This window comes from Trachemys scripta, chromosome 2 (genome assembly GCF_013100865.1).
Source record: "Trachemys scripta elegans isolate TJP31775 chromosome 2, CAS_Tse_1.0, whole genome shotgun sequence".
Lineage (NCBI taxonomy): Eukaryota > Metazoa > Chordata > Testudines > Emydidae > Trachemys > Trachemys scripta.
Genome location: NC_048299.1, coordinates 260,142,969 through 260,215,057, shown reverse-complemented (window position 1 = coordinate 260,215,057; position 72,089 = coordinate 260,142,969). Strand labels below are relative to the sequence as shown.

Here is a 72,089-nt window from a genome sequence, read left to right as displayed (position 1 = left end):
GTGCATAAATTAAAGCTCATTAAAGTTCTGTTTGGACCCCCTCTCATTGAGTAGTAAAGCAGCCATTTGGTTTAGCTTAACTTCTTTCACACGTTTACTAATTTGTCTTAACTCCCTGTGTAGAAAAGCCCCAAGGTAGATGAGCAAAACCACTACAGATTGCAGTGAGCACCAACCACCAGTGCAGTTTAGCTCAGCTGGAAACCAGGGTAAGCTGCATATTGTCTGATTGTTTATTGTCTATATACATCTGGTGTCCCCTGTTTCATACTGAGAGCATGCCTACACTGCCCCACAGTTCAGACTAGGGTGTGTGTGAATACAGTACACACCAAAATTCTGTGCTGTAATTCCCCCAGGTGTATGCGGTTGGCACAAACTAAAAAGTTCCTAGTTCACATTGATGTATATTAATGCCCACGGCATCCACATGGAGGAGTCAGAGCGCAGCAATTTGGGGGGCACTGCCATTCGCACGCCCGTAGTCTGAACTGCAGGGCAGTGTAGACATGCCCATAGATTGTAAAAAGGCTCTTAGAGCATGGACTATCCTTTTGTTCTGTGTTTGTACAGCACCTGACAAATGGGGTCATGGTCTATGACTAGAGCCCCCTAGCCTGCAAGCTGAATCAATGCAAATTGTGGTCTATAACAGCTTTCCCTGTCTACATAAGTCCACTCCTGTTTTGCTCTGACTCAGTTACTCCAATGGCTGCACTCAGGGCAAATCCTCATGGTAAGCAAGGCCACAGTCTGGCTAGAATGTGTCTGAAGTCCATCTTCATGAGCAAAATAGCAAGAAACATTATTTCTAAAGAAAAGATTAGACTCGGGTGTGTGGGAGGGGGATTGAAACCCTGAGGATCTGTGGACTATCCTTCCCCATGAATTTGTTGTCACCGGCCTGTACATTTAACTATGTTTGCAAAGTGTCTCTAACAAACTGTACAAGCCACTTTCCTAATCAAATGCTGACAATAAGAAAATCTTTTGGACTTCCTCAGGAAGGGGCCTTCTTATTTGTGTGAATGCTGGATTGGGGGGGAGGGGAGGATTAAGTTACATTATAAATAATCATTAATAACCGTGACAATTTCTTATTTATAAAGCAGTGACTATTCTGTTCACGTCTGTGTGCTGCACCCATCACAGTAGGACTGGGGCTCTCATAATATTTTACATGTAATACATAAAAACAGATGATAATTAGCAAAATAGTGACCAAAGAGGCCAAACAATTCAACCCACATAACACAATACAACCAGCTTGGCTACCTACTAATTCAGCCACCTACCCTGTCCAGACCCAGCCACTCAACCCTCCCCAGATGGTTGCAGTATGCCCTAAAGGACAAAAGATACAAGCGAGGCCAGGCCAGTGAATTAATACCAGTTGAAAGATCTCCACCGATCACAGTATTGTCCAGGAAGAGGGGCAGTCGCTCAGGTACGTTCTACATACATTGTACTGTGTAATACATTGTATAGTGGGGTCCACAGCACACCTCTCCAGCTAGCCAGTGAAATAAGAACTAGGTTTGCTCTACGTTCTGAAGAATCTTTAGGGGCAAGCATACAACTGCTTAACTTGGTGTGAGTGGGATTGGAGGAGCCATTTGCTATAACATGCCTCATTCTATGTCCCATGGCCTCTGTCATAGGCAAAAGGTCTGTTGCTAAAATGCATACATTCTGCTGTAAACAGTAGCCTCTGTGACCATCAGTTGGCAGCTATATTTGTATGTTTCCATGTGAGGTAGATCCTATCCCACTGTATTTGCCTCTATTGCAACAGTTACTAGACAGTTGAGCTAGTCATAATGGAGCGGGGTGATTAATCTGATGACATTTGTCTTCCCAGTACTGTCCTATATGGAGAATGTTGTCAAGGAACTTTGGTACCATGTCGCCATTTGTAATTATTTCTGTATCCCTTCTACCAGGCTAATTAGCAGCATGAAGGGCCAGACTCAGATTATGTATATGTTATGTTCAAAGTATACAAATGCCGAGAAGTCAGATAAACACATAAATACTCCTGCTGGAAAGTTGCAGCATAACAGAATTCAGAGTAATAACACACAAGAACCCCAAAACAGAGGGAGAGAAAACAGGCTGCTCCATAAGGCAGAGAGGTACAACTCACCTCACCTTGTTTTAAACTGGCTTTTACCAGACTAACTCTGAATCTGATTGCACACTTCACTGCAGAGCCCGCTAGCCTCCAAGCTGGACTAGGAAACCAAGTGGGTGGAAGGGGGTTCAGTCTTAAAGTTATAGCTTGCAATTCCAACACAGTCCTCAATACACCACAGTCTTGGGCTCTGTTTTAAATAACTAAGGGATTGGCTCAAGCCCCCACCTAAAACTTTGCCCAGTCCTTGGTTTAGGAACTTACAATTTTAACTGCCTGGCTACATTCACTGGTGTCTCTTCTCTTCCCAACTCACAAGCATTCAGAAGCCTTTGAAAATTAAACCACAAATGCTTTTTATCATGGAAAAAGAGATAAACCATCTCTTTACATAATAAAATGAAATTAGCAAGACCCAAAGAGTATATAAGGGGCATGTTCAAGCCCACAGACCCAGCTATTAATTGCATGGCTTGTTGGGGCCCAAAGTGCTATTCACAAAACAGTTCCCCACCCACCTAAATCTTACTCACAAATCCAAATAGACTCAGGGGTGGTCAAGTAGATGCCTTGAGATGGCTTTTTCCCAGACTCACTGCTCCTCTTGTCCTGTGAAAAACCACACCACCATGCCCTGTCATGTTTGGTTTCATAAAGGCAGGGCCACAACTCCTGCTAGGTCTAATTCTACAAAATCAGCTCCACATGGGAGCCAAAATCTCTGGGTGGAAAACCCAGAGCAAAGCAAGAACACTAAAAATAGACCCTGCTCCCAGGCAGAATTCTCTCCTCCCCCATTTAATTTGGGCTCATTCCCCAGTCTAAGTCCCCGACTTAGGGTGACCCACTTTCCCCAAGGTTTAGCTTTGGTGATTTCTTCCCCCTTTCATCTCTTTACATCTCTTTGGAAGGGGGAGGGATAGCTCAGTGGTTTGAGCATTAGCCTGCTAAACCTAGGGTTGTGAGCTCAATGCTTGAGGCCACTTAGGGATCTGGGGCAAAAATCTATCTGGGGAGTGATCTTGCTGTGAGCAGGGGGTTGGACTAGATGACCTCCTGAGGTTTCTTCCAATCCTGATATTCTATTCTACATTTGCATGCACCATTGAAAGTCATTGCCAAAAACAGGACACAACAGCAAAGCACTGCTAAACTGCACAGAGGCAAAATGGCAATTGATATGAATTGAACTTTCTTTCCCTCTTTTTCCTTTAGGAGGCACAGAAAGCTTCTTTTCCCCTTTAAGCCTTCTAGCTCCAGGGCTTACATCGATATCAAAGATCTCACACATAAAATTGTAACATAGTATTTTACTCCACCTCACTGCTGTCAGGATCTTTCCTGGCCATTCCTGCAGTGCATGGTGTGACCAGAGATACTGGTCTATAACAAGCCTGTGCTGCTGCTTGGAAAGGAATTGGGTTCAGAGCAGAACCAATGACCTGTTAAATTGTCTACAGTTCCCAGCCTCAGAGGAAGTGTGGTCTAGCAGTTAGCCCCGCCATACTTAGCCCGGCCTTAAGGGGCCACACAAGTACCCAAGAGAGATAGTGCCAACAGGGTTGCTGCAGTGTCCTCCCTGTGCAGTGCCTGTTAGCTAGGTCAGTGCCTGTGAGCAGTTTTTAATGTCTACATTACCCATTACTTTGAACTTCTGACAGGCAGAATATGGGGGCATAAAGGAACCCAGCCCTGCCCAGTTTGTCCTTCTCTCCAGCACCATTTGGATAAAGCTCATCATTATTAACATGAGCTCCCCATCTGCTGAGCAGCTCCTGGGATTCCTCTGCAGCATGATCAAGGTTACCCTCCATGTCCCCTGGTATCCTGAGCTGTCTCCCTTCAGGACTGGTCAACCCCATCACATGCAGGAGCCCCTTCCCCCTGCAGGACCCACGATATAACAGTGAGTTTTTTCAGACAGTCCACGGCTTCTGGGTGAAAGCAAATAACCTTGTTTTCATTTTGTATTGATGGTTATTATTACTACCTGGAAGAACTAACCAAAAGTACCAAGGTTAGATGCTTAAATGCATGGGACCAAGACTTCAGTTCACACAGCGTGGAATTATTTTATTTGAAAAAGAAGGGAGAAATCACCGTTTATGAAATAAAGCCATTGTAAATTAGGCTGCCGGCTACCCTCCAACTGGGCTTTATGCTGATAATACAGGCAGTGCCGGCCAAGGGATTTGGGTATATTCATGTCCATAAATTGTTGGAAAGTTTAAACTTTTCAAGAGTGGTTTAGTTTTAAAGATAGGTGGTTTTCTGCAAATCCTGTAAAGCTCCTTCAATAAATCAATGGACATTTAAATGTCCGGAGCACTGGTAACCTCTTGACTGACTCTGTATACAATGAAAACAATCTCAGAAGGTTGAAATGTCTTGGCCCAACCCTTTGTTCATTGTGAACCCCAAACTCACAGGGATGTTTACCCTAAAATCTGTATATGGATTTCCAGTTGTCAAAAATCATAACTCAGAGGCCTGATTCTCCTATCATTTACAACCCTTTTACTTTCTGTAACTCTGCTGTTTTCAGTGGAGTATGCGACACACCACAATATATGCAGACATTCCTGTGATGTCAGTACAGTTATTTATAGATTTTAAGGCCAGAAGGGACTATTAGATATTCTAAATGGACCTCCTGTATAATTTGATAGAATAGGCCACAGAATTTGCATCTAGTAACCCCTGTCTTGAGCCCAATACATCATATTTAACTAAAGCAGATCTCCAGAAAGGCCCTCAGTCTTGAACTGAAAACTTGAGAGAGATGGAGAACCCACTATTTCTCTTGGTAGTTTACTCTAATGGTTCATCATGCTCACTGCTAAAAATGTGTACCTTATTCTGAGTGTGAATTTGTCTGGTTTTAAGCTGCAGACGTTGGTTTTTGTTATGTCTTTCTCTGAACATTAAGGAGCCCTTTAGTGCCTGGTATTTTCTCCCTGTGAAAGTACTTATGTAACATAGTCAAGCCACTGCTCAAACTTCTTTTGGTTAAGTTAACAGAGAAAGCTCTTTAAGTCTCTAACTGTAAGGCATTTTTTCCAGCCCTCAAATCATTTTTGTATCTCTTCTCTGAACCATCTCCAAATTTTCAACATTCTTTTTAAAATGTGGACACCAGAACAGAGCACAGTATTCGAGTGTTGGCCTCACAGTGCTGAATACAGAGGTAAAATAATCTCCCTATTCCTTGTCACCGCTCCCCTGTTCATACATTCCAGGGGCACATTCACTCCTTTTGCCACACCATCACACTGGGCGCTCATGTTCAGTTGTCTGTCTCCTAAATTCTTTTCACAGTCACTGCTTGCCAGTATACAGTCCCCCATTCTGTAGGTACGGCCTGCATTCTTTGTTCCTAGATGTGTGACCTTACATTTGGCTATATTAAAATACAATTTGTTGGAATTGGCCCAGTTTAATCAAGTGATCCACATCACTCAGTATGTATGCCCTATTCTCAGCATTATTCACCACTCAAATTTTGTGTCATCCACAAATTTTATCAGCAGTGATTTTATATTTTGCTGCCTGATCATTGATAAAATTATTGAATAGCATCCAATCTAGAACCAATCCCTATGGAACCCTTCTAGAAACAGCTCTATTTGCTGATGATTCTCCATTGACAACTACTTTTGGAGATCTATCAGTTAGCCAGTTCTTAATGCATTTAACATGTGCTCTATTGATATTGTAGTGCTAATTTTTTAATCAGAATGTCATTCAGCCAAGCCTTACAGAAATTCTAAGGCTCAGATCCTTAAGGGCATTTAGATACCTAACTTCCACTGAAATAAAGTGTATTGAACCTACACATTTACATTATCAGACAAACTCATTATCTCATCAACAAATGAAAACAGGCTGTGTTGATTGGCATTCATTATATTCCCATCCTTTAATTCTCTAGTAATTGAATCCCATATCAGTTCTTCCATTATTTTGCCTGGCACAACATTAGCACTGGCTGACACCAGAGTAAATGAGAGAAGAATCAGGCCCAATTACAAAAGCTTCAGTTTATTTTAAGAACTGCTTATTACTGCTGGTAATGTACACAGGACACAAGGATTTTTGCATGATTGGGCCAGCTCTCTTGATGCTATAGTATGTTTAGGATGCACAGAGAATATAGGTCTGAGCCCAATATTTAGTTTAGAATTACTTATACTAATGGAGAATGTACATGTAATGCTTGCAAATGCATTAGAAGGAATTCAGTCAAGAAACATTTGCCCACAAACGATCAAAAATAGATTTCAACCGTTTAAAATTTGAACACGGAGAAATAGTTCGAAAGAGGACGTGTGGTAATGAAAAAACCATCACTCTCAAAACATTTAAGAATGTTACATTGTGTCTTTAAAGTCATCTGCACAGGACATGCTTGAGGGCTCAGGCAAAGGAAGGTGAAGCAAGCTAGCAGTTTTTCCACAAAGGATATCTCAAGGCTGCAAATGCAGGCATATTCAAACATGATTGTGGTCAAGCAGTGTTATAACCTGGTCCCTTAATGCCACTGTATAGAGAAAAGCTGATGTTAGAAAATCATATTTTGGATTTACTTGCATTGATTCATGGGACTGGGTTACAACACAATTAACATTTCTAGTTTTGGCAGAACCTAACTGAGCATCCCTAGCCTGTCCACACTACCAGCAGGGCTGGCCTTATCATGAGGCGAAATGAGGCCCCAGGAGCCTGGACTGATTAACACCAGCTTCTCAGGGAGCTTCCTGTTTCCTGCTGCTTCCCTGAACCACTTGAGGAGAACAGGCATTCAACTGAAGTAGTAGAAGCCAATTAAGCCCTTAAGACACTGATATCTTCCCTTACTCAGGCCCTGCTACCAGCCTGCTTATTTGTCCCCTTCAATTGAGTGTTGAGAGCCACTATAGCTGGCACAGAACAGCAGTCATGTGTGAAAGAAGAAAACATCCCTCTGGAGCATCATTCACAAAAGAAAGAAAGCAAAGGAAGCTTTTTTATCTAAGCAGGAAGGAGCATTCCTGAGATACATAGACACAAATGTTCACGGTGAGCCTTCCGGTCCCAGTGAGGATGTGAGTGGTGAGGAGATGCCTGATCTTCCAGTTAGTCAGAGTGCAGGTGATCTGGCAGCTACAGCAGCATCCATATCTCCATCTCAAATGGATGTAACCACGCACATTCCTGAAGAAAAGTGTAGATCAGAGAAGAGTGTGGTGGTGGTGCAAGAAACAGCTGCTGCTGTGTTTAGTTCCTTAAGTCTAGATGATCCAGGACTGTGGATCCACTTGAGCAGTAGCCTGAGGGACTTCCTTGTACTGCATGGGCCATAGCAAGTGAAAAACTTCATCTTCCCCAAAGACAATGAAAATAGAAGTTTCCATCCAACACATTACTGGCGTGAAATCCCCAATGGTGACAAAGTGGAGAGGCCATGACTTATGTACTCAAAACCCCAGAATGCTGCATACTGTTTTTGTTGCGAACTCTTACAATCTAATGTTCCAGCCATATTGGGTTCTACAGGAACAAAGGACTGGAAAAATCTGGCTAGAAATCTGGCATGCCATTAGAAGGCAGCAAATCACCAGAGAGCATTCCATAGGTAGAAAGAGCTTGAGATGAGACGAAGGTTAAAGGCCATCATAGATGATCAGCATCAAGAGAAGATTGCATCAGAGTCTCTTTACTGGCAAAATGTTCTGAAAAGGCTCATTGCCATTGTGAGAATGCTTGCTACCCAAAACCTAGCACTGTGTGGCACTTCAGATCAGCTGTATGTGCCAAACAATGGAAACTTCCTTAAAATTGTGGAGCTGATGGCTGAGTTTGATGCTGTACTCCAGGAGCATCTAAGAAGAGTCACCACCCAAGAAATGTACACACACCACTACCTTGGAAAAACAATGCAAAATGAGATCATACAGTTACTGGCAACAAAAGTCAAATAGAAGATTGTGGCAGATCTGAAGTCAGCAAGATATTACTCTGTTATTCTGGACTGCACTCCTGACATCAGCCATAGGGAACAAATGACTTAAATGGTGCGTTTTGTAACAACAACAAAACCTAGTGAAAATGTCTGTGCAATGGTGACTGTCAGAGAGCAATTTCTAGAATTCATTGACATTGATGACACTACAGGAGCTGGTTTGACAAATGTGCTTCTTAAAAAGCTGGAAGATACGGGAATTGTGATAGCTGACGTGAGAGGTCAGGGGTACGATAATGGTGCCAACGTGAAAGGAAAGAACAGAGGAGTGCAGACATGGATCCGAGAGTTAAACCCTCAAGCTTTTTTTGTCCCATGCAGTTCTCATTCATTGAACTTGGTGGCCAGTGATGCAGCATCAACTTCTAGGGAAGCTGCTGAAGTTTTTAATGTAATTCAAAGCATCTCTGTATTTTTCTCTGCATCAACTCATTGATGGCAAATTTTGAAGCAACATCTGGGAACATCCTCTCTGACACTGAAACCACGGAGTGCCACACGATGGGAAAGTTGAGTGGAGGCGATAAAGCCTATCAAACACCAAATTGGGAAGATAGATGATGCCATAGTTGCCATTATAGAGGATAATGCTATGACAGGAACTGTTCATGGAAGAACAGTGGCAGAGGGAAATGGAATCTCCAGAAACATACATAACTTCAAATTTCTGTGTGGCTTAGTGTTGTGGCATGACATACTGTTTGAAATAAATGTTGTAAGCAAGAGATTCCAAGGGGTTGAACTTGATATATCTGGAGCAATGGAACAACTGGACAAAGCAAACTCATACCTACAGTCATACCGGTCAGATGAGGGATTTCAAAACGTTCCGAAGAGTGCACAGAAGTTGGCAGAGGAATTTCACACTGAAGCTATTTTCTCATCCATTCAAGAATACAAGAGTCATCGAAGAAGAAGAAGACATTTTGATTACGAGGCACAGGATAATCCCATAAGAGACCTCAAACAACAAATCAAAGTTAAATTCTTTAACCGGGTGCTAGATTGTGCAATACTGTCAGTTGAAGAACGTTTCATGCAGCTCAAGGAACACAGCAGTATATTTGGGATGTTGAATGATATTCCAAAACTCCTCACTATACCTGAAGAAGACCTACACCAGCAATGCAGGGCACTAGAGACAGTGTTGACACATGATGGCATGCGCAATATTGATGCGAGTGATTTAGGTTATGAACAGAAAGCCCTTTCAAAATACATTTCAGCAGGATCAACTCCAAAGGCTGTTCTGGTGTATATGTGCACAAATAAGATGACCACCCTCTTTCCAAATGCTTTTGTTGTTCTGCGCATACTTCTAACAATTACTATAACCGTTGCCAGTGGAGAACGCAGCTTCTCCAAGCTGAAGTTAATAAAAACACATCTACGCTCCACATGACATAGGAGAGGCTGGTCGGCCTTGCAACCATCTCAATAGAGCATGAGCTGGCCCAGACTGTGGACCTTCAGGAAGCAGTTCAAATCTTTGCAACCAAGAAGGCACGGAAAGCACCACATTGATTATTCAAGTTTCAGAGTGGTAACCGTGTTAGTCTGTATCAGCAAAAAGAACGAGGAGTACTTGTGGCACCTTAGAGACTAACAAATTTATTTGAGGGTTTTAGCCCACGAAAGCTTATGCTCAAATAAATTTGTTAGTCTCTAAGGTGCCACAGGTACTCCTCGTTCTTTTTGATTATTCAAACAGATAAAAATGCCAGTGTTTACTATGCAGACAAGAAAAGTTACATTTGCTGTTCAGGTGTTTGAAAGTTAAGTGTTACCTTGAATTTTTGAACAATGCATTTTAAGTTGTTAGTTCTCCTTTATTGAGGTAGGTAGCAGAGCAGTACCATGAGAGGAGTAGAACAGGAAGAAGGCAAAATTGAGACCTTTCAATGTTTTGGCCCAAGCGAGGAGGCATGGGGACATTTGAGCTTCCAGCTTCAGGTGCCAAAATGTTGTGAGCCAGCCCTGACTACCAGTGTTAACCATGTTATAGCCAGCTCTTCTGACTCATTCTTCTACACTAAAGTTTTCTGGGACTTAGCAACGATGGGAGTGATAGGCCTGGTCTACCCGGTTATGGCAACACAAGGCAACCAACAGCTAACGTAAGCACCTCTCTTCGCTGATTGAATAACACCAACTCCCCAAGTCGTTTAGAGTCACGGTCAATGTAATTAGGTTGCCGCTGTGTCAGTGTAGACACTGTGTTACTTACATCCATTGCTGCGGGCTTCCAGGAGCTGTCTCACAATGCCCCACTCTGACCTCTCTGATCACCATTGTGAACTCTGCTGCCCAGGGCTCTGGCAGACAGGACGCCACCCTCTACCCTTTAAAGCCCCACACTTTTTTGAAATTCCTTTTCCTGGTTGCCCAGCTTGGTGAGCACATCTAGCAGCTCTCCATTGTTGACTACAACAGGGACCAGCAGCAGTGCCGCATGAAAACCAAAGAGCTGCGGCAGGCGTACCAGAAGGCCAGGGAGGCCAACAATTGATCATGTCGCTTTTACAAAGAACTGTGTGTCCCCCTTGATGGAGATCTGCCTTTCTCCCCTTCCCCCCAAAGATCCTTGTGGATACTTCGGAGTCACAGGCTTCACATGAACAGTGAAGAGGAGGAGGTGGACGAGGAAGAGGAAGAGTATGGGGGACAGGTGACTGGGGAATCCAGCTGTGCAGCAAGCCAGGACATGACTCCACTGTCCAGCCTGTCCTGAAAGTCAAGCACGGGTGAGTCTGATGCAGGGGAAGGAACCTCTGGTAAGTATGTTGTTTACTTTGAAATTACAGGACTGCCCCCTTCCCCCGCATAGTATCAGGACGCATCTTTTGATTTGCTCATTTTTACTTGTGCTGGAAGAGGCACCGGAACAACTAAGAGAGGTGGAGTTACTATCAGCTTTTCATTCCCCTCTAGAGTTAGACAGTGGGAACCATGTGGAGCAGTTTGTTTATGTGCACCCCGGTCCTGTGAATACTCTGAAGAGATCACAATGAAACTTTGGTACTCTGCAATCCTCTGCCAAAGGTTTCTGGAAAGGGCTGCCTTATTTCTTCTTCTTCTGCTGTAGGACACTTTCCCCCACCACTCTGCGATTACTTCAGGAGGCAGGACTGCAGTACACTGGCTAGCAGCATATGGGCCTGGGCGGCATAGGGATGCCAGCAGCAGCTGTGCTCTCTCTGCACCTGTTACCCTCAGGAGTGAGATATCAGCTAAAATCCCCACCTCCTGTGGAAAATCGTGTCAGTACTAAGTTCCCTTGCCCTATACAACTAGAATCATGCAAGCAAGCTATTCCCTCCTCATATCCCAGACCCCTGGAGGGCCACACTCACCAGGGCTGGTGCTATGACTGGCACCGTGCTTTATCAATCCCAAGCAGAAGTGAGAATGTAGTGCTTAAAACTTGTGTGGACCGAGTGGACTGAGTTCAGCACCTTAAGTTTCAATTTCCATCATGAATACACTGACAATGGTACCTCTGTGTGTTGTATCTGCAGCTGCATCCTTCAGGGTCTTCCCCTCCGCACCTGCAGAAAGCCTGAGACAGATAAGGAGGAGAAAGAAGAAGGCTTGGGATGACATGTCCCAGGAGATCCCGCAAGCCAGTGCTGCATCAGAGAACGAGACCGGGGCCTGAAGGATCACCCTTGCAGACAGCATGAACAAGGATAGAGTGGAGAGGAGAAAGACACAAGAAAAGGAGTGGGATGTGCAGCAGAAGATGCTTGCGCTTCTCAGAAAACATAATCCTAATTATACATATACATATACAATGATGGGGTCTAAATTAGCAGTTACCACTCAAGAAAGAGACCTTGGAATCATTGTCAATAGTTCTCTGAAATCATCCACTCAATGTGCAGCAGCAGTCAAAAAAGTGAATAGAATGTTGGGAATCATCAAGAAAGGGATAGATAATAAGACAGAAAATATCATTTTGCTTCTATATAAATCCATGGTACGCCCACACCTTGAATACTGAGTTCAGCTGTGGTCGCCCCATTTCAAAAAAGATATATTGGAATCGGAAAAGGTTCAGAAAAGGGCAACAAAAATGATTAGGGGTATAGAACAGCTTCCGTATGAGGAGAAATTAATAAGATTGGGACTTTTCAGCTTGGAAAAGAGGCGACTAAGGGGGGGATATGATAGAGATCTATAAAATCATGAGTGGTATAGAGAAAGTAAATAAGGAAGTGTTATTTACTCCTTCTCATAATACAAGAACAAGGGGCCACCAAATTAAATTAATAGGTAACAGGTTTAAAACAAACACAAGAACATATTTTTTCACACAACGCACTGTCAACCTCTGGAACTCCTTGCCAGGTGTTGTGAAGGCCAATACTATACCGAGGTTCAAAAGGGAGCTAGATAGATACATGGAAGAGAGAACAGACAGAACCCATAACAACATTCAGAAACAATATTAATAGGTTCATTGACAATGTTATATTCCTACACACACAGCAATCACTACAAGATTCAGTCTGGGCCACAAAAGAGAAAGGTCAGGTAAAGAACACAGCAGCAACAGACACTACTCCGGCTCACTATTAAAATGATCTTTCAAAACCTTCCTGAAGCCAGATGGCTCTGCGTTGAGCTCTTCTTATAGCTCTGGTATCTGGCTGTTCAAATTGAGTAGACAGCTGCGCCACCTCTGTCCTCCAACCTGAGGGAAACTTTTCCCCCTTGGCTTCACAGATATTATGCAGGACAGAGCAGGCAGCTATAACCATTGGGGTATTTTTGTCATTGAGATCCAATCTTGTAAGTAAACAACACAAGCGACCCTTCAAATGGCCAAGAGCGCATTCAACTGTCATTCTGCACCTGCTGAGCCTGTAGTTGAAATGCTCCTTGGTGCTACTGAGGTGGCCGGCATATGGCTTCATGAGCCATGGGAGCAAAGGGTAAACTGGGTCGCCCAGGATTACTGTTGGCATTTCAACATTCCCACCAGACTTAAAACAGTTTCCTAGCATGATTAGAGCATGCTTTGTTGTTTCTCCCCCCTACTAGCAAATATGAATTGTGTGATAATAACTCAATGAAGAGTCACAATCATGTTTCACAACTGTGATTAAACATGACCAGGTCTGCAGACTTAAAAGAATGTCTAGCACAGTAACTACCTTATTAAGACTAAAGAAAACAGCATGGAAGAAGATAAAAATTAAAATGATCCCTGCCTTCAAAAGATACAGTTGTTAAATGTACACAGGTATCTGTTAGACTGTGCGTATATATGTGTTCACCACTTTTACCAGGTCTATTTTAACAAACTAGTTAGGGCTGGCTGCTGTGATTCTCCACTCAGCATGTGTATCTTACTTCTTATTATTTCCTAAACAGTGCCACCTAGTGGTCCTTTTTAATAACTTCCAGACTTCCCCAGGAAAATGCTCTCCGGATCTGAGAAAATTTACAGTGAAGTAGCAAAGGGACATAAAGATAACGATCTCCTATATCAGAGCTAATAATATTTACAGGGCACTGTGACTCTGGAAGCTGATGGAAGGGTTGCAGTTAACTATAATAATCTATTCACGTGGTTAACTGCAAGCTTACAATACATGTATAGACGGGGAGAGAGAGAGAGAGAGAGAGAGAGATCAGAATAAAGTTTCTTGAGCAAAACTCGTATGAGAATTTGAGACAATCTATTTAAACAATATGTTTTATTTCCGAGTTTCTGGAAACTACATCTGCAGAAGTCAGTCATGCTAGTGGGGAGATTCAGTGTTAGTTCTTAGTGCAAGTAGCTGGAGAGAAAGTGAGTGTGTGAGGTAATCCTGGAAGCTAGGATAGATCAAGAAACTGAAGTTAATTCATATCAAGGAAAGGACATTAATTCATAAATCCATAGACGCAATTCGCTTATAAGAACTGTACTGTGTGAAGTATGGTTGCAGGAGAAACTTCTGCACCCCAAGCACACAAATACAGCTCAAGGGATTTTAAAAGCAAGGCTCTCCTTTCCGAACTGCTGTACATGAAGAGGAAATCAGGTGCTGACAACATATGTGTATTGCATTTTTCTGCAAATGTTTGCAATTAGGCTAATTGAATTCAACTCCGTGGAACTGGTTCTAGACCCAACTTAGGCTGAATGGGCAGTTCTTCCTCCCTCTCCCCCCCCCCCACTCCCCACAGGACCTCCCTTCCTCCTCCCTGTCCCCATCCTCCGCCCTATTAAAACAACCTCCAAGTCTCACTTGTTAGAAGACCCCATAACGTGGAGGAGGCAGAAAAGCAACAGCAGGAAAGAAAAAGTCAAGACGTCTGGAAAATATTACCCGCCCGCTGCTGCGCCTCACTAACCCAGGCGCTCGAGCTGCGAGGCATCACCAAAGAGACTTTCTAATATTGATGCTGCCCATCTCGCAACTTTCAGAGCCTGCAACTTCTCCAGGCTCCTGGCGACTCGCGTTTCAAACAGGACCGTCCAGCGTCAGAAACAAGCCTCGCATTTATTATTTCGAAGCGGGTTTTTTTTGTTTTTTTTTTAAAGAGAGACACTTTTGAGCTAGAAACTGAAGCCGAGAAAGGAAAAGGGGGGAGGGAGGGAAAACACGTGGGAGAGAAATGTGGGCGAGTGAATAATTTCCAATGATTATTTGTATTTCTCCTTGATGCTCAATCCTTGAGACGCGCGATTTGATCTATTACCTCAATACTGGAAACTGTTCCGCAGGAGCTACAAAATACAAGACCACCCAGCAAGCCGAGGACCCTTTATGAGCAAAGGACAAACAAGGTACGTGATTTATATTTATTTCATCTAAAGAGGAACAAATCATTTTAGACTTCGAATTAAAGTTGTTGCAAAGAAGACTGAGATAGATTTATATGCATCTGAATGGAATTTGGGGAATATTTACCCTCCCCCATGCACACCTATTCTGGCAATAAAGTAGAATGCAGAGTGCCTTGGTGCATTTTTTACACTAACTCCTCGACTAAAAAATGCTTTAGATCTTGTCGAGCTCACGCAATTTATCCGCGGGAAATGCGGGATGTGGTTAGAAAGTTATTCTTTCACCTAAGCTGCAAAGGTGCGTTGGGACTGGAGCCTCCTCGACTCTCCACACACACCATATCCAGCCTGCTGCTGGGTTTTTGGATTGCACACAGAGTAGTCATTTATACACTTGTGCAAACATGACCGTGGTCCCCTCCCTCTCCGCTGTGCGTTCAGGGGATGGGGGACGTGACAGGAGCAGAGGCAGGGATGGGGCTGCAGGAAGGCTGGGGGGAAGAGGGGGTTGTCCTATAGCCCCACCTCCGAGAGCGCAAACGCGATCAAGATGTCTCGCTGAACTACAAAGTGGGGAGAGAGATCCCGGGGGGTGGGGAGTCTAGAGGCGGAGGGAGGGGGGACCTACCACTACCAGGAAAACTTTTTAGCACCTCCCCTAAGGCGCCCGGTCGCTACATAGTCTGAGCAGGAGAGTGTAACTTGGAGCAGCCCTGCTGGCTCCGATGCAAACGGTCACAAGTCCTCACCACGCCAGTTTGAATGGGTTCACGCGTGTGTATTTTGGGGAGGGGGGGGGAATACGTGGCATGCCAGCCAGCGAGCTAGGCACGTGTTTTAAGATCAAATCGGGGACAGGCTGATTGGTTGGCAGGCGGGCTTCCGAGCCCCACCACTGGATCGACACCCCTTCGTTGTGCTCCCATTCCCAGGAGGAACCCCCCCCCCCCCACACACACACACACACATACACACATACAAAGCGTCCCAGGGAGCAGGAGGACGGATCTGGCCCAAGCAGTGGTGCTGCTAGCGGCCGAGGGGGAGGGGGCGAGCGGTGGGTGCTGGGGAGAGACCCCCGTGTCAGGTTACGCGGGGTCCAGCTGTCACGGTGCTGCGGGAGCCCGTCCCACTCCCAGCAATGGCTCAGCGCCCGCAGGGGGCGTGTCTCTCCGGCGCAGGAGCGGCGGAGGCACCCCAGCCTGGGGTATGTACCTGTGCACGGAGCACAGGCGGCACGGCAGGGAGAGCCGCGGCCGCTGCTGCGGCTGCACGGGGTCAAGAAACGCCTGCGTCTAGCGAGAGCCGGCTGCTCTCCCGTGCCTGCTGCTCCCGCCAGCCGCCGCCAAGCCAGCACCGCCGGGGGAAGACATTTACAAGCTGCAACCCACGTGGCAGAGCGGGGAATACCTTTGAGGTCACTGCATTAGGGCCCGCCCCCTGTGATGCACGAGCGCGCCTCTCCCTGATTGGCTAATGCTTGCGGGAAGGGGGTTCCCCAGGAAGTGGCGGTCTGAGCCTAGGGCTCCTTCGCTCAGTCGTTTGCTGGAGGAGAGGAGTTGGGAGACTTTAGCACGTGTCGCTTTAGGAAGTGAAGCTGCTAACTGACAAAGAGCCCTGGAGTATTGTGCAACGAGCACTCCAGCTTCCCTTGCTTAAAAGGTTTGCTGCTTGGGGGAGACCAGCCCAGGAGCCAGACTGTGATCTCCCTTATCCCGCCTTCAACGGAGCTTTTGCATATTTGCCCAGTGCAAGAGAGATCACAATCTGCCCCATGCATTCCAACAGCAGCACACTTCAGAACCACGCAGACAACAGAAAGCAACATACTGATGTGGATGTCATTGTGGATTAATGTTCCTACATCGCTTCTGACATGAAAGTGTTATGTTAATTTTACTTTGAATTTAATCTTATGTATTATGCAGATGCTCCATCTAAAATAGCAGAGAACCGAGTTCCAAATTTCAGTTTGTCTTCCACTGACAAGATAGAAGAGGTCAAAGGTTTCTTTATCACACAGTGGTAGAAGCTGTACAAACTCTTAATGTTTGCTTACTTTAAAATATTCATACATATCACAGTTTTCAAAACGAAAACAAACGTTTTCACTAGTACACATTGAGGCATACAGCATTAGTGCCTCGGTACTTGTTCCGGGGAACTGGTAGGTTATTGCAGTTGTGTGTAACTGCACACACATACTTGCATGAGTAATCTCATTAGAACATAAGAACGGCCATACTGGGTCAGACCAAAGGTCCATCAAGCCCAGTATCCTGTCCTCTGACAGTGGCCAATGGCAGGTGCCCCAAAGGGAATGAACAGAACTGGCAATCATCAAGTGATCCATCCCCTGTCACCCAATCCCAGCTTCTGGCAAACAGAGGCTAGGGACACCATTTCATTACATTGAATGGGACTCCTCATGCAACTCAACTGGCATAAGAGTTTGCAGGATCCAGTTCTTAGTCTTGTGGCGCTTTGGGCACTTTAAAATGACCATATTAATATTAAATTATTAGTTTCAAGCTAGCATCTCTCCTTCAAACACTATATATGAAAGTAATATTAAAGAGTCATGGGTGGAAGCTTAGGCACAATGAAGTCAAATTGGTCATTGCCTTCTGTGGAGCCAGGATTTCATGCCAAGCCTGTAAATCTTCTTACACACATGCCCATATACCATGGGCCAAATTCTCTGCTAGTCCACAAGGACACAGCACCACTGACTTCAATGGAATTTCACACATGTACACTAGCAGAGAATTTGGCCGTACATATTTATGGCATTGGAGCAAACAAATTATTTTGTCTCCTCTAGATTTATATACACAGGGCCAAATGATTCCTGTATTGAAGGTGATGGGACGACTCACATAAGTCAGTCCAACAGGATATGGCCTATGATCTACGAATGAGCAGTAAATAAATTACAAGCTCACAAAGAGATAAACGCCAATCAAATTTATTTAAGGTAGACAACATGCATTACTACTATGTAATTAGTTCAGGGGTTCTCAAACTTCATTGCACTGCAACACCCTAAATGACCCCAGAAGGGCAGACTGAAGCCTGAACCCACCCAAATCCCATTGCCCTGGGTGGGGGGGGCCAAAGCCCGAGCCCCACGAGGGAGCGTCAAAGCCAAAGCCCAAGGGCTTCAGCCCCAGGCAGGGGGCCTGTAACCTGAGCCTCTTGAAGCCCTCGCTCACCCTGGGAGTGGGGCCCAGGCTCCAGCCAGTCTAAAGCCAGCCCTAGTGACCCCATTAAAATTGGGTCCCAACCCACTTTGGGGTCCCAGCCCACAGTTTGAGAACCACTGAAATGTTTAATTCCAAATACTTACCTAAACGGCATGACAGGTAAACTGGAAATGATTGATAAAACAGAATTTTTTGTACAAGCATGGCTTACCTTTGCATAACCCTATGAGTTTGTCACCATTGTTTACATCAGGGACAAAACTAACAAACAATAGAGACCTTGCTAAGGCTCATAAGAGAATACTTTTGGAGGAGTAGCGAGTACCTATTGGGGTCCAGGAAGTGGGCGGGCGTAAGTAGTGAGTAGAAAGAGAAGATCCTTGGTCCAGTATTCAAAAACATCTAAAGGCAGGCACAGTTTGCTGTCATTAATGCTGATATGCTATCCTGTTCTCTCTATTTAATCTAAAACCAGGCTTAACTTTAGTCTTATGTGAACCCCTTCGAGAAGATAAACGGTATGTAAAATCTGGAAGTGACAAATAACTCCAAACAACAGATATGGTAACTCTATTGATGTAAAAATGTGCAGATGTAACATAACTTTTGTTTCCCCTCTGCCAGTTGTAAACTGGAAGAGGGAATGTGGACAGTTATTTTATGCTTATAATTCATATTTTATGGAATCATTTGTACTTCAAAGTTGAAATATTTATTTTGCTGCCAAAATACATCTACATTTCTTTAAGTTGGATGCCAATTCATAATAATCAGATAATGTTTACACTATATGTGTATATGTAGATGTTGTTTGTGTATATATACATTACAGCATATATTAATCTGTGTATATACTCTCTTATGCACACCAACATACACACTGGCCAGACCTAGTTGTTTTACTGAAGCCAAAACCCACTAGTCACATGGGTAAGGAAATCAAGTTTTGGCTTATAAAGGGCTAACCAAATTCTTCCCTTGGCTGTATGCATACAACTCTCGCTGACATCAGTGGGAGATCTGTTTATATACTGACATGTGTGTGAGACATTTTATATTGGACTTGATCCCAAAACCTTTAGTGATCATATCTCATTGATACCAACAGGAATATTAGCCTGAGTGAGGACTGTAGGACTTGATAATCATCTGAATAATTACATTCAAATCAATTGAATTACTCATGTGGGTAAGCTGAGCAAGGTTTGGACTGATATATGGTTAGGGGAGGGGGGAGAGAGAGAGATAGATATTAAATTACAAAACTGGTGGATTCTGAAAGACACTCGAGAAGGGATACAAATCAGATCTTTAGCTCTTATATAGAACTGTTCATCAGTAGATCTCAAAACACTTTAGTGCGTTACTCAGTATCGTTATCCTTCTTGTACACATGGGAAACTAAATTGTGTGGTTAATCTGTTGTGTCTCTAACATTTCCAGGAAATATTATTCCATATAATATAGTTGTAAAGATTAAAAAGTATCATACAACTTGGATACATTTTTATTAGGGCAAAACTGGAAATGACTCCGCTTTATAAAGAGAGTTTAATTTTAAGCTATGTCCCTAGATCAGGGCCATTTTGTACTACAGAGGTTTAACTATTTCAGTGGTGTTCGTCAGAAAAAGCAATGGAATATTATGGCCTGCAGTATTTGTAATCTTATTTGATGTTCAGATCCACGTTTTGATCAACTTTAAATTCCAAAGCATCTGAACTCTCCCCCCCATGAGTATTCTACTTCAGAACCCAATTACAACCATTCCTAAATAGTATCATTATCATATTGTAACGTTAATCCTCCTTTTTTAAAGTTTATCACAGAAAATTTGAAACGGATAAGAAGTGATTAAAAAAACAAACCAACAAAACCCCCACTTAGTTTCTTTTGTATTTGTGACCTTATATCTCACTCTTCTTGTTTTCAATCTTTCGGGGGAAAAAGTGGGTCAGGGTTTCCTCTGAAAAGCTGTGTGCGCATTTCCATTAGGGACCTCGTCTTAAACAGCTGAGGTAGTGAGCTACATCCCATGTGTTGCAAACAAGTCTGACTTTAATTTGACCCCTGTTAGTCACCAGTTCCAAATCCCATATTAGCAGATGGAGAGGACCACCTAAAGGCTTTCACTACTTGAGAAAACAGCTACATAAATGTGTAAGGGGTCTATGGTAGTGAATGCTGAAGTGTTCTTATACCAATATGTGTCATTTTTGATGTATTTTGTTCCCCAATTCTATTTATTATTCTATTTATTAGGTTGAACTCTCATTTCTAGGGCCCTACCAAATTTTTGGCCATGAAAAACAAACCACAGACTGTGAAATCTGGTATTTTGCGTATTTTTTACCCCATACTATACAGATTTCAAAGGGGAGACCAGCATTTCTCAAATCGAGGGGCCTGACCCAAAAGGGAGTTGCGGGGAAGGGAGGTGTCACAAAGTTATTTTAGGGGGGTCACAGTATTGCCACCTTTACTTTTGCACTGCCTTCAGAACTGGGCAGCTGGAGAGCGACAGCTCTTAGCCAGGCACCCAGCTCTGAAGGCAGCGCCCTACCAGCAGCACTGCAAAAGTAAGAGTGGCAATACCATACCATGTCATCCTTACTTCTGCGCTGCTGCCTTCAGAGCTGGGCAGACGGATAGTGGCGGCTCCTGACTTGGGGCCCAAGTCTGCAGGCAGCAGAACAGAAGGAAGGGTGGCAATACCATACCAGGCCATCCTTACTTCTGCGCTGATGCTGGCAGTGGCTCTGCCTTCAGAGCTGGGCTCCTGGCCAGCAGCTACTGCTCTCTGTCTTCCCAGCTATGAAGGCAGTGCCCTGACAGCGCAGAAGTAAGGGGTAGCAGTACCACAACCACCCCTACACTAACCTTGCAACCCAAACATATAGTCAGGACCCCTAAAATTACCACACTGTGAAATTTCAGATTTAAATAGCTGAAATCATGAAATTTATGATTTCTAAGATCTTATGAAATTGATCAAATGGACCCTGAATGTGGTAGGGCCCTACTCATTTCAGGCCTTTTCATTTTTCAAATGCACTGATCATGTGCAGCTCCTATTGGTCTCTGAGTGGAATACCCCTCCATGTCTATGGAAAGTAATTTACACTCTCAGGGCCACATTGTGCCAGCCTCACTCAAGAAGAACATTATCTTGTGCCACAACTAGTCCCATCAATTTCAATGGGATAACTTGGTGAGTAAGGCCCTGAGTCAGGAAAGTATCCCTAGCCAAGAAAGCACTTAAGGACATGCTTAACTTTAAGCAAATGCCTAACTCTCATTGCGAGTTAAGTGTTTTCCTGGATATGGGTGAACTTAAAAACACATTGAAGTGTTTTCCTGATTCAGAACCTAACGTACTATACAACCTGAGTAAAGATGGCACAACATGGGCCTTAATTATAAATTAGATGGCACAGCTCCGTTTTCTATAGTCGTTCAAACATTCTTATCCAGAAGCTTTTATGAAAAGCCCTATAGAATTTCAGGTTTCAGTTACACTGCCAGGTAAGGCTAGTGTAGAGTAAGATCTATTTAATCTCAGCAGTGGTGAGAAACACTACTTTTCATGCACTTACACCCTCATGCTAATGTAAACAGACATTATGCTGGATATTTGCAGTGTTGTTGTAGCTGTATTGGGCCCAGGATATTAGAGTGGCAAGGTGGGGGAGGTAATATTTTATATTGGACCAACTTCTGTTGGTGAGTGAGGCCCACTATCCTGCTACATGGAGCTCCTCCTCAGGTCTGGGAAAGGAACTCAGAGTCACAGCTAAATACAAGCCCAGCTTCTCTTTAGGCTTCAAAGCCCCAGCCCCAAGCCCAAGCTGCAACTTCAAAGTGCTGCTTACAGACCGATTTTTAGAGCGTTAGTGCGAACCCTGCTAGCCCAAGTCTGCTGAGACATAGCCATTTATTTTAATGGTGCATGATTAGGCACTTGGGTAGGGTTACCATATGTCCGGATTTTCCCGGACATGTCCGGCTTTTTGGGCTCCAAATCCCCGTCCGGGGGAAAATCCCCAAAAGCCGGACATGTCCGGGAAAATCGGGACATGCGGGGCCGGCGGTGCTGGGCCGGGGGCCGAGAGTCGGGGGCTGGGGGCCGAGAGTCGGGGGCCGGCGGTGCCGAGCTCCGGGAGCCGGCGGTGCCGAGCGGCCGGGGCCCGGGGGGTGCTGAGCGGGCCGGGGGTGCTCGGCCGGGGGCCAGGCTGGAGACGCCGGGGGGGCCAGACTGGGCTGCACCTCCTCCCCCCACACCCCCCTTACCTGCTTCAGGCTTCCCGCGAATCAAATGTTCGCGGGAAGCAGGGGAGGGGGCGGAGTTGGGGCAGGGACTTTGGGGAAGGGGCGGAGTTGGGGCGGGGCCGGGGCCCCGTGGAGTGTCCTCCTTTTGGAGGCTCAAAATATGGTAACCCTACACTTGGGCCCAGTTCCTCGAATATATTTAGGCTCCTACCTTCCATTGCCTATATATCTTGAGGATCTGGGCCATGGTCCCATTATATAGGCAACAAGATTTCACTCAGAGAGCCTGATCCAAACCCCACTAAAGTCAAAGATTCTCTCTGACTTCATCAGGCTCTGGATGAAGCCCTTAATGAGCTTAGTAATTATACATGTATTTATAAATCTGATCTTCTTCTCTTCGAAGTCAATGGCAAAGCCCCAAGTGACTTCAACGGGAGCTGGATCAGGGCTGGAATTTGTTTTATTAATTCAAAACAAAGGGCCAAATCTGGACACTTTTGAACAGTCTTATTTGGGCAGAACACCCTTTGAAGTTAATGGTGGTCTGCAGGATTTAGGCCTAAGGGCATAATTTAGAAAGGGGTATTAAAGAAGTCACTGAAAAAAAAACAGTGATCTGAAAAGTTAAACTGGGCACTTAGTCTTCACTATATTCTTGCTACCTCGGGCCTGATTCAGCAATGGAGTTACCTCAGTGTAAAATTGGAATAACACATTCCTGAGTTAGGTCTTTGGTTTCTCTGGTAGTTATTGGAGTTATGCTCAAATGTAAAATTCAGTAAAATCATGTTCAAAGTGTGATTAAGGATGTGGCTAAGAGTTACGCAGGAGGCCAGACTATCTTCAGAATAGTTCCCGTTGGCCTTAAAAGTCTCTGATATAGCAATCGCCTACTCAGCACTCCTTTTTGGCCCCAGACATGTAAAACTGTGAATTTCCTGTAAGATCCTTGGCAAAATGTTTAAAGCAGGGTGGAGGTTTTTTGGCTCCTCTCTCTTTGTGTATATTCAAACCGATAAAGATCAGGTCTACTGGGCAAAACATCAACAGTCCACATGCTAAAGCTTGAGAACGTTCCTTGAACAGCTTTTTCCAGACTCTCCCAGACAGTCAGTCAGTTAAAAGTCTAATTGTCAAATTCTAGTTTATATGTATAAAAGGGGAAAGAGAGTTCACTAAAGCCACAAATTTAGGTCAAAGGATGCATTAGTTTTGTAGCCAGGGATTATATTTATATATTAATATATATACTATATATTATATTTAGTTTAGATTATTTTTGATGAAAAAAATAAAATAAAATTGCTGTTTTATCAGGTCCAGAAACCCATTTCTTGATCTCATGAGAATATTTTGAGGGGAAGTTATGCTAGAAACATAACCACACAGAACTCAACGTTTTTGTGCAGATATATTTCATAGGAAGAGAGAATTAATATGGTAACATGACCAGCACTGTAGCAAGATAGTTATGTATAACTGCTTCAATTTTATTGTAATGTAAGCACAGTTTGGCCCCTGTTCCCATCCTTTCCTGTATTTATACCTGCTCCTGTATTTTCCACCCCATGCATCTGATGAAGTGGGTTCTAGTCCATAAAAGTTTATGCCCAAATAAATTTGTTAGTCTCTAAGGTGCCACAAGGACTCCTCGTTGTTCATGCTATAAAAGAGTCGTTACTGAGACAAATTCAGCCCAGGTGTAAGATGGCATAATACCTTTTAAGTTCATGAATAAACACATGGACCACATATTCTGATCTTTAGGATCATCTAATTTAGATGAGACCAATTATTTTATTTTATTCATTTATTTCTAATGCACCTATCATTTGGCATTCATGGTCATGTTCTGTGACGCTTCTCTAAGACACCTGTCATGGAAAGCTTTTTGAGAGATCTTCTCTGCAACATTTCAGACAGGTCAGAATAGGGACTGTTAATTTACAGTCAATAGACTTACTTCTGGCCATAAATTTGCTGATGTGTACCTCTGGCACCTGCCAGAATTTGGCTTTAGGTATTCAAGCAAGTTTTAGTTATAGAGTCTAGGTTATGCTACTTACTTAACTATTGTCTCCAGTTAGAAATTTCAGAGCCTTCCTCCCATATTGAAATACATCACTTTAAAATAGAAAAAAGGAAGAAGTGCATTTTCTCAGCCTAAAATTCTGTGGTTTATTTTTTCCCCATGGCTGTAACTTTGCAGACTGAAATGTAAACAGCTGAGTACAGCTGCATTGCTACAGTTTAGTAGCGATTTCCCCCTGTATTTCAAGGGATGGTCTGCAGGCATATATGATCTAAAAGGGGAGTGTTCCAAATTCAGCTGTGGCCAACAGATGGTGTGATGAATATTATCAACATACACGCTGGCTGATAACAGTAGGGAAAATGTGAATAATGGAAAAGGAAAGAGAGCAAAATACAAAGAGAGGCCCTGATTCAGCAAAGCACTCAAGCATGTCTTTAAATCCCATGAAATTCAAAGCATGCAGTTAAAGTTAAGAATGTGAATCAGGACTTTGAAGACATCATGTTACATGTTTTATGTTGGTTTTAAGAAAGCTGTTGCATAAAATGGTTTGTTTGACTGTGATTGAAAGAAATCCAGGAATATACCATACAGCTAATCTGCCTGCCTGCATACCTTTAACATACCATTTATCACCATTGTAGCACCTTACATACTTGTTAGATCTTGCATAACCTGGAGTTCAGTAAAAGGGATACCAGGGACAGCTAAGCTAAGAATGTAGAAAGTTGTCAGAATCAACTGAAGTTTTGCAGAATTGCAAAGATTGGGTGAAATCCCAGCTATATTGCAGTCGATGGGTATTTTGTGTATTACAGTCGATGGGTATTTTGTGTATTACAGTCAATGGGTATTTTGCAATTGACTTCAGTGGGTAAAATCTTGACCCCGTTGAAGTTGATGGCAGTAATTCCCATGACTTCAATAGAGCTGGGATTTCACCCATATAGATATATATATTAGCCAGACATCTATTTTTTAAAAGTCTCTTCAGTACTATTACACTTAAGGTCTCATCCAGGAAGCCCAGGTTTCTAGGATCAGACTCTTATGTAGATAGCACCTTTTGTCTGAGGATCATAGAGGACCTTATACATGTTCACAAATTTTTAACACTCCAATGAGATAAGGAAGTACTGGCAAAGCGGGGATTTTGCAAGCGGGGATTAGTGCAACACAGAGATGATGCAACTTGACCGAGATGATGCAGAAACAGATCCTATATCTCCTGATTCTCCGTCTTGTGTTTTATCCATGAGACCACCCAAATTACATTCTGTAGCAGGAAACAGCAATCACGTTAATTATTTTTCTGGTTTTGTTGCAGATGCATTGTGAGAGATTTATATGCATCCTGAGAATACTTGGAACCACGCTCTTTGGGGTCTCCCTCCTGCTCGGAATCACAGCTGCTTACATTGTTGGCTACCAGTTTATCCAAACAGACAATTACTATTTCTCTTTTGGACTCTATGGTGCTATTTTGGCATCACATCTCATCATCCAAAGCCTATTTGCCTTTTTAGAGCACAGGAAAATGAAAAGATCACTTGAGACTCCAATAAAGTTGAACAAAACAGTTGCCCTTTGCATTGCTGCCTATCAAGAGGATCCTGACTACTTAAGAAAATGTTTACTTTCAGTGAAAAGATTGACCTACCCTGGAATTAAAGTTATCATGGTCATTGATGGGAACTCAGAAGATGACATTTACATGATGGATATTTTTAGTGAAATCATGGGCAGGGACAAATCTGTCACTTATATATGGAGGAATAACTTTCACGAGAAGGGTCCAGGTGAGACAGAGGAGTCACATAAAGAGAGTATGCAACACGTAACTCAACTAGTCCTATCCAACAAAAGTATTTGCATCATGCAGAAATGGGGTGGAAAAAGAGAAGTAATGTACACAGCATTCAAAGCGCTGGGGAGAAGTGTGGATTATGTACAGGTAGGTATTAAAGCACTAGGCCAATGCCAATTCAAACATACCTTGACATAAAGCAGCTTTTGTATATTTCATGCAGCATGCTTTAGCCCATCCCAGTCCGCTATGAACACAGTGCTCCTTTCAGTCTATTTGAAAACAGCATGACCGTTGAAAGCATATTTTGTAACCTTTTAAAATGGTTAGACTTTCTGTGAGTATGCTAAATCTGTGCACTGTTATTTGAGAAGTCTGAGGCATTTCCTCATACTTAACAGTACTACTCCCTTATCAAAATGGTTACATTTTTTAAAAAAAGAATCTACTTTGGAAGATCCCTGCTTTGCCAATGTAAATTGAGATCAGAGGTAATTTGTGATTCTGGGAGAAGCTGAGATGGATGCCCTGTATACAAACATGCAAAAACTGAGTGGGGCAGGGGTCGGCAACCTTCGGCACGTGGTCTATCCAGGTAATCCGCTGGCGGGCCGCAAGACATTTTGTCTACATTGACCGTCTGCAGGTATGGCCTCCTGCAGCTCCCAGTGGCTGTGGTTTGCTACTCCCAGCCAATGGAAGCTGCGGGAAGTGGCGGCCAGCACGTCCCTGCAGCCCACGCTGCTTCCCTTAGCTCCCATTGTCCAGGAATGGTGAACCACTGGGAGCTGCGGGGGGCCATGCCTGCGGACGGTCAATGTAAACAAAATGTCTTGTGCCCGCCAGCGGATTACCCTGATGGGCCATGTACCGAAGGTTGCCGACCCCTGTATTAGGGAATATCTTCAGGAATATCTCAAAGCATTGACAAGAGTCTGTAAAAAGGAGATATCTTTAAGCCTTCAAAACTAGCTAGGACTATTCAATAAAAGCGGGGAGAGAGGGAAATGGAGAAAACACAGATGAGAAATTCTTCAGTGAAGGCCAGGAGTAGCATTTGCTTCATCTTTTACAGCTGCATTACCTCACTCACCACAATTTGGCCTTTAAAGCCTTAATGACACCGTTCACTTAAAAATGAATTAGGCAGAGTCCTATCCCCATTTCTAAAGCTGCAAAGACAGATTGCTCTCAAGCTGTCATGGAGTCTGTACAAGTTTTCCTATGTTTTATGCCTGATTCTGTGATCCATATGCACAGAAGTACTCCCCACTCCTGGAAATGGCTCTATTGCCTTGAATGAATTAAAACTACTCTGGTGAGTAAGGTTTGCAGGATCAGGCCACTGTTTGTCCCTGAACACCACTAGCAATGGATAAACTTTGCAAGGTTCAAGGTTTGGTTTTGACTAAGCCCTGAGAAATTGTGATGATTATCCAAGCAATTCAGGCTTTTTAGAGGCTCTCCCCTTCCTCCCTATGGACCGCAAAGTCAGTTCCCCTGGGCTTCCCCTTTAAAAATCCTCTTTTGATGGTCAACCAGTTATGGAACCTCTCTGCTGGGCTCTGGAAGGGCCAGTGTTCTAGTTGCTTACACTCTGGGGCTACTCCAGAATGCATTGCATGATGAAGTGTGCAAGATTTGAACATCATGCCATCTGGGGCCTTGCAAAGGAGCTACACCTCTACCCTGATATAACGCGACCTGATATAACACGAATTCGGATATAACGCGGTAAAGCAGCACTCCCGGGGGGCGGGGGACGGCAGGGCTGCTCACTCTGGTGGATCAAAGCAAGTTGGATATAACGCGGTTTCACCTATAACGTAAGATTTTTTGGCTCCCGAAGACAGCGTTATATCGGGGTAGAGGTGTACCAGAGTAGCTGGATCAACACCATGGGGTCTTCAAAGGCCAGGGACGGTGGGTGTGCTCCTGGAGGACTACAGGAAGGAGTTTCTTAGCAGGATTTTATAGGTACATGAACAGTTCATGGAGAGAGCAGAGAATAAATAAATAAAAATGTAAATCACCACCTTTCCCCAACCCACCTCAGAAAAATCAAACTAGTTTGTTCCGTAAAAGTGATGGGCCTGATCCTCCCTGGTCTCATACCTTTTGTAGTGCGAAGTGCTATTCTAATTTGAAAGCATTTTGCATGGTTGTAAATAGCTGCACAAGGAGCACAGTGAAGAATCGGGCCTGTCATATCTCCTATTTTGCTGGTCAAGGATCTTTCATATCTGTCCAGGAAAACTGTAGTGGACAAAAGTATTAATAGCTATAAGTATCTACGTGGGAAACAAATATTTAATAATGAGCTCTTCAGTCTAGCAGACAAAGGTATAACATGATCCAATGGCTGGAAGTTGAAGTTAGATAAATTCAGACTGGAAATAAGGTGTACATTTTTAACATTGAGAGTAATTAACCACTGGAACAATTTCCCAAGGGTTGAGATGGATTCTTCATCACTGACAATTTTAAAATCAAGATTGGATGTTTTACTAGAAGATCTGCTTTAGGAATTCTTTTGGGGAAGTTCTATGGCCTGTGTTATACAGGAGATTGCATTAGATTATCACAGTAGTTCCTTTTGGCCTTGGAATCTATGAATCTATGAAAAATGAGAAAAAGGAAATGCCTCCCTGCAGAGATGCTGCCAGCCCTTGCTAGGTCTATTTAGCCCCTGTCCACTGGGGCTGTGACTGACTCATGGCATTGACTCAAAAAGCCTGATGAGTGTCTTAAGCTATGTCTACACTACCACAGTAAGTCGACCTACGCTACGCAATTCCAGCTACGTTATTCACATGGCTGGAGTCACCGTACCTTAGGTCGAGTTACCATGGGGTCTACACCACAGGGGGTCAACAGGAGAAACCTTACCTTACTTTTCTTGTCAGGGCTAGAGTTCAGGGGTCGACTGGAGAGTGATCTGGGGGGTCTTCACTAGACCTGCTAAATCGACTGCTGGTGGGTTGATCTCATTTTTAGGGTGACCAGCTTAAGACACCTAAAACAGGTCTGATTTTCGGTGTCTTTAGGTTGGGTGCCAAAAAAATTAGCCATCCTGAGTGTGTCATCCATTTCTATACCAATATCTCTATGTATTGGTGACCTCTGCTTTGAGCCTTTCGTTTTTTTTACTACTGGAGAAAATACCAAATAGTTTACATATCAAATGTCAAATCTCTGTATTATTTGTAACATAACATGTAACTAAACTGAAAAGTGAATTTATCCTGAAATCCACAATACATACTTTCACATGAACTGCTGAACCCTTCTATTGGGGTTCTTCCCAGACTCCTAGCTAATTTACAGAAGCATCTGGGGGTCAACTCCTCATTGATCCCCTTATGAGAATAGGAAACATTTGAACGGGGTGCACCAAACACATCCGGTTTCCCTATGCCAAAGCTCAGCAAAGAAACTGCAGACCACCCATAAAAGTTTTGTTTCGATTCATATGGTTCTTAGCGCCCTCTCTCAAGTAATATCTCTCTTGTTCAGATTAGCTGATCCAATGAACAAATACAGATACTATAGAAAATAGAAGATTCTTTGTGACTATACCACAGACAAATGCTCTGTTTCATTCAACGATAAGTCTAGTTGTATGATATCAAATGCCCTTATGTCACGGAGTCCCCGGGCGATGCTCTGGAACTTAGAGTTACCATTCGTCCGGATTCTCCCGGACATGTCCGGCTTTTCTGAATTAAAAATAGCGTCCGGGGGGAATTTGTAAATGTCCTGATTTCGCCCCCATGCAGAGCACGCGTGGCTGACAGGGCAGCCGGTCGGATCGTGCCACTTGCATGGGGCTCCAGCAGCCAGAGCCCCTCCTCTGCTTCCCCCTCCTCTCCCCTGCAACTTGAGATCACTCCCCTCCTCTCGCTCTTTCCCTCCCCCTCCCTGCATTCGCAGATCCACGATGATCGGGCCTCTGGCAGTCTGGAGCTCCTCCCCCTGCTCCCCCCCCCCCCCGCCCAGCACGCCACTCAGCAGCACTCAGCGAGGGCAGGGACCGGGCTGTGCGCTCTGCTGGGGAGCACGGCAGTGTGTCGGGCTCCGCGTGGAGCCTGACACGCTGTTCTGAGCGGCACGGTAAGGGGGTCAGCGGGTCGGAGAAGGGGCAGGGAGATTCTGGAGGGGGCAGTCAAGAGACAGGGAACAGGGTTGGATGGGTCGGGAGTTCTGGGGGGGTCTGTCTGGGGGTGGGGGTGTGGATAAGGGTTGGGGCAGTCAGGGGACAGGTAGGGGGTAGGGCCCTAGGGGGCCAGTTAGGATGAGGGGAGGGTCTCAGGAGGGGGCAGTCAGGGGACAAGGAGCAGGGAGGCTTAGGTAGGGGGTGGAGTCCTGGGGGGCAGTTAGGGGCAGGGGTCCCAGGAGTGGGTAGTCAGGGGACAAGGAGTGAGGGGAGGGTTGGAGGTTCTGAGGGGGGCAGGAAGTGGGAAGGAGTGGAAGGGGCAGGGCTAGGGCAGGACGGGAACAGGGCTAGGGCTGGGCTCCTCCCATCCTCTTTTTTGATTGTTGAAATATGGTAACCCTACTGGAACTGCTCCCTACGAAGCCAGTCAGGACTCTGGTGAAGTCTCCTCTCTGTGAGCAGACTGTCTCCATGGCAAGAAGCTCACACAGCTTCCACCTTCCTGGGTCTGACCTTGGAGCATTCAGTATCCTCTGCCCCTCTGTGCACTTCCCACAGCGAGTCCGCCCAGGAAGGGGAAGCCAGAGGGTCCTGCACCCCCACTTCGCAGTCATACGTGAGTCTTAGCCAGCCAGTAAAACTGAGGTTTATTAGATGACAGGAACATGGTCTAAAACGGAGCTTGTAGGTACAGAGAACAGGACCCCTCAGCCGGGTCCATTTTGGGGGGCAGCGAGCCAGACACCCACATCTGCCCTCTGCCCTCACTCCTTGTCCCCGGCTAGCTCCAAAACTCACTCACCATCCAGCCCCTCCTCCTCTGGGCTTTGTTCCTTGCAGGGGCCAGCTGATTCCTTTGTTCTCTAACACCTTTAGCTATCTCCTTGCAGGGGGGAAGGGCCCCGGCCATTAGTTGCCAGGAGACAGAGTGCCAGCCATTTATGCACACTGGCCTTTTGCTCTGCAACAATCTCACCCCCTAGAGACTTAAGAAATGCATAGGGAAACTGAGGCACCCACACAGTATTCAGAGGAAACATTAAAAACAGTCCCAGTTCGTCACACCGTAACAAGAAGTAACAATACAAATTCCAGACAGAGATTTTATTACATTTCATATCATATGTAAACTGAATCACTATATTCACTCTTATTTTAATTTTCTTCTCTAGTACATTCTCTAACTCCATTTTTTTCTTGTTTTTTCTTTGTGTTACTTATAGGTTTGTGATTCAGATACAATGCTTGATCCAGCCTCATCGGTGGAGATGGTAAAGGTTTTAGAGGAAGATCCAATGGTTGGCGGAGTTGGGGGTGATGTGCAGGTGGATATGGTGAACTTCAGATTAACTGAGCAGTATTAGCAGCACATATTTCTAAAACAAAATTATCCCCAGACTTGAATTAATACAAGGAATTAGGAATTTTGTAGCAATATTTAGTCCTGTTTATTTTAAGAGATTTTCTATCTCTGGTGTCACTACCATAGTATCTAAGGACCTTGTAATCTTTATAATATATTTAGCCTCACTACACCCATGTGAGGTAGGCCCAGATCCTCATAGGTATTTAGGTACCTAACTGATTTTAATGGGAGTTAAGTATCTTTGAGGATCTAGGCCTAAGTGATTTGCCCAAAGTTACACAGGAAGTCTGTGGTAAAATAGGGAACTGAACCTGGCTCTCCTGACTGTTACATTAGCACCCTAGCCAACAGGCCACCCCTCCTGTCCATTAATTATTTTACTATTTCCGGCTTCGATTATTAAAACTGAAAGTATTTTTGAAACCCCATAAATTAGTCACTCTGTATGCTGTTTTACTTTTGTATTTCTCTGAGCTAGGCCAATGAAAATCACTGAAGTCAGTTTCACTTTTGTTTCTAGTCACATTCTCTGACATTTTCATAAGAATATAAGAATAGCCATATTGGCTCAGACAAATTGCCCAGCTAGCCCAGTATCTTGTCTTCCAATAGTGGCCAGTGCCAGATGCTACAGAGGGAATGAACAGAACAGGGTAATATATCAAGTGATCCATCTCCTGTCATCCAGTCCCAGCTTCTGGCAGTCAGAAGTTTAGGGACCCCCAGTGCATGGGGTTGCTTCTCTGACCATGTTGACTATAGCCATTGACAGAACTATCCTCCGGGAACTTATTTAATTCTTTTTTGAACCCTGTTATTCTTTTGACCTTCACAACATCCCCTGGCAATGAGTTCCACCAATTGACTGTGTTGTGTGAAGAAGTACTTCCTCGTGTTTGTTTTAACCCTGCTGCCTCTTAATTTCATTGAGTGACCTCTAGTTCTTGTGTTATGAGAAGGAGTAAATAACACTTCCCTTTTCACTTTCTCCACACCAATCATGATTTTATAGACCTCTATTATATCCCTCCTTAGCCATCTCTTTTCTAAACTGAACAGTCCCAAGCTTTCTAATCTCACTCACATGGAAGCTGTTCCATACCCCTAATCATTTTTGTTGCCCTTCTCTGTACTTTTTCCAATTCTAATTGATCTTTTTTGAGATGAGGTGAACAGAACTGCACACGGTATTCAAGGTGTGGAAGTATGATGGATTTATATAGTGGCACTTCGATATTTTCTGTCTTATTATCTATCCCTTTCCTAATGATTCCCAACATTCTGTTCACTTTCTTGACTGCTGCTCCACATTGAGCAGCTGTTTTCAGAGAAGTATCCTTGATGACTCCATGATCTCTTTCTTAAGTGTCAACAGCTAATTTAGACCCCACCATTCTGTATGTATAGTTGGGATGATGTTTTCCAATGTGCATTACTTTGTATTTATCAACATTGAATTTCATCTGCCATTTTGTTGCCCAGGCACTCAGTTTTGTGACATCCCTTTCTAATTCCTCACTTAGCTTTCGACTTAACTATCTTGAATAACTTTATATTGTCTGCAAACTTTGCAACCTCACTTTTTACTTCTTTTTCCAGATCATTTATGAATATGTTGAACAGCACTCATTCCAGTACAGATCCTTGGAGGACCCCACTATTTACCCCTCTCTACTGTGACGACTGACCATTTATTTCTGCCCTTTGTTTCTTATCTTTTAACCAGTTACTGATCCATGAGAGGACCTTCCCTCTTATACCATAACCGCCTACTTTGCTTAAGAGCCTTTTGTGAGGGACCTTATCAAACACTTTCTGAAAGATCAAGTACACTATATCCATTGGATCAACTTTATCCACATGTTTGTTGACCCCTCAGAGAATTCAAATAGATTGGTGAGGCATGATTTCCCTTTATAAAAGCCATGTTGACTCTTCCCCAACATATCATAATTCTGTTACTTTCTATAGTTTCAACCAATTTGCCTTGTACTGAAATTAGGCTTAGTGGCCTGTAATTGCCAGGATTCCCTCTGGAGCCTGTTTTAAAAAATGATGTTATATTAGCTATCCTCCATTAGCTATTCTCCAGGCATCTGAAACAGAGGTTGTTTTAAGCAATATGTTACAGTTAGTAGTTTCATATTTGAGTTCCTTCAAAACTCTTGGGTGATTACCCTCTGGTCCTGGTGATGTTTTAATTTATCAATTTGTTCCAAAACCTCCTCTATTGAAACCTCAATCTGGGATAGTTCCTTAGATCACTGACCTAAAAAGAATGGCTCAGGTGTGGCAATCTCCCTCACATATTCTGCAATGAAGACCGATGCAAAGAAATCATTTAGCTTCTCCGCAACAGTCTTGTCTTCCTTGCGTGCTCCTTTAGCACTTCAGTTGTCCAGTGATCCCACTCATTGTTTGGAAGACTTCCTGCCTCTAATGTACTTAAAAAATTGATGTTACTTTTTGTGTCTTCTACTAGTTGCTCTTCACATTCTTTTTTGGACAACCTAATTATACTTTTACACTTGATTTAGCAGAGTTTCCGTTTCTTTCTATTTTCCTCAACAGGATTTGATTTCCAATTTCTAAAGCATGCCTCTATCTGCCACTTTTACACTGTTGTTTAGCCATTGTGATATTTTTTGGTCCTTTTACTGTATTTTTTTATTTGGTGTATATTTATGATCTTTTTAAATAGTTTCCATGCAGCTTGCAGGCATTTCACTCTTGTGACTGTTCCTTTTAATTTTCATTTACTAGCCTCCTTATTTTTGTGTAGTGCACTTTTTGAAGTTAAATGCTATTGTGATGGGTTTCTTTGGAATTTTTCTCCCTACAAGGATGTTAAATTTAATTATGTTATGGTCACTATTACCAAGCAGTTCAGCTACATTCATCTCTTGGACTAGATCCTGTGTGTCATTTAGGACTAAATCAAGAACTGCCTCCCACCTTGTGTGTTCCTGGACTAGCTTCTCCAAGAAGCAGTCATTAATGGTATCTAGAAATTTTATCTTTGCATCTCATCCTGAGGTGCCATATTCCCAGTCAATATGGAGACAGTTTAAATCCCCCATTATTATCAAGTTTTCTGTTTTTGTAGCATCTCTAATCTCCCTGAGCATTTCACAATCACCATCACCATCCTGGTCAAGTGATCGGTAGTATAAATTCCTATTGCTATATTCTTATTATTGAAGCATGGAATTCCTATGCATAGAGACTATGGTACTGTTTGATTCATTTAAGATTGTTACTATGTTTGATTATGCTTTAACAAATAGTGCCACTCCCCCACCAGCACAACCTACTCTGTCATTCCTATACATTTTGCACCCCGGTATCATCATATCCCTTCATTATCATCATTTTGTGATACCTGTTCTATCAATATCAATTTAATACCAGGCACTCAAGTTCACCCCTCTTGGTGCATTTTCAGTGCTGCAATGTTTGGGTTGCAAATGCAGCAGAGGGATGTTTATTTCTTTCAAAACAATTGCTTCTGGTGGGTTTTATGAAAAAAATGCACAATAACAGTTCTACTGGTCTTAGGTTTTGTAAAAACTTCTTGTTTCCCTCTTCACCCAGTAGACTTTTAACATGGGATGAAGGAGAAACATCTTTACTCTTGCAGCCACCTAATAGCTGAGGCATAGGGCCTGGGAGTTAGGCACCTAAATACCTTTGAGGGTCTGGGCCTGAGTCCCTGTCTGAGCTTGCTTCCCACCTTCCCTGCTGCTGCACGCTGCTCAGAACAAATCAGGCATTACACTTACCCTGAGCGTGAGAGCTAAGGAGGTGGGAGACAGTGTGAGCTCATAGAGGGAAGTGAATAGTCCCTAAGCAGCTCTTCTGCTCTGTTGCACACAGCAGAAATTGAGTACAACAGGGAATGTGTCCCCAGGAGTCTTTCTGGGTCTGCTAAGTGGGAATAGGCAGAATGGCACAGAGGAAGAGTCAGTACATGGGGCTGGAAAGGAAGATCAATGAGTTGGGAGGGTGATTCTTTGTGGGAGTGAGGGGAAGGTTCATGTTGTTTTTGGATAGAAGGGAGAGAAGTTTGGGTGGAACAGGATCGTATTTAATGTTTATTTTGACCTCCCTAGCAATGCCCTTCTGAATAGGCATATCTGGGCCTCTGAACAGTCACTGTAAGTGAGGAAGCATGGCTTCTGGAAGAGCCAATTCATCTCGGTAGGAACTGATAGTCTAACCCTTGGTTAAAGTGCTGGCGTTTTAATGGTAACACTTGATGTTCCTCCTGAATTGTCAGGGTGGACAGCTCTTCCCACAAGTCATTGTCCCATATTTTGGTTAGTGCCATTCACTTCATGAGTGTTAGTTTCTGACCCAGGAATATTTCTGTTTCTTAAGAGCTAATTTTTGAAATTTCCTTTTACTTGCAGATTTTGAACAAGTACGATTCTTGGATCTCCTTTCTCAGCAGCGTGAGATACTGGATGGCATTTAACATAGAACGAGCCTGTCAGTCCTATTTTGGCTGTGTACAGTGCATCAGTGGACCCTTGGGAATGTACAGGAACTCCTTGCTGCATGAATTTGTGGAAGATTGGTACAATCAAGAATTTATGGGCTCCCAGTGTAGTTTTGGAGATGACAGACATCTAACTAACCGAGTGCTGAGTCTGGGTTATGCCACAAAGTACACAGCTAGATCAAAGTGCCTTACTGAAACACCTATAGAATATCTAAGGTGGTTGAACCAGCAGACCCGTTGGAGTAAATCATACTTTAGAGAGTGGCTGTATAATGCAATGTGGTTCCACAAGCATCATTTGTGGATGACTTACGAAGCTGTAATCACTGGATTCTTTCCTTTCTTCCTCATTGCCACAGTCATTCAGCTTTTCTACCGGGGGAAAATCTGGAACATCCTCCTTTTCTTGTTGACAGTTCAGTTAGTGGGCCTTGTAAAGTCTTCCTTTGCCAGCTGCCTTAGGGGGAACATTGTCATGGTGTTCATGTCACTCTACTCAGTGTTGTACATGTCAAGTTTACTTCCAGCGAAGATGTTCGCAATAGCCACAATAAACAAAGCAGGGTGGGGCACATCAGGAAGAAAAACCATTGTCGTCAATTTCATAGGACTTATTCCAGTATCTGTTTGGTTTACAATCCTTCTAGGTGGTGTGATTTTCACTATATGCAAGGAATCAAAAAAGTCATTTTCCGATTCAAAACAGACAGTTCTCATCATTGGTACAGTACTCTATGCATGCTACTGGGTTATGCTTTTGACTTTGTATTTGGTTCTTATCACCAAATGTGGCAGGCGGAAGAAAGGGCAACAGTACGATATGGTGCTTGATGTATGATGTTTCTGCAGAACGTTACACAGAAAATTTGAAAGCAACCCAACAACTTGATAGTATTTGTGGCATCGAATTAATGTCACCACGAAAAATGGATCACTGCTGCTGGGACTCAAACATTCATGTTTCTATGGGTTCATTTTCATCCTGCCAAAGTAAAAACACACCATTGTTTTTTTCTGAGGGGGGGAAAAAAACCACACAGATTCAACCTGTTCACAGGAAAATGGGAGGACTTCTTTGTTTATGCACTTTTTTATTGTGCATACGCCTGACAGTGTTACGTTCTATATACCTCACTAGTCATGCTTATGTGGGTGGACAGGAAGGAAAGGAGTTTGGTGAATCAAGCAAAGGATCTTGCAACCTAATTTATGAACTTTTTTAAATAGTTTTGTTTTATAGGAAGGGTCTTTTTGTGTTAGGCTGACAAATGTAATGCCAAAGGTAAATTTTAAGAGGCCATTGGCTGAGCTGTATTTTTATATTATTGTCTTATTTGTCTGTGTGTATTTTTACACCAACTTTTTAAAAAATTTGCATATTTTATATTTTACTTATCTGCCAAAAGAACACCTCCCCAACATTTTGCTCTCTATCTATCCTTCTAAATACATTTTGAAAGAATTCACACTTCCTCTCCCCGCAAAAAGCTTCCCACAATGTGAAAACGTGTTGATTTTGATATTGTTCACAACAAAAATAATAAAATGTCTCTCTACATTTTTTAAATTGCTGAATGGTTATTTCTGTGAAAAGTATTTAAATGTTCTCTTGAACTTTTGACTTAATTGTATTGGAAAAGGCCAACATTGTTGTCAGTTTTTGAAGACAAACATATTTGTATGCACAAAAAGGCCAAAGGGGTACATATGTGCAATTTTATTGGAGGACATTGTAAGAGGGAACCCTGATTCCCTAAAGAGAACACTACAGTCTCGGCATATGGCCGTGGGTATAAAATGGCCTGTTCTTGATGCCATTGAAGTTAATGGCAAAACTCCCATTGGTTTTGATGGGAGAAGGATTTGGGCCTATAGGTTCTGATCTTAGGACGTGCTGAGCACCCACAACTCTTTGACTTCCATGAACGTTGCAGATGCTCACCACTGCTCAGGATCAGGCAGAGTGTGCACATTTTCTTAGGATAAAAATTAAACGCATTGAAGACAAAAAAATGGCCAAAAATTTCAAAACCTGGGTGCCTAAATAAGGCTTTTAAACTGACATCCATATATCTTTTTTTAAGGCTAGAAGAAACCATCAGATCATCTAGTCTGACCTCCTGTATAACACAATCCATACAATTTCACTCAGTTACCCCTGTACAGAGCCCAATAACTTGTGTCTGATGAAAGCATATCTTCCAGAAAGACATCCGGTCTTCATTGCAAGAGATGGAAAATATAATTAAGGCACTGGGTTTGAAAACTTCGGAAAAATAACTTTTAGGACTAAATTCTGCAGTCCTTAACCAGGACGTTGGGCAAAGGAATGCAGCATTGAGCCTTAATATACTATATAACGAATGATAGAACATTGGCTGCATACAAATATAGGCCCTTTTGGATTCTGGCATAAAAAGGACTGTGGCAAAGCAGAAACCAGCATATATTTTTAACAACCTAGAAGCATGTTCACCTACCTTTATATGGAGACGTGAATATTTTTTGCTGTAGCATGAATGGGCCACACACTACCTTACTTGTCTGATTATGTTAAGGTACATGGTTGCTTGAATGTCATACTAATATGTTCATGACTGAAGAGTTGATCTTTGTTGGTTACAAAATAGAACAAGCAGTATTAAAAATAAGCAAAAGAAACATTTTAAAAAAAACTTGAGTTTGCCTTTTAACTATTTATGTTGTAAGTTAAAGCTTGAGTAACATTCAAATGTCAAATAAATCCTCTCATTCTATAAGATATTGAATTAATTGCCTGTATTTATTCTAGCAATTATTCAACATACTTCCAGTATAGGTGGTATAGTATAATTGTTACTTTCATAAATAAAATATTTTTGATAAGATCATGACTAATTCATGTTGTTTTTCTATCGTGCTTTTGCAGGTATTTCCTATTACAGCACACTTTAATGGTAGCAGATTTACAGCCACATGCCTGATTTCCAGGTTGAATTTTGATAACAGGTTGATGAATAGTTCATTTCAAGTTGGCAATTTCAGACCTAGAAGAGAGCAAGGATGGTCTTGTGGCTTGAGGAAAAGGAAAGGAAGCAACCAGCATGGATTCGATTGTATTAGGATAGCATTGAGGTCCATGATTCTTGATTCGAGGTCTTATTGTGCTAGGTACAATTGGGGGGTGGGGGGGGGAGTGTGGGTAGAACACTGAACTGGAATTTAGGAAAATGAGATTCCATTCCCAGCTCTACCATTGGCCTTATGACCTGGGGAAAGTCATATGGCCGCTCCCTGCCTCAGTTTCCCCAGTTATAAAACAGGGATAATGATACTTTCCTCCTTTGTAAGATGATTTCAGATCACTACAGAACAGCTAGTTATTATTAGGCACTGTACAGACAAGTACTAAAGAAGATAGCTCTCTAGGATAGGGACTCTTTCTTATGTTAGCACCCATCTCAGTAATTAATATTCTATTCCCAAATGTACCACAAACTTCTTGTGTGACCTTGAGCACTTGTACCTTTCTGAAGTCAATGGGAGCTGCTGGACCTTGGCACCTCTGCAAATCAGGGCACTAACCTCTCTGTGCCTCCGTTTCCCCATCTATAGTAGCAGGAGGGTTGCAAGGCTTCATTTAATGTTTGAGGTAGAACTGGTCCAAAAATTCTTTGAAAATCTATTGAAAGTAAAAATGTTCATGGAAAAATTTAATTTGCAACAAAATTTTCTGCTATTTGGACCAAAATTGAAATGTTTTCTGTAAAAATGATTGGGTGGCAGCGAAATTCAGTTGTACTAAAACCCATAATTCTTTTACCAAAAATATTTTTGAAAACCAAAAACATTCTGGTTTCAGTTTTTCATGCAAAACCCAAACATTATGGGAAACTGCAGCTAAAACAAGTTTTTGTTTTCAATTTCCTGTGAAAAATTGGCATTTTTTTGACCAGCTCTGAGATACCTAGATTCTATGGTGATGAATTCCATTAAAAAAACAAACAAACCCTATGCATAATACAACAATTAAAGCCTTTAAAAAAATCACATGAGCTGGCTATACAGATATAAATGTTTATGTATACACACACACACTATCCTGATATCTATATCATGGCTACAATCCATTCCCAGAGCTGAACCAATTTAGCTCTAGAACAAGCATCTGCATTCACCAGGTCTAGAGCAAGATCTGGGGGACCTCAGTGGTAACAAGGAGGAAGAAGCCCTCCTATTGTGATTGCTAGCGGGCTTTGTTTTGGCCATGAATCAGGATTCTTTCAAAAGAGAACATCTATTTAGCACAACTTTTTAACAGCAAAAAAAATGTCATGCATTTTCTGCTAAAAAGAGTCCCAGTACTTGAGCTATTGAGAGCCAGCATATTGTAATTTCTGACTTTTAGGCTTATCAGTGGAAGGAGCAGGGTGGGAAGTTCTCTGATGGAAAAAACCTGTAACTGATCCTGATCCTGCCAGGTGCACCATGTATATGGACCCCTGCATGCCCAGGAAGACCAATGAACTTAAGTGCTGCTATGCAGGAATTCAGGGATCAGCCCACTTGCAGTTTTCTGTAGGATTGTGGCCTGTATTTGCTTCCCATAACTTCACAGAGTGTTCTAGATGGATCTTCAGATCACATTTGCAATACAGGACCCAGCTCTCCCTACCTTTTAATGGGTACAACACACAGAGATTTCCCCTGGACTTATTTGAAGGCAGAATTGGGACCAGAGGACTTGATTCTGCTCCCACTGAAATCAATGGAAGTTTTTTCACTTATTTCCACAGGAGCTGGATTGGGCCCACGGTTTGTTTTTATCACTGGAGTCCTGATCCTGCAAGGTACCAAGTATGTCCACAAAGTGCTAAATGCCCTTAATCTGCATTAACATCACTGGAAACTCAGGTTGCTCAGCAAATTGTAAGATTGGGCCTCAAATTACAATAGCAAATTGTGGGCCCCATCCAGTTCCTGTGGGAGTCAACAGAGGCTTATAGTAGAGTGACCCATGTGATCACCAGAGCCCAGTGGCAAAAGAGAGGAACCATGGTGGCAAAAGATACTGAAGTAGAAATAACACAGAAAGGGTGGGAGTGCGTAATTTTTAAATAGTATTTCCCATTTGAAAATAAAGGATGAAAATCACCTGTTCAGGTGACACAAAATTCTAGGCTGACAAATTCATTGTGAGAGAAAAAGAGTGGGTGTGGAACTATAGAACAAAGTGAATGGAAGAATGAGAAAATCTGGGAAAGTAAAGATATAAGGCCCCAGTAGAAAAAGCTAAAGGATGAGTAGCACCCTACATGAAATTATTTTAGTGACTCCTTGGCAAGGTCTTGAAACACAGAGACCCTGCATCAGTTTAACTAAATTGGTTGCTTTTCATTAAACGAGGGTGATTTCTGTGTGTACCAAATCTAAGGGTTTGTCTAACAAGATTAACTTCAGTTTAGTTTAAATTGATTAGGAATGGGTTAAAGCTAAACCAGAATAAGGCCTGATCTATGCTACAAAGCTCTGTCAACAGAAGTCACCTTTTGGCAGCACAGGCATGTGTCCACACCTAAATCTGATGTAAGCCGACCAAACCAAGTCTGTCCAAATAAAACCACTTCCCCAAATTACACTAGTCCATGGCCAATCAGCACAGTGCAGACAAAGTTCAGTCAAAACTGTAGAAAGTTCTCTGACTGTCCAGAAGTCCCTGTTTTAGCTGCTTCTGGCTCAAGTCTCTGCCTGACTCCTCTCTGCAGTTTTTCTCCAAGGCCACATGACTGTGGAGGGGAGGCACCAACTTGATCTTAGTTTCCCCAGAGTAGAGGCCCCCTCCCCGCCCCTGCTTAGTCCTTGGTCCAGAGAGGGGCTGGGGTGAGGGTTGCCTCATCTGGGCCCCATTTTACCCTCTCCCCCCAGTGCAGCAGCACCTGCTTCGTCTGCTTCTACAGCTGCTTCTAAAAAGTTTAGTTGGTTCAGCCCTGTTCTAGGACTTAAAACACCATCACTACCATTCACATGGTCTCCTTTATTAGTGTTATAAGTGAAAAGGACCACACAGTGAAAAGATGTGGAGAATGAACTTTCCTCTCACCCATTTAAGTGGCTGTGCCAGGCCAGAGTTGAGGTGTATTTATTGATTGGGCAAGGTGGGGAATCCTGCACAGCTGTGGTTTGTCCTGTGCCTCTTGAGTAAACTTTGTTGCCTACAGCTGCCAAATCAGCAACTCTCTCAGTCTTTTTCTCATCTAATCAAAACTAAGTTATTGATTTAATTAAAGCAATGTACAGCTCTAGCCATACTAATAATGGCTAGCAACCAATATTCATATTTCTCTAGCAGCTTTGAAGGCTGTCTGTATCATGCTAGCACTGTAGAATCTAAGAAGCAATGGGGGGCTATATAAATATACTGATGAAACAGATAGATTTCAAAGTTATTAGGGAAATATGGCTGTTGTCTTCCAGCAATGATTCTTTCCATAACTGTTGTGGAAAGAATCTGTCAGCAAAAATACTCTTTCAAGAAATACATTGCTGCAGTGTGTTTGTAAAAGTTGTCGAAAGCACTAGCCTGTGAGTGCATGCTATGTACAAGTGATTAATCAAACCCCTGTCCACGCACTCCCAAATATCTTTCCTTTGGCTTGTGAAAGAATTCACTGATAACAGGGACCATTTTAGACCATATTCTTTGTCAACTTCAATGACTGAGAATTGTGTCTCATTTTCTCAATCCTATGCCAAGGCAGAACAAAAATAATGATCTCTGCCATTTTTACTGCCTGTGACTTTTATTTGACTCACATGTCAGAGTGTGCCATCAGGCACTGCCCTGGGCCAATAGGCAGATTCAGTCAAAATGGATGGGACACCTGCATCTCTTTGTTCTCTACCCACCGTCTTGAACCTATATTGTTACATCTGTTTCAATGAGCACAGCCAGTCAGGTGTAAAACTACTGTCTTAACCACTTGCAGTAATTAAAGATCATATTGTGTAAGAATAGGCAGGATGTCCTATATAAATTCCAGTGTCAGTAATTACATTCTGCCTACCAGAATTGCCCCTGCAGTTTCACTTGAACCGGTAATCTTCATTCTCTGCTCTAAACTCTTTTCTATTGCAGTACTTCTGAGCAATGGTAAATAGCTGTGTTCCACCCCAGAGATGGCTCCATTTCAGTAGCTGGTGAAGTGATGCCTCTTTTTGTAAAGTCTGTGAAATGCGCCTGATGGAATCTATTATGATTACTGGTATTAAATCATCTTTCTCCAGAGCTACCACTAATCTCTTAGATGCTGACAGCAAAAGGGGGCTGGAAATGATCATGTCAGGTACTTCAGCATCCTAAACTAACAGTAAAGGATCCTCTACCATCAACTATAGTTTAGCTAGAGGTGGGATTAGAAAAGTCCAATAAACACCTGTCAATGTGTTGAGAATTAATGCCTATTAAATCTTTCACCTAAGCCAAAAGATGCATGGTGCCTGGGATACTACCATGAAATCTGCTGGGAGTCAGTCAGTGCAGTCCACAAAGTGGGTAGGGACATGCCATTTGGGGCTGTGCTAATGGGGCTTCTAAAGAACCCCAAACGGAGTTTAAAGCTGCCTCCCTTGCTGTCTGCCCCTCTCATCGGGGGTGAATTAAATCTTTCTGTCTATTTCTAAGAAATGCACACTTCATCACAAGCTATGGGACAAGTCAACAGAATGCAGTGGAAGGTGGTGTGTGTGTGTGTGTGTGTGTGTAAGGAGGTGGGGGTGGGCCACAGGGATCAGTCTTTTGATCCATTTACACTGCAAAATGTACGGTATTGGGAGCATATGGGTGAACCATAAAACATGATGGCTGTGGAAATACCGTATTATACAAGACTGGTGCATAGATGAACTCTTCCACATGTAGGGTCCTATCTAGTCGACATGGCATTTCCCTGATTGCCACCAAACCTCTGAGAGAAAGAGGCTTAAAACTTCATCTACACTGGACAGTTTATTCAATATAAGCTAAAGTGTGAATTTAAACTGAGAAAGTTATACCAGTAAACCCCAATGGGGTGACAGTTATTCTAGTAAAAGTGAGGCCTCCCCTTCCCCCCTGCCCTGTTTTTGGTTTAGCCATATGTTGTATAGGAAAGGTTTTAAACTAAACTGGAAAAAAATACTCTTCTGCTGGAATAAAGGTGCCCACCCAGTGTGTTATATGGTGTAACTGGTAACTCTTTCCCATGTAGACAAGCCTTAGGTCATGTCTACACTAGACGATCCCTCCTCTTCACAAGCTTGCCTCATATAGCTATGCCATCAGAAGGCTGTAGCCCAGATTTACCTCAGTCATTTCAAACTAGAGTGCACCAACAGACATGCTCTTGTAAGGGGGAGGAATAGAATGATCTAGTCTTTTCCATCTCAGATGGCTATGATTCTATGACTGAGCTTCTTGTCCTTAAATTCTAAAACATTTGTGTTCTCTACAGTTTACGATTGTCTCCCTGGAAAGCATTTAGGATTCTGTCTAAAAATAAAAGGCAGTGTCTTTAGTAGCTCACACTGTGAATCCTCCAGGTGACAGCCACAATGAATAAAACAATCAGGGTCTAAGGTTTTTCACCTTTTTTTTACCACCACTGAGGTCTGGGGTACTTGCTATGGATTTTAGGGTTGCATCAATTAACAACAGATAGCAGAATAATGACTTTTGTAACCATGCAACCAGGTTTCAGAGTGGTAGCTGTGTTAGTCTGTATCAGCAAAAAGAACAAGGAGTACCTGAGGCACCTTAGAGACTAACACATTTATTTGAGCATAAGCTTTTGTGGGCTAAAAGCCACTTCATCGGGTTTTAGCTCACAAAAGCTTATGCTCAAATAAATTTGTTAGTCTCTAAGGTGCCACAAGTACTCCTGTTCTTTTTGCAGTCAACTAGGGTTGCTAGTCAGACAAACTTAATCCATTTAAATTGGTAGTATACTCAAACAGGTTTTGTGAAAATGCTATCAGTTTTTTAGGCAGTCTTTACTAAAGAAAGATTTTGATATATTGCCAAATGCACCAGAACAAAATTATCTAATCTGTATGCTTAACACACAGTCGATCAGAATGTTACTTTTCAGCATTTTCATTTGAAGAGACTGAAGATTTTCAGCAGCCCTTTGAATACATATTCTATACAAAAAGAACAGGAGTACTTGTGGCACCTTAGAGACTAACAAATTTATTAGCGCATAAGCTTTCATGGACTACAGCCCACTTCTTCGGATGTGGGCTGTAGTCCACGAAAGCTTATGCTCTAATAAATTTGTTAGTCTCTAAGGTGCCACAAGTACTCCTGTTCTTTTTCCGGATACAGACTAACACGGCTGCTACTCTGAAACATATTCTATACAGTATAGGCAAATGCCAACGAAACCTGCTTCTCTTCCAAAGTGATCACTGGGCTGCAGGAACTTTCTGTCAAGCAGGGTGAAAGGTTTTGAAAGTATCTACGGTGAAAAATATCAATCTAAGGCCAATGCCGGGCTCAAATTCTGTGGTATTACCATCATGTAACTGAGTTTGATCCATATTCTGCAGTCACCATTTAACTGACCTCGAAATGGTCAGCTAGCAAAATACCATCACACAATGACATTTGATGTCAAAACACTGTGGTATTAGACAGTGATACGGAATTACTGATCTTGAATTTGTCCTGCAGAGCAAACTGGAATGTTGCCTCCTCCAAATCCACTTGACCATTAATATTCTGAAGAGTTGGACAGGAATCTGATTGCATATGGCAAAAAGCTTTGCTGACTCGGATTTAACGTTTGTAAATATATATCAATTGCCGAGGGCAGAGTGGAGAACATTCAAGAATACTGTAGCTTTCTCAGAAAGCACAGACATTAAAACACCTGGAAATTCAAAGTTACCTTTCTCTGGCAACCCAGGCATTACTTCTTTTGTCTCTGTTTGCATAGTAATTTACTTAATGGTTTAGCAAGAAAGCTTTTTTTTTTTCTTGTGCTAATCATTTACCTCAGCTCCCTTTTAATCTTTATCCTGATAGATTCCTCCAGAACTTCCACTGATTCTTTGTGGATTACTAGTGAATCTAGCAAATGTTTCATTACTTTGAGTTCCCCAAAAATATTCTGGAAATGGTGTACACTCCTAGGAACCAGTTTCTACTGAAGAGGAATCTGTATACAGTAGCTGTCAAGGTTGTCTAAGGAAGTGAGGAGCTTGCAAAACTCATGCAAAACTCATCCTCTATTTTGGAAAATCGGATTCCGAACCAGAGAGAATAAATTTGGCCTCTACCTTTTAGTAGCAAGTTCTGCTTAGATGTAAGCTCTTTGGGGCAGGGACTATCTTTTTGTTCTGTGTTTGTACAGTGCCTAGGATAATGGGGTCCTGTCCATGAGTTGGGGTACTGGGAACTATGACAATACAAAATAATGTACCATAATAATTTACTTTTAAATATTTGTTATTCCTTCTGGCCATGTTTTCTATTCGATGTTGAGTGAAAGGTCAAATAGAAATAAAAACATATTACCAAAATGTAGATTGTTTGTGGTAAATCTGTGGAACTTGTTTTCGACACTCATGGCCTGTCGCTCTGGGCCAGATTATCTCTATAGGCAATGGGTGTAGCTGTGCTCTCCTCCATAGTTCTGCTGACCGTGGGACTGCTTCCTTCCCCTTTAGGTTGACTAGTGCTCAGGGAGCAGTCCACCTAAGGGTTTATCTACATGGAGACACTCAAGAAAGTTATTCTGAATTAACTTTTTAAGTGGATTAGTTAAATTACATTAAACACCTGTGTGGTCACTCTTAAAGAGGTCTTGAATTAAACTAAACTGAATTAAGACATTTTAATTCTGAATGAGAGTTTCCACACAGGGTTTAATGCAGTTTAATTAACCCAGTTTTAATTCAAACCTTTAGCTAATTCAGATCAATGTTCATGGGTGTCTCTGTGTAGACAAGTATAATTCATTTTGAACGTTAATTTGAATTCATTTTCCTGAGTAGTCACATGTAGACAAGCTCTCACTCAGGCGAGCACAGGAACTATAATTGTGCCAGGCCCTCTGGGTGGGGGGACTAAGAGGGAAGAAAATCTTACTGCCTCCTCCCTTTGTTCTTCTGTGCAGCAGCTGGCTCCAATCTGGCCCTCTGCCTCTATCGTGAGACTGTGGCTATTTGAACCTTTAATTTCAGCTCTTCCCTCAGAAATGTTTTCATTATTTCTTCCAACATTTGATCTATTAGGACTTGAGTGAAAGGTCAAAAATGAAAAAAAAAAAAAAAAAAAAAGCATTTACCAGAAAGCAGCTTGTCGTAGCTTGGAGGGGCCTTTCCTCCTCCAGCTGTATCAGGCAGCAACCCCAACTGGAAATTAGGACTGTGTTGTCATTAAACCTTGTTTACATTTAATCAGTGCTTTTGTTTATCTGGAAACTAGAACAGATTATTTTCTTAATTTCATTTTACAGTTATGGAGGACCAGCAGGGCATTAAATGCATTAGATGCACATGTGCTAGGTCAATAGGGACAGAGATAACAAGAAATACTCTGACACACTCCCCTTATCTCCCCCCTCCCCAACTCACACGTCATAAAATTAAATTAAAAACAAACCATATTTTAATAACAGTTGCTTAGATGTTTTAATTAGCAGTGCGTGTGTAGCATTGGATGCATGATGTAATTATCTGGAAAAAAAATTCCAAGTTTCAGGACTAGCTCTGCATTCCAAAGGGCCGACACAAACTTGCAAATCCCCCTAAATGTCTGCTGGATTGGCTTCAATGGGAGTTTTGCCCAAGTAAGAAGTGAAGTGGCCCTTTGCTTTGTTAGTTTTGTTTGAATAAACTTATACTGGAATTCAAATCAATTGGCTAATGTGGTTTTTGTTGTAATCAGAGCCGGCTCCAGGTACCAGTTTGTCAAGCAGATGCTTGGGGCGGCCACTCCGGAGAGGGGCGGCACGTCTAGGTATTCGGTGGCAATTCAGCAGATGGTCCCTCACTCCACCTAGGAGCGAAGGACCTCCCACCGAATTGCCGCCGCAGATCACAATCGCGATTGCAGCTTTTTTTTTTTTTTTTTTTTGGCTGCTTGGGGCAGTCAAAACCCTGGAGCCGGCTCTGGTTGTAGTATGCAGACGTATGTAGAATGTACTGCTTTTTATGTTTGTATCTTATCTATATACTCTTTCTAGTAACCAGCACACCATGAGCTCAAGAGTCGAAATCTATAAGACTTTTTGCCAAGATATACAGGATTTCTGTAGGAACTTTACTTCAAATCTGTGTGATTTCTGCAGTCATTTTTCTCCTAGTTGGCCCTGCCCTTCTAATTTAAATCCAGATATTGCTGTCAGACACAAGGAAAGTCACGACAGCTCTGTTTAGATTATTAAGATTTGCTGTTGTTACTGTTGTGGGGACAGATTTCCAAGAAACACAAAAATACTACCTTCTGAGCTGCACTCCAGAGTCCTACATATTTTAGTAAATGACCCTGTGCACATTATTTACCATAAGAGTAAAAAGTAACTCAATTGGGTTCTATGAGATTTAAATATTCCTTTAGCAGTTTTTGATCTAATTTAGTATTTTGGAAAGTTGCTGGATTGACAGGTTCATAGATCAAAGGCCTGTATCTTTAGGGTAGCTACAGCGTAAGCAGTGACAGTACAATTGTCCTCATACAGACCCATCGATGATCCTCAACACTGACCCCAAGAGACGATATCTAGCAGGGACAAGATAGTTCCACTTCCATGCTCATCTTTGTCTCGCTGGTAGAGCTTTCAACAAAGATACCAGTTAGAACAGGGTAGTTTTGTGATGTGGACATTTGTCAGGAAATGGATTGAACCCATCAACTCATTTCACATATGCCACTAATTTTCACTTAATAGTCTATCTGCATATTCAAAACTTGGAAATGTTGCCCCATGGACAGGGCCGGCTCCAGGGTTTTGGCCGCCCCAAGCAGCCAAAAAAAGAGCTGCAATCGCGATCGCGATCTGCGGCGGCAATTCGGCTGGAGGTCCTTCGCTCCGAGCGGGAGTGAGGGACCGTCCGCTGAATTGCCGCCGAATAGCTGGATGTGCCGCCCCCCTCCGGAGCGGCCGCCCCAAGCACCTGCTCGCCACGCTGGTGCCTGGAGCTAGCTCTGCCCATGGAATGTCCTTTACAGGGTCACTTTGGGCTGGATTGTACCAGGTCAATGAGACAACATTTTTTTTTTTTGAGGCTGTCATTTTGTTCTCCAGAACCTCAGTTTTCATTAAAAAAAAAGTCTCCATCTGTTATAGGGTGACCAGACATTCTGATATTATTGGGACTGTCCCAACATTAGGGGCTTTGTCTTATATACGCAACTAAACCCGAACCATGCCCCACCAAAAAAAGTGTCCCAGTTTTTCGCACTTACTATCTGGTCATCCTATTCCTGTCCCCAGAATGCTCATGCAGCGCGGCGCGGAATATAGCCCTCCATTTGGACAGAGGAAAAAGGATAAATAATTAGGGAGAAAACATTTCATATAAATGCAATGTAGTCTGCATGTCAGTTACATGGCAAATATTATTCATTTCAGGTTATATTGTTTTATTGATGTATTTGTTTGTTTAGGCAAAAAGTGCTGCATAAGAGCTAGGGATTATTAATGTTAGGCTCTGGGTGCCTTTTGACAGATATTTGAAATACAATCCCCATTAATAACTAATCCATCAGTTTTGTCTCAACTTCCTCATAGCTACAAATTACCAACCAAAAAAAAAAAAGAAAACAAGGAAATGCCTTTTTGTCCCCCACCAACCGTCGACACACACATCCAGTACTGACCTTCACCAACCTCCCATCCTCTTCAAAATCCCTGGAACCATAGATGGGATAGATAACATGCCCCAAATTTCAAGAGAATTGAGGTATTTTGGATCAAAATCCAGGGACCCCTCCTTTGTTCAAACCAAGAGAGTTCCAGCTTGAATGCCTCCTTTTACCATAATTACAGCAGTATCACACAAAAGTAGGGTGACCATATTAGCCCTGGTGGGCCCCTCTCCTCCCCCGCACGCAGGACTGGCTCGAGCCACACGCCCAAGCAACCTCCCTGCATGAGGCTGGCCCAAGCCCCTCACCCTGCCCCTCCTCCCTGTGCAGGGTTGGCATTGCTGCTCGCCCAAGCACTGCCTCCCCCCACTGTGCGGGGCTGGCGTCACCACTCGCCTCCTCTCCCCCACCCCCACACGTTCCTTCACACCCCACTTTTTGGGCAAAAAGCAGGCATTTATCCCATTTGCTTTTGCCAACTAATCAAATTGGCAAGAACAAATGGGACAAATGCCCACATTTGCCGAAAAAGTCGGGACAGCCAGGACAGGGCTTAAAAAAGGGACTGTCCCGGCCAAACAGGACGTATGGTCACCCTAGATAGAAGCCTCTTTTTGTCTAGCTCACCCACACGGCGGCAAGACAGGATAGTGATGAATAATTTCTTCAGTTCAGATAGACTTGAACAAGAGGAGTGAGGTAAGTTTTTAGGTAGGCTTTTTCATGTTTATAAAACTTAATAAGCAGTTGTAAGAGTGGGAATAAAAGTTTCTTTTCCTGCTATAAATCAGTCTGAACCAGCAACAGCCCTTAACCTTAAAAAAAAAAACCCTCTATAACCTTCAGTTCCTCTGATCATTCCCTCACTCAGCCATTCCATGTCTCTCTAATCTCCCTTGCCCACTGTGTTCTCTCCCCTGACCATTCTAGCTCTTTTCATCTCTTTCCGATCAAACACAGCTTAATACAGCTCATTTAGCAGAGCACACCTGGCAAATTTTTCTTTAAAAATAAAATGTTCAGTGAGCTGTTTTCTTTCCCATATTCCCCTAAATGTAAGCAGTAGAAAAGACATATTCCTAGCAAAACACATACAGCCTTTGGGCACACAGTATGTACTCCTTTAATATTCTTTTTTAACACTCAGTTAGGCTGATTCTGTTCTCTCTTACTGGGGTGTAAATCAGGAGAGAAACTCATCTGAAGTCAATTGTGTTATGTTGGTGTAAAACCAGCGTGAAATCAGTCTGCTGTGTGGTATTCTTTCCTACTATGTTTTAAAACTATTTGCACTAAGCTTAAATATCAAATGTGATCGAATTTGGGTTTCTGCAATCTTTTTTGTTTTCCTTTACTGTTGCCCAGATGAGATTGAGATCCCAGATTTTCACCATATTTCGATCTTCAAACACATCCTCTGCCACTCCTTGGACTGTACAGCAAAGGAAAACTGGCAACTTCAAGAGCAGTAACCTTTCCCACCCACTCCGAGTCCAGGCACATCTACTCTTTGATGTGGCTGACCTCTGTTGAACTGGGAGAAGGCTACTGCTTCTGAACTCACATTCCCCCCCCCAGGGCAATGAATTATCCTGACAAGTGACTACTGACAACTGACACCTACCCAAAGGGCCCAGTCCTACGGTGGGAATAAGCACTTCAGTGGGAAGTTTGGATTCGTAACTCATGATAAGAACAGCCCAGAGGTTTTAGTGAATGTTTATATTTTATTTGGAGACAACTGTTAACTGCTGATTTGGAATTTGGATCCAAATTTCCCCAAAGTTTGAGGGGATTTAGATCCGAGTGGCTCATTATTGAGACAGAAGAAAGGTGTGAAGGCTCGAGACAAATCCAAATGTCCCTAGTGCTTAGGGGGGGTGTTTTGGTTCAGGCAAATCTTTAGTTTTAATAACACAGCTCCTTTGATCCTCTGTATGTCTGTAACCGTCTTCCACAGCCAAGCCCCTCCCTGTTGCTAGGCAAAATACATGGATTACCACAATGAATAAACCAATAAACTCAATAAACCACATGAAAATCCTTCATTCATGCACATTAATTAATTTTAAGTCCTGTAAAATTATTTATATTTACTTCATACATTTTGGCCTGAAAAATCTTTACACTCACCCTGTATGAGATGGAGTGTCTGAAATAGAGTTTTATATGGTAAGATCCAAACATCTCATCTGTCCCGACTGTGATTTTGCACATTCTTAAAACCCGCACTAATACAACAAAAATACCACTCTGTGCTAGTTAGGGCTTGCCCATACCATGGGGGTTTTCTTGCACTGGTATAGTACAGCTGTACCAGTTCAAATCCATAATGGTAGACATGCTGCATCAGTAGAAAAAATGACTTACACTTTCCTGTGATGCTGCCCATTGTCGGAGACAGGCTACTGAACTAGCTGGATCATGGGTTGGACTGGTCTGGCAGTTCCTATGTTCCTATATTGTTACATGCAGCACTGGTGTGAAGAATGACTTGCTTGGGGTAAACTGCACTCATGCAAGCCACTTCTTATATCAATTAGGGTGACCAGATGTCCCAATGAAATCGGGACTGTCCCGATATGTAGGAGTTTGTCCCGCATCCCGACCGATCTTTGGTCGGGACGCAATTTGTCTCGATATTTTGTGGTACTCTTTTCCCCCCCTCCCCCTCCTCCGGCCGCGCTTGGATTTTTTTTTTTTTTTTGCTCCGCAGACAACTCCCCCCCCACATGTGTCCCGATATTTTCTTCCTCTCATCTGGTCACCCTAATACCAATGCTGCTAGTGTAAATCAGCATAGCTCTGTTGGCTTTAATGGAGTTACCTTGATTTACACCAGCGAGAATCTAGTGCCTGGAGCTGACAGTAATGCAACTACATTAGTGTAGCTACACCAGGGAAATGTTCTATCCGCCCACTTGGTGTAGACACACCCTGAATTACATGCTGAGTTTTGGATAACATTTTCTTGCTCTCTAATATCACTCAAGGATCTGACTGCATTTTTAATACAAATTCTCCCCTCTGGGCTAAATAGGTCGTGAACTCTGTTTCTTTTATTTCTCTTATCCTTTCAATTTAGAGAGCTCATTCTTGTTTTCCAGGTGTTGCTGATAGGTAACAAACGATTTCACATGAGGTCACTTTAACTGATTGTATCTACTGACCAGAGGAGCTGAATGTGCTAATTTAGCTTCATGATAAACAACAGTTGGGGCAACTTTTTGCAATGCAAATGGCTAGCCGGGTGCATTTTATGACACTTCACAATCACTGGTCATTGTTTGCCTTCCTGTTAAACCATTATAAAGGGTCCATAACACTTCAAGGACCCATTTGGCACAAGGATAAGTGAGGCCCTTTTCCCCCTAGTGGTTTGTTTTTTAAAAGATGACTTAGTATTGCCAACTTGGGAGCATTAAAAAAATCAAGAGTGAGGTCCTCAAAAGACATAAGATGGGCTTAAAAATGGAGATTTTTTTAAAAAATCAGGATTCTTTTTATTTGTCTTCTGTTTCTGAGCTGTTAGGGTTCTCTCGGTTCAGGTTTATAAGCTTTTCTGTGCAACCTAATTAACATGAAGGCTCACTATGTAAAATTGCAAGTTGGAAACACTAGATGTGTCTTTTAAAAAAAAACTGCACGGATCTAGAGAGAGATTTAAAAGCTTGCATTAATTGGAAATTTAAAGAGGTAGAGTTTGCAGTCACTCTGGCTTGTTTATGACCAGATGAGAAACTGTTCACTCATTACCAGCTTCATCCAAGGCAATCAGATCACAGAGGCAGTTAACTTTTTACTATCACTATTCACATCCTCCCTTTGATTGGTGATGCTAGACTTGTGTTGTGGACAAGATGAGGTGTCCAAAGACTGCAGCATTTCCCAGGAAGCAGGTTTATGGTGGGGGATTTTAACCCAATTGCTTACATTAGCCTCTCATAAAAGTCTATGTAGCATATCACAGTATGTGGCACACAGGTAGCACAGCAAGACCTTAGGCGGTGGCCTCTGGGCTGAAAATAACTGGAGCTGAAGTTTACAAGTCAGGACTTCCCCAGCCTCTTCTGCAAGTCCTCCTCCTTTCCCACTCTCCTACCTTCCTCTGCACTTTGAAAACTGGCCCTTCCCACAGCTTCTAACCCTCCCCTGAAGATTAAGGCTACGTCTACACTACCGCCTATGTCAGCATAATTTATGTCGCTCAGGGGAGTGAATAAATCACCTCCCTGGGCGACATAAGTTACACCAACATAAGCGCCGGTGTGAAGAGCGCTAAATCTGTGGGAGAGCTTCTCCAGCCAACATAGCTACTGCTACTCATGGGGGCTGGAGTAGTTAAGCCAACTGGAGAGATCTCTCCTGTTGAGTCTGAACTTTTGATGAGCTTAAACTTAACCCAGACTTGATGTCTCTGTCTGAACTTTTAATCAAAGCTCTGACCTGCGAACTACTCATGACACCCCCCTCCCCTTAAGTAGTCATCTCCCCTTTTCTCTTTCTGAATTTACATTTTAACCTGTTTTATCCTGTAGAATCTTGATTGATTATACATGACCATTATGATCTGTTAATCACTTTGTTTACTTCTGTGTATAAATATTGATGCTCACCCCTAATAAACTTGCCACACTTACTCTGAAGCTTTTCAAGCTAAGGATAGTGTGAGCCCGTTGATCAACGAATTGGTGTCTGGTCTCTGACAGATTGTGAGCCCCATACCAACTCCGCACGAACTCGGGTGCTGGAGAGGTGAGTGAGGACTTGCTTTTTTACCTAACACTCCCATTGGTTTACAGTGGCTTACAGCAGTGAAGCTGCATCAGTCCAGCTGCGCCACTGTAAACTCTGTGATGTAGCCATGCCCTTAGATAAATAGATTCTCAGGACATAAAGGTCCATTGTGATCTAATCTGAGCCCCTGTATAACACAGGCCATAGAACTTCTCCAAAATAATTCCTAGAGCAGATCTTTTAGAAAAATATCCAGTCTTGATTTTAAAATTGCTAGTGATGGAGAATCTACCACAAACATTGCCAAATTGTTCTAATTACTCTCACTGTTAAAAATGTCCACCTTATTTCCAGTCTGAATTTGTCTAGCTTCAGCTTGCAGCCCATTGGATCTTGTTATACCTTTGTCTGCTAGATTGAAGAGCCTATTATCAAATATGTGTTGTCTATGGTGGTTTTTATAGACTGTGACCTCTTAACCTTCTCTTTGTTAAGCTAAATAAATTGAGCTCCTTGGGTCTAATCACTATAGGGCATGTTTTCAAATCATTTAATCATTCTTGTTGCTCTTCTCTGAATCATCTCCAATTTACCAACATCCTTCTTGAACTGTGGACACCAGAACGGGACACAGTATTTCAGCAGCAGTCACACCAGTGCCAAATATGGAGGTAAAATAACCTCTCTGCTCCTACTCAAGATTTCCCATATTAAGCATCTGAGGACCCCATTAGCCTTTTTGGACACAGTGTCAACTGGGAGCTCAGGGCCAGCTGATTATCCACTTTGACCCCCAAATCTTTTTCAAGACAGAATCTTCACAGGACAGAATCTCAGGATAGGTTGCAAGCTAGCCCTTCCCACTGCTTCTAAGCCTCCCTTGAAGGAGAATCATGTTTTCAAAGTGGAAAAAAACTATGACTCTGTTGTCAGAGGGTGTCCCAGAGAGGTATTAAGAGATTAGGAAGGGTTGCAGGGAAGTAGGAAGAAAGAGGGGACATCTTCTGCCCCTTTCAAATTGAAAAACTGGGGCAAGGTGGGAGAAAACAGTACTGACCCCTCTACTGTTCGCTCTTAATCAAATCTAGCTGTTATCCTGCTGGCTGACATGTGTCTGTGCTTTGCATCCTCCCCTCAGCCTCCCCCCTCACTCCCCACACCGTCCTTTCCAGTCAGCTCCATTCACTTCTGAAAATGAAGGCCACATCATTTAGAAAGGATATTGAGTAAAGAGCTCCCCTTCCCTAGGATGGGTTACTGAGGAATGGATGGCCCAGGTCTTTCCCATCTGTACTTCTGTGATTTTTATACTGCAACAAATGCTCATGATTCACACTATTGAAAAAACCAATGTTATGGCTAAAATAATCCATTTGATTCATTTCTCTTCAGTGGAAATAACTGATGCCAACTATTTGTTTAGACTCTTCCCTGTCCTCAGTCAGTAGTTGTGAGACACAAACGGGCTGTTCTGTCGTATTACTGGACTCCGTATTTTCAATGTTTTTCTCCCTTAGTTTAAAATGTTGTATATATATTCAGTCCAACCTGCTGCAAACTATAGGATATTTCCAGTGAAAAAAACACAAATTCCCTTAAAATATCCCTGCAAGTGAGTAATGGGAAAGCTCAGGAAGACTGTGGGGTGATGCATCAACACTACAAAGGCCTTGTGTCCTCAGAGCTCTCAGCTACTTTTAGTGCCTCTCCTGGCCCATGAAAGTTCTGGTCCCTTTCTAAAAGCCATTTGTCAGTATTTTGAAAACTTCTCTCCTAAAATAACATGCAAATGTTTTCCTCTCTGAATTTACAGGAAGGCTGCAGGAAACTTTGTGGAAACACAAACACAAATGGATTCTGTCATGCACTTTATGATGTCATGAGAATAGTTACCATTCTTAATTCAGGAGCCAGGGGAAGCTAAAACTTCACTTGTGTTTACAACTCTGTCTGCTGAAATAATTTCTCTAATGCACCTCTATGTGGGAAACTGACATAGTGGACCTGATATCGCTCCCATTGAAGTCAATGAGAGTTTTGCTGGATTGGGCCCACTGTGTTTGGCATCTAGGGTGACCAGACAGCAAGTGTGAAAAATTGGGACAGGGAGTGGGGGGTAATAGGAGCCTATATAAGAAAAAGACCCCAAAATCAGGACTGTCCCTATAAAATTGGGACATCTGGTCACACTATCCAACCATGCAGCATTTACAGGCCTTTTCCTACAAAGTGTGTCCTTAGGTGAACCATAAGCAAACACCACATAGATTATTTTGATCCCATCGTCTGCCAGTAATATTGCTTAATCAGCACTTGGGCATAGCATTGCGAAGGTAATTGAAATGTCTTTTTCCTTTGCTGGTAAAGATCTGTTTATTTTGTAACAGAAGACACCTGACAGATGCTAACTCAAAAATAAACAAACTCTCAGATCTCAAGAGTCATATCCTTTCTAAGATTAAGTCAGGCTGAAATTTTTATACACTAAAGGGCTTTCGTTCTGGATTTCAGACTTACGTACATGCAATACTAGCACATTATGTAACTAATTATTATTAATAATATATCACTTTTCACGTTGAAGGAACCCAAAGCATTTGGCTTTTGTGGCCAAATTATTTGATCATTGTGTGGAATATTTATTCAGGTTACCACATTTTTTTCACTCACAAAATATGAAAACATCAGAGGGCCAATTATATGATTATAGGACTCAGCACAGTAAGTTCAGCAGACCCAGAGAAGTATCTAATATTATAGAGCACTGCAGAGATTCTGTAGCTATGCATTTTAGAGTTACTTCAGAGACCAGATATAATTGTACAAGTGTTCTATAGTGTATCAGGGTCAATGGCCTTGTATATTTAGTTAAGTCATTATTAGCTAGGAGGTGAATTTGTTCAGTGTTGCCGCAGAAGTGGGTCTTCATAGCTGGGTGACAAAAATAAATCCTGTTGCTCTTTTGGCTTTCTTTTGAGGTTTCTAGAGTTGCTCAGTTTCCTTCAATCCGGTGAACCATCCAGATAGGTCTTGGAGATATGGGGTGAGAAGTTACTCAAGTCCCAATTTAACAACATATGGAATACATACTTTGGAAAATTCATCTGACTTCTCTAAGATGAATGAGAACTTTCCATATTTCATATGTTTCTAAGTCTTGAGTTCAACAGCCCAACATATGTCTAGTGCTTGATATCTTAGGCTATTTTTTTTTTGTTCTGCTTTGTGTAGCAGGGTTCACTTGGGGCCAGCAGGCCTAGTGGACAGACCATGGCTCAACATTCTCTCAGTGCCTTGAGATGGCCTTGCCAGGCAATCTGAAGGCCTAGAGGCCAAGTTACAGTCACCATCCCCTAGAGCGCCCCAGGATCCCCCAATTGGGTGAAGGGAGGGAAGGTTCAGGTGACCTAAACCCTCCCTCTCCACTGGGTCCCTGCCCAGGGTCCAAGAGGGAAGAGGTGAGGAGAGAGTGTCATTCCCCTTCATCTGGTACAACCAGGCTTCCCTGGGCCACTTCATACCTCCTCCTATTCTCTCTTCAGTTTGGGGTGTCACACTTATCTTCCCTCTCAGCAGAGATTGCTTCCACCGTCTCAATAGTTCTGTCAGAAAGGTCTCCCCAGTTCACTGGCCAGCGTGCACTTGCTCCCTCTTGTCAGGGAGAAGTGAGGGGGGAGGGAGAAAAAGAGGGTCAGGCCCTTGGCCTCCTGGTTGGGTCTGACCCATAGTCCAGATTCTGTCCCTGTAAATCCCTCTGTTTCAAAAACTACAGCTCAGCTGCCTGCTTGTCTCTCATGGCTTGCCTGTCAGAGTTTCCCCTCTGGGGGACCTGCAATCTCTGTCTAGCCACTCCCTCAGTGGCAACTGCAGTCCATTGTCCCAGGGCCACTCTCCATGTGGCTCCAGCACCTTTTTCTGCCCATACTTCAGGGCTTTAACAGCTAGCCAGGAGCTTTCTCTAGCTCTCCCAGGCACTGCTTGCAGCACTGCTCTAATCATAGATTAGCAACTAATCATAGAATATCAGGGTTGGAAGGGACCTCAGGAGGTCACCTTGTCCAATCCCCTGCTCAAAGCAGGACCAATCCCCAGACAGATTTTTTAACCCCAGTTCCCTAAATGGCCTCTTCAAAGAGTGAACTCACAACCCTGTGTTTAGCAGGCCAATGCTCAAACCACTGAGCTATCCCTCCCCACTCCCAGTCTGTCTCATGCTCCTTCCTCCTCCTAGGAGCCTGGTCTTCTCCCATCAAGCTCCAGTCAGCTACTGAAGCTGCTCTGCCTTGCAGCTCTTCTTATATGGGCCTGCTCAGCCCTGATGGCTGCTCCTCTCAACCCTTCTCTGATTGGCTGACTTATGCGCAGCCTCCCTAGGGCTGCTTTTAACCCCTTTTCTGACCGTGAGGGGCAGCCGCTCCATCACACAGGCCCTCCATTTGGAGCCTGCTTTGCAGCTAATGAGTGGAAGGCCCTTGTTGGCACAGCACTGCTCCAATACTCCTTTAGTCTTAGTCAGGGGTCTGTAAACCCCATTACATTTTGTTTTCACAGTCAAGAAAAGGGGCTTATCATCTTCAGGGTGCTCCGGTGTCACATTTCTGTATTATCAGTTCCCAGCAGGCATGGTAAGGGGGTGCTGTTATTTCTTTCCTTTCCAGTCAGGACTATACAACATTTACATTAAAAAAAAAAAATTAGACTCATCTTCAAGTGTACCTCTACAGGAGCAGCAATATGTAGGTTCTAAGGCCCTGGTTCAGCCGGTAATCCCTATACACCAAAGCATTTAATTTTAGACACATGCTTAGGTCCCATTAACATCAATGTTCCAACATGTAGCCCCAGGTAGAACATATTATAGTGGTCTGATCTTGATGTGAAAAAGGTGTGGCATGTGACAATGAAATCTGCAGCCAAAAGAAAAGATCACACACTAAAGCAGAACACAACCTACAAAAATCCAAGACTATGAACCTGTTTTCCAAATGGCAGAGTCATTCCTTTGCCCATGGGTGCAGGTATTACTCTTAGCTCTTCCACAAACTAGTTCAACCCACCAACATTAGGCTTGTCTGGACTTAGTGTCAGCCTGCTAGCTCTCATTCATACCCCACTATCAAATAGATACTGGGTTATTCATCACACTGCACAAGCCAGGTCTGATGTGACAGAGCCATAGACAAGGGTGCCATTAGTAGAGCGGGGCAAAATTTTTCAGTTGACTAGTTTATTTGCTGAAAAATGCAGTTTCGGACAACTCCAAACTATTCATAAATTTGAAAGGATAGTTTCAGCTGGGGAAAAGCTTTTCAGGGTCAGCTTCAGAAACCTGCAAGCATTCCCCTACATAACCTAGGCCCAGTAGTTAGGGAATTTCTGTAGGCTGCAGGAAATCCAGGTTTGCATCCCCAGTCCAGAGTTAGGACTTGAACTTTAATGTCTTCCTCTCTAATGCACATCCTCACCACTTGGCTACTCTGGAGGGGAAGGGGGCTCACAATCTCTTCAGAGGAAGCTGTTCCACTTTGTATAAAGGCTTAAAAATCATTACACGAAAAAGACTAAGAATGGCTCTATAGACTGGTGATTAATATTTCCCCTGATTTTTCTGTTTGCTAGCTGAACCTCAACAAATCAATTATTCACCCAGGTCTAGTCGTCTGCCTACTGAACACATCATAGCTACGTCTCCACAAAAATTCACCTAACAGCTTTGCCCTGCAGTGACTCAAAAATATGAGTACCAACCTCATGACACACTGTTAAAAATCAGGACACAAACCCCAAATTGGTTGCAAGTACTACATTTAGATTTCCCCAACCAATTATAATTGGTTTACAGCCAAAATGCTTCTGAAATAAATGTAGTCAAACTTTACTAATTCTGGGTCACTAAGAACGAAAATGATGTTTAAATTGTTGATTGGCTCTAGTTTTCAAGATATGCTATTGGGTCAGTATATACGACCCTTGACTTGGGAATGGCAGAGGATAAGTGAGTTATAAAGGGAAGGGAATCTCAATTTAAACCAGAAATGACTAAAATACATCTTTGACTGGATCTATGAATAAATCTATGACTGGGTTTGGACAGTACTTGCTTTTTAGGCAAAACAATGAATGATGCAATCTGAAGCTGTATTGCGGCATACATGATATGAATTGCATCATGTTATTCCTAGAAGTCATGGATGATGCAATCATAACGAAGCTTACATCACTCTGCTGAACAAATTGCCCTAGATCAGCTCTAGAAATCATACAGTGTCGTGCGCTCTTATTTGTCAGTGTTTGATTTTGCAAAGGGACACATTTCTGTTTAGCCAAAGTGAGCAGAGATGCCTCGTACTTGTGTGAACAGTGCAGATAACTTCTGCTATGTTTGTGGTGAAGTGACTTTTGCATCAAAAAAGCGCAGTATAACTACTATGGTTAAGAAAGCCTATCACCTTTATTTTGGCTGCAAAATTGGAGATCAGGACAAGAGGTGGGCCCCACACATATGCTGCAACACTTATGCAACAAATCTTCACCAGTGGTTGAACAGGAAAAGGAAATCTATGCATTTTGCAGTGCCAATGATTTGGAGAGAGCCAACAGATCATACCAGCAATTGTTACTTCTGCATGGTGCCTCCAGTTGGGAAAGGTGTGTCAAAGAAGAAAAAGTGGACTGTGCATTATCCAAACATTCCATCAGCTATACGCCCAGTACCCCACGGAGAAGGGCTGCCAGTTCCTGATGCACCAGAATCATTCTCACTTGAGTCAGACGAGGAAGAGGAAGAGGATGAAACTTCTGGTCCTGAACCATCAATGTCACAGGACCCACATTTTCTCCCATCCTCCTCCTCTGAACCACACCTCATAACACAAGGTGAACTGAATGACCTTGTCAGGGATTTGGAACTACCCAAGAGTAAGGCAGAGCTGTTAGGCTTCAGACTACAGCAGTGGAATCTCCTGGCAGGTGATGTTAGGGCTTCCATGTTCCGGGACCGTCAAAAGGATCTTGTCCCATTCTTCTTCATGGAAGGTGATCTTGTAGCCTGCAACAATATCGATGGTGTGATGGCAGCCCTCAACATCGTTCACGATCCAGATGAGTGGAGACTGTTCATTGATTTATTGAAGACGAGTCTTAAAGCTGTTTTACTGCATAATGGCAATGTTTTGCCATCAATTCCAGTTGGTCATGCAGTCCATATGAAGAAAACCTATGACAACATGAAACAACTTTTGAGGTGCATAAACTATGACCATCCTCAGAGGCAGCTTTGTGGCGATTTGAAGGTTGTTGCTCTCTTGCTTGGTCTGCAGACTGGATACACAAAGTACTGCTGTTTTCTCTGCGAATGGGATAGTCGTGCAAGAGATTCCCACTACATCAAGAAAGATTGGCCACTCCGACAGTCATTGGAGCCTGGGAGGAAAAGTGTTCAACATTCAAGGAAGATTTTGTTACCACCCTTACACATCAAGCTGGGTCTGATGAAGAACTTTGTCAAGGCCATTGACAAAACACAAGCAGCTTTCAAGTACCTCCGTGGAAAATTTCCAAGGTTAAATGAAGCTAAGATAAAGGAAGGTGTCTTTGTTGGTCCTCAGATTCGTGAACTTCTTCGAGATGATGCATTTGACCATGCACTGCGTGGCAAGGAAAAGACGGCATGGAAAGCCTTCCAGTTAGTGGCAGTAAATTTTCTCGGAAACAACAAGGCAGACAACTACAGGTTGTTGGTGGAAAACCTCCCCAAGACATACAAAAGCCTTGGTTGCAACATGTCACTAAAGATACATTTTTTGCACTCTCATCTAGATTTTTTTCCACCGAACTGCAGAGCAGTGAGCGACAAGCACAGCGAGCAATTTTACCAGGACATTGCAACAATGGAGAAACGCTATCAGGGCAAATGGAGCCCATCAATGCTTGTAGACTATTGCTGGACAGTGACAAGAGATGCTCCATTTAATGAATACAGGAGACAAGCCAAGAAGCGCCGAGTAGACACTGAATAGGACTAAACTATGTACATAATAGTTTTTTTTGCCTTTTGTTGCATAATAAATTTTATTTATATAACCCTTTTGCTGATTTTTAAAGTGTTACATAAACAGGACAGGTGAAATATTATCATGTAAAGCAACCATAAACACATGAAAAGACCTAGGTTTACAATTTATGATTAAAACTCTACTATGTACACAATATACATAGACATAAAATGTAAAAACTTAAATATCTTAGAAACAGTAGCCAATCAGTTGTTTTAATTGTCATATTTGAATTCAGCACATCAAAATACATAATAAATAGCACATTTTATCTCTGAAGCAGACGACTTCTCAAAAATTGTAGACCAGTGTTATCAATGTAAACTCCTCAGGCACTATAACAGCCTAATAATGTAGTTACAGACAGTCCCCTTGGGTACTCTAATGCATCTTGCCAAGCAGAGAGAGCACACCTTTGTGATAGATGGTCCCTTACACCAAGAATCACAGCAGTACTTAGGTTACTCCCCGTCCCAAAATGCCAGTCACTTACCCCAGGTCAACTGCATCTTAGATCTCACACCAAAGATAATGCTTGCAACCAATCCTATAATACACTGTATAACGATTTATTAAATAGGAAAAGGACATAAGACAATTATTTACAAAATTAAAGCAGGTAAACATATACACATAAATGAGTTACAATCTTAAGTTTCAAAGGTTAAACTTCTATAATAAGCAAAAGCTCCATATAACTTTTAGGGCTAACCCAGGCTAAGCACTGGGGATCTTTTGCTTATGCCTGCTAAATCTTGTCCCCTATAGTCCAAGCAGCATAGAGACACAGTTCCTTCTTGTTAGGGGGTTTTCCATTGCCCTCCTTCCATGTGCTCTGAGCTCTGAACCCAGCTGATGGGAGGGATCCACTTGCATGACTCATGTTCTGGGGTGTGGGGAGAGGGGATAGCAAAACAAAGTATTTTGTTATCTTTAATGTTCCACAATAGTCTGTTGTTGATGGACCCTCTCTGGTGGGCAGGACATAACACCTTCTGTTAGAGACCAACACTTCACACTATTTAATGTCTCTCTCCTGTCTGGTGATTTACAGTCACAGAGGTTTACAATATAACCACTCAAATATTACCTTACAATATGGGATACAGTTGCTATAAGTGAGATTAATGCATACAGCAACTCACAAGCATTCAATAAAGTCTAAACATTAAACACATTGTTTTAATTCTAATACCCATGTCATAACTATAAAGGGAAGGGTACAATACTATAAAATCCCTCCTGGCCAGAGACTCCAAAATCCTTTTACCTGTAAAGGGTTAAGAAGCTCAGGTAACCTGGCGGACACCTGACCCAAAGGACCAATAAGGGGACATGATACTTTCAAATCTTGGTGGGGGGAGGCTTTTTGTTTGTGCTCTTTGTTTTTGGGGGAGTTCGCTCTTGGGATTAAGAGGGACCAGACATCAATCCAGGCTCTCCAAATCTTTCTGAACAAGTCTCTCATATTTCAAACTTGTAAGCAAACAGCCAGGCAAGGCGTCTTAGTTTTATCTTTGTTTTCTCAACTTGTAAATGTACCGTTTATTAGGGTGTTTACCTCTGTTTGCTGTAACTTTGAACCTAAGGCTAGAGGGGGGTTCTCTGAGCTCTTTAAGTTTGATTACCCTGTAAAGTTATTTCCCATCCAGATTTTACAGAGATGATTTTTACCTTTTTCTTTGATTAAAAGCCTTCTTTTTAAGAACCTGATTGATTTTTCCTTGTTTTTAGATCCAAGGGGGTTGGATCTTGATCCACCAGGAGTTGGTGGGAGAAAGGAGGGGGGATGGTTAATTTCTCCTGGTTTTAAGATCCAAGGGGTTTGGATCTGTATTCACCAGGGAATTGGTGAAGAGTCTCTCAAGGCTACCCAGGGAAGGGAATTAGCACATTGGGAGTGGTGGCAGCGGACCAGCTCTAAGCTGGTAGTTAAGCTTAGAAGTTTCATGCAGGCCCCCACATTTGTACCCTAAAGTTCAGAGTGGGGAAGCAGCCTTGACAACCTGTTTTAACAATACTAACACAGGTGTGCCAGACTGATTCCTGCTATGTATTTGTCAATGTTTCATTGAGGCCTGTGCACCTTGGCATGAGCTGGTACCTGGTCTGCCAACGTCACACGGTACTTTTACATAGTGACAATCCTGAATGGCCAGGGCCTGAGCTTTACAGCTCATCTGAAAGACCTCACCCTCAACAGCACAGTGCCCCCTAGAGCCAGACCAGAGTATGGAATCAGTACTGAATGAGAGGGATGAGTGCTTGCCGTTAAATCACCAATACCACTTCCTGAAATTCTGATATTTATATGCAAGCTGTGTACAGCTCTCAGTTGCCCAGCAAGTTCCCAAAGCAGCTCTCAGTATCATAAAACTTGGGCACCCTTGTGATGGTTTACTGAGTTACCGTTTAAGCAAGGAACTCTCCTACTATAATGGATTGAGCTGCTAGGAGAAAAGTTAACCCTCTTCACCATGAAATCAGGTCAACCCAACATTCTGAGAGCTGCATGATACACCAGACTTTGCTGAACAAGAGTGCGTCAGAACACTGGAGAATCTTCGATGATCATTAGCTGTTGAGTGGACTATGATTTATAACAGAAAGGGCTGCCCTATCAGACTCCCACTTTGAAACTCCTGATGCTGCTTCTTCTTCCTCTGCTGCTCTGGGAGACGATATTTCTTCTGCAGACATACACCTTCCGCTGCTGAAGCTGCTACTCAATCCCAAGATAATCCAGGGGCATTTTACAGGCTCCGCCACAGCCAAGAAAAGCACAACCAATTTGTCTTTCACAGCAAAATGCTTATCCTGAAGAGAATATGGTAACTTTCCCTTGCAATTTATGCCACTGGTCTCTGTCAGTGTCAAGCTAATTGTGCTATAATTGTCTATAACTGTTTCATAAATGAGCATCCGTAAGTTTGTTTCTGACGCTCGTATATTGTTCTTGGGACGGTGCTAAAGTCTGTTTCTCTGTCCATCCTCTTTCCCCTCTCTCTAGAACCCTTAATTTCCCCTCTGTGATATAAACCATGGCTAATCAAAGTATTTCACATTCCTGCTAAGAGGGCACTGGCCCACATAGCTAGTAATTACAGGGGCTGACTGTTTCACTAATTGCAGGTTTTCAGATCTGTTGGTTTATTAGGGACACAGTAAATGCAGGTGACATTTTCCCTCAAGATGTTTTAGGTTACATTAACTAATAAGCAACCAGCATAGGAAATATTAGTTATTTGTCTCTACACTCAGTTGGGATCATTCCAAATCTCCTTTCTTTGCTCTGTCAGTGGAAGTAAAGTGAAAAGAAAAATGGAAAGTTAAGCATGTTAACATAAATGGGTCCTTCTTTTCCTTTGTGTATTGGCTCTAAAGCACTGCAGGAGATGGGTTTTATAGTGAGATTGATTCAGCAGCAATACTGTTAGGCTTATACACTCTTGAGGAGAGAAGTCATACATAAGGTTGCAATATGACTTAAAGGTGTAGAAGTCACTTTTAAAGGTTCCGGACAAGCTCCTGTTTTACCTTTTCTTCCTCCCAACCCTTTTTCTGTTTTAAAATATTCCCTTCATAGCAATTCTTCCCACCCTTACATCCAATAAACTAGCAGTCATGGAAACCATGGGTGTAACAGTCCCAAAATCTCACTTCCTGAGTATTCTGAGACTTTGGGTCTTATGTTCTTATGTTATGTTAAAGCCATCCTAGTGTAACTCCAATTAAATCAATTAAGTTGGTGTAACGAATCTGGGTTCAGGAACCGTGCCAACTTCAGTCTCCTGGTGGCTCATGCTAATGGAGTAATGGAATGGCTAGTTTAATGGAATCCAATGTCATGATGCACTTGTGTGATGTTACATATTCATGTTAGACATGTGTGAAGCTGCTCAAAAGAAATGCAGCAATTCATCAGTTCCTAGGCAGCAGGAGAACTTTAAGCATTACCTCAAATGAGAAAATTCAAATTGAATGCCAACTATATAAAGTATATTTCATATAATACAAATATGGTCAAATTCTTCTCTCAGTTAGATCATTGGAAACCCAGGGATAACTCCTCTATGTATATGAAATTGCTCCACATTTCCAATGGTGTAACTGAAATATTGTTCCAAGGAAAATGGTGGAAGCCCCATTATACATTTGATTAACTAATTTTTCCTGATATTCTCAAATATCAACTAATTCTCAATACCTCTTTTGTATCATACTAATTAAGTCCTCTCCATTCTTGGTCTTTAAATCCTTGAGTGAGTTTTCCGTGTTATGTCAAAGAATCCAAAGTATTTGATTATTGGTTTTGTAATCTGAATGCCCCCAGCAGGGCCAGCGTGCTTGGTACTGTACAAACCTAAAGGAAGAAATTATCTTTGTCCCAAGAAATTGACATTCTAAGCCTGTCACAGATAAATTATGATGATGGCAGCATTAAGATGGGCAGTATGAGTCGATGTAACCCACTGGTGAGTGTGTAGGACAGTCCCCCTCCGTGTTGATCTGCAAAGGATATGAGTTGCATAACCCCTGGCTACAGAGCATTACCTCAAGCTCTAACAACTCAGGCTGCTAGTGCTGGAGGTCCTTGGTTCAGTTCCATGTGTTAGCCAAAATGACAGCCATCACACAGCCTAAATCCCCTGTTGTCCAGTAAGCCCAGTTAATTCCCAACTTCAAGCTCACTAAGGCATACAGGGCTGAGTAAGTGGCAGGGCTGGGAAGATAAGACCTAACCTGGCTCTAGAAGGGAATACAAGGGGGAAATTAAAAGTGGGAAATGCCTTTGTGAAGGCAGAGCACTAATGATCAAGAAACTAGCGTACACCTTAAGATGAAGGATTTTTCTGTTTATAATCTTGTTAAAACACTTGGGTTTGCTTCTATCAACACTGCCCTCTAGCCTCAGGGATAAAACGCTATGGAAGAGCCCTTACTGACAGATATTTTCCCCCTACAGAACCACTGTATTCATTCCAGGAACAGCATTCAATAGAGCCAACCATTTCTTATGCGCCATACACAATGCCAAGTCTGCTTCTTGGTTTTAAACATTCACTGACATGTTCAATCCACATGGGCACTCATGTAGTTTGTGTTTATGATAAAAAATGATGATTCCTTCAGTCAAGACTCAAAACTAGCACAGAAGTAACAAGAGTTTATAGCCTGTCCAGATGCTAGCAAGAGGGTGCATATTTTCAATGTTAAATACTGTGCAGTGGACTTACCTGTCTTTCTGTGTAGAGAAACTGCACCTAAAAGAATTGGAAAACAAACAAAATAGCTTTAAATAGAGCAAAAAAAGTTCCCTATTTTTACATTAGTTATCCATAATCATTAGAGTAGCTCCGTCATTGGGATCATCAGTTTCCTTTCGTGAGCGCTAGTCAACTACTAGAAGGAAGGTTGTGGTTGGTTTTTTTTTCATTTCTTCCCATATGTGATGGGGTGCCTACCCCACACAAAGCCTGACTAGGAAAAAAGGGCCAGAGAACCCTGTCATAGGCTACATCTGAAGGAGAGTCAGGGCTGATAAGACCTAATGGCTGATGAAGCCCAGTTGGGGGAGGAGTTGGAATAGGCATAAAGAGAGGAAGTTGGTTGTAAAAGGGGGGCAACAAGCAGGAACTCTGCAGTCACTCCCTAGAGAGGAGGGAATGTGGAAGCTCTGGGATCCTGCCTTAGACTATAGACTCTGGCAAGAATCCACAAAGGGTGAAATAGCCCCAGGGAGTAGAGGAAGCGCCAATGGTAACCCATAGGGAGGCCAGAGCTAGAGAAGAAAGTTAGGAAGCAGACCAGGGAAACAGCAACACAGTCTAAGATTGCGTAGACCATGGTTACTAGTCATAGGGTCCCTGGGCTAGAACCCAAAGTAGTGGGTAGGTCTGGGTTTTCCTATCAGCCACTGGGAAGTGGCACAATCTGGGCAGTGGATTGGAAGACTGTGTGAGACAGTTAGTCCGGAGAGACTTTGATACCTCAAAAGGGGAAAACAATGGAGACCTGGCTGGAGGACCAAGACAGGAAGACTGAGTAACCTGACTCCAGAGAGAGAGAGAGAGAGACCATGGGGGTGAGAAACTGAAAGAGGGGATGTCAGACTGGTCATGAGCTAGTCCCCAGGTGAAGGTACCCCAGTAGTGAGTAGCGAATCCTGTGATACCATAAGAAAAAATATGTTTTGAGGGTAAAATTTAATCACATCTAAAGCTTTTGTATCAATCAAGTTCTTTTCAGTCTGATATACAGATGGAGAAGAAATAATGGTTTAGGGTTAGTTTGAAAAAAACAGATTTAACCAGTTTTGAGTAAGCCACTTTGGAAACAACCTTCAGATTTGCAGAACTGTCTCCTCCCTCTTCCTGTTTTATAGAGTTCCCCTTCTCTGCCATTTCTGGCACAGATCAGACTGTCAATTCCCAATGACAAGAATTAGCCAGACAGCGGTCTTCCTTAAAGTGCTGAAACATCTGGTTTCTTTAATCAGCCAACAATATGTTTCACTTAACCAAAAGCCCTGCTCAGAAAGGAGTACCCAATGTCATTTTCCTGATGTTCGAATGCTCTTCTTAAGAATATCAGCCAATTTGGGTTTATTCTCAAGAAGTTCCAGGTAATGTGAATTGAAATAGTCAGAGTATCTGTATGGGTGTGGTTTTGAGTTTGCACCCAGATGCAACAACCCTTTTCTTGATAACAAAATGCACTCTTAGAAGTGACTTAGTCATTTAAAATTTAGGGCCAAATCTGTCCTTGGATGTACATGTGGAACTCCATGAACTTCAATGGGAGCCACATATGCATATACAATGGCAGAATTTGACCTATAAAATCTAAATATTCATATCTAATAACAATAAATGCACTTTTATGGTGCCTCTAGCCAAAGATCCCAAAACACTTTACAACAGTACCTGAGTGAAGCCTTACAACACCTAGAAAATAGATAACTAGCCCAGGTAGGCAATGCCCCTTCTTAAGTAACTTACTCTACAGGTAATCCCATTGATTAAGGGTGGAAAAAAACAGGGCCTAGATGACATGCCCAAGGTAACACAATAGTCAGTAGCTGAGCTGGGAACTGAACCCAGATCAAATACTGAGTCCTGTGTTTTAGCAATTTCTCCTGGGACACATTGTTACGATCTTTACCCATAGATAATGATAATAGTAGCTGAACCAGATGCTCTTATATGTCCTTGCCATTAAGCTCAGGCACAGATCAGTCCCTTCTTTTTCCATAAAGAGTGCTCTGATGGTAACTTAAAGAGTAAAGGAACTGAATGTCTGCCTAGCCTCAACTAGGCCTCCTTTTTTGTACCCAAACATTTTAAAATATAAATAACGGAAGGCACAATTTTGCATCCACAAATTATTTGTCAACGCAGCTCATATCATTTGGTCATCTAAATACCTCATTCCACCTGAAAACCAGGAACTTAACCATCCAAGTGATTAATTTTCTCCCAGTATGTCTACATGCAGAAAGGAGGCGAGCTTTTGAAAATCTGGCTTGATATTCATGTCACTATATGGCATTTTCTGAAGTGGTTTAAAAGCTTTTTTTTTTTTTTTTTCTGGGTACAAAGGAGGGGGAGATTGTGTTTAACCTAGGAGCTCACTTAAGAGAGCTCTTGAGAATACTGAGGCCACTGAGAGAGACAGGAGTCAGTACAAACTCTCCAAAAAAATCAATGTTTACTATACATTTTCATGCAGGGCCCATACATCAAGTCCTTAAGTAGTCAAAATTCCCCTTAAAATCAATGAGGGTTTGGCTGAGTGAGGACTTCAGCAGTGAGCCTATAAATATCTCTGGGAGAGATTTACAAGAGTAGCTAAAGGATTTAGGAGCAGGAGTCCCATTGAAAACCAATGGAACTTTTGCTTTTAACTTCCTTTGACGCTTTTGAAAAACTCCCGGGCTGTATTTATACAAATTTTCCTTTAGCACTGGCAAAATGACTTTGCAGCTTTAAAATGTGAATCATAAATCTTTCCTTTTGCCTCAGTCTTTCATTCTCAAAGTAGAAGCAGTATAGGAAGTGCTTTTCTCACATAAAGATGTTTTCCCTATTGGAGAATGGGCCCATATTAACTGCACACATAGGGATAGGGAATGACTCCAAAATGATCAGATTCAGGCCAAAGTAATTGCACTGTATAGAGATTTTCAGAGATGGAAGTTCATAAATCACTCTTACACAGATGGATTTAATGGTCTATTTATTAAAAACTGTATTCAGAGAACATACTGCTTACCCCTGCATTAGACAGAATGAAAGGATATTTTGTAAAATGAATACCTAAAAAGGTGACTAAATCTGGATTTGAGCTACAAATTATCATTTAGATATAAAAATTACAGATGTTCGGGGGGAAATAAGCCCCCAAATAATAAGACAATAAGTAATATTACTGCAGACTTACTTACAAAACAAGTGTTTCCTAGAACTATCATATTTTAAATAAGAATTTGACAAAACGTAAATCCTATTCTGCAGAGAAGAAAATAGAGTGAAGAAACACATGGAGGTCAACCTGGGTGTAACAGCCCATTATTGCCATGACGCAAGCCTCATTACTCATCCAGATATTAAAAAAACAAAACAACAAGTAATCATATCATCACTTTAAAAGCAGGGATGATATTACAAGGGAGATTGAAAAATACAAATCAAATATGAAGATAAATGAACCCAGAAACTAAAGAGCTCTGATCAATTAACGTTCTGTTACATGAATAGCAGGGACTGAATGTTAGCACTATTACTACTTAGAATGCGAAAGCACCCAATGCGAGATGCTTTCCAAACACATGACGATGCAATTCCTGCCCCATACAGTGTATGATCTAATAAGGTGAAGATGGATGCAGGTTTGAGATACAACATACAAGCAAAGTGATCATAGGCACAAGGGTGATGATAGGTACAAAGATCTTTAGTTACATGGATGTCTTGTTGTTGAAGATAAACTCACTTAAATCCTCTCTCACTAACTTTCCCTTCTCCCACCCACACTCTCATACAGCCCTCTTTCCCCAGCTTCATATCCAGTGATCTTATAACCCTTCCTCCCAACATTCCACCCATCCCTTCCACCCAAACAAGCAATCAGGACACGATCAGCTATGCCACTGTAGCACTGTAATGTAGATACTTGCTACAGTAATGGAAGGAGTTATTCC

At 42.6% G+C, this 72,089-nt stretch overlaps 1 protein-coding gene across 1 annotated transcript; it reads left to right on the top strand.

Annotated features, from left to right (window-relative positions):
* The first annotated feature begins 14,719 nt into the window (after positions 1 to 14,719).
* HAS2 (hyaluronan synthase 2) lies at positions 14,720 to 37,826 on the top strand. The gene is made up of 4 exons (XM_034763540.1): positions 14,720 to 14,919; positions 25,760 to 26,386; positions 31,619 to 31,720; positions 36,174 to 37,826. Exons 2-4 carry the CDS (start codon positions 25,760 to 25,762, stop codon positions 37,101 to 37,103), a joined length of 1,659 nt encoding a protein of 552 aa, XP_034619431.1. The 5' UTR covers positions 14,720 to 14,919; the 3' UTR covers positions 37,104 to 37,826.
* The last annotated feature ends 34,263 nt before the right edge of the window (positions 37,827 to 72,089 follow it).

Excerpts from the sequence above, each read along its gene's own strand:
- HAS2 (XM_034763540.1), top strand. The coding sequence starts at position 25,760 with ATGCATTGTGAGAGATTTATATGCATCCTGAGAATACTTGGAACCACG. Across the intron at positions 26,387-31,618 it reads GAAGTGTGGATTATGTACAG|GTTTGTGATTCAGATACAAT; the intron begins GTAGGTATTAAA and ends TGTTACTTATAG. Across the intron at positions 31,721-36,173 it reads GAGTTGGGGGTGATGTGCAG|ATTTTGAACAAGTACGATTC; the intron begins GTGGATATGGTG and ends TTTTACTTGCAG.